The sequence below is a fragment of the Zingiber officinale genome, chromosome 4B (assembly GCF_018446385.1).
Source record: "Zingiber officinale cultivar Zhangliang chromosome 4B, Zo_v1.1, whole genome shotgun sequence".
Taxonomy (NCBI): Eukaryota; Viridiplantae; Streptophyta; class Magnoliopsida; order Zingiberales; family Zingiberaceae; genus Zingiber; species Zingiber officinale.
In genome coordinates this window covers 42,808,532-42,880,620 of record NC_055993.1, presented here as the reverse complement: position 1 = coordinate 42,880,620, position 72,089 = coordinate 42,808,532, and the positions used below count along the sequence as shown (strand labels likewise).

The following is a 72,089-nucleotide window of genomic DNA, read 5'->3' as shown; positions in this document are numbered from 1 at the left end:
GTGATAGTTTATCTTTACCAAGTCCATAAGAAATCCAAACAATCAATTAAGAATGAGAATTAAGCGCAAACCACCATCAATCATTCAAGATCTAATTGATACAAGCAAGATAATGTCATTGAAACAAGAAAATGGCAAATCCATAAGAGATTACATCAATCCATCATACAAATACTCCCTTAATCCTAGAATACAAGATCTACTCCATGAATCGAGGAAGAAAACCCGAAGAAATAGAGATTACAAGCATTCCTTGAATCCCCCAATCCAAGAAACCAAGAAAAGGGAGAAAGAGAAAACTTATCTACAAAGAAGCTTCGTCTTCGGATCCAATCCACGCTCCGGAGTCGAAATCGTCGAGATCTCCCTTAGAATTGCCCAGAAATCCTCCCAAGAACGGGAGGAAACCACCAAATCTTGCTTTCTCCCAAAGGGGGAGAGATCCCCTTTCAATTCATGAAGAAGGCTTTAAATAGAGGAGGGAATCGGCCGTGTGAGATTCACACGGCCATGTCCAGTTCCCTCTCTGCCAAACCTGCACGGCCGTGTGACTCCACACGGCCAGAACCCTTCTGCTCTCTGGAAATGCTACACGACCGTGTGGTGCACACGGCCACAGCCTGCTTGGTCTCTGGAAGTCTCACACTGCCGTGTAGATCCACACAGCCATGTAAGGCTTCTGCTCTGGTTAGCTTCAAATCTTGACACGGCCATGCGAGGTTCACACGGCCATGTCATCTTCCTCTTCTGTTGGTGCCAAACTCCACACGGCCCGAGCTCCATCCCAGTGCATGGCCGTGTGAGGTACACGGCCCGGTGCTTTCTCCCTTCGTTTCCTCCAATGCATGCCCAAAGATGTAGATTCTTCACCAAATCGACTCCTGTGTACAGAAAATGCACAAAAAGCAGATCTCCGAACCAAAAGAGTAAATATGCTAAAAGGAAAGCTGGAAGTATAAAAATGCATAGATCAAGCATGCTCAAAGTATGTAAATGTGCGTAAAAACATGCATAAAAGAGTATATAATCTACGCACATCACACCCCCAGACTTAAACCTTTGCTTGTCCTCAAGCAAAATGCTGCAGTCTAAATTCATATGTTCTACAACACATTCATAAAACCCAGTGCACTTTCCTAACTCTATCAAAAAGTTTCATTAACAAGCATGATCATGGAAACAAGTAAAGTGTGGTTCAAGCATAAGAATCTTGTGCGCAGTGTAAAAGTAACTCAACACCCTTCAAGTTTCAATCCATGTCCTAGTCAAGTCGTCATCAAATTTGAATTCGTAATGTTTCCATTGAAAGACAAGTAACCAGTGATAGGCACTTACTCACCATTCACTTGGTTCATATTTCTCAACTAACCCAAGGTCTCAAAGGTGTGCTCAATCTCAAGGGAAGCTAAGCAGTCATTTCTCCAGTAACCTAACTCGGTCTCAAAGGGGTGACTTGCTAGATTCCACTCATGACAACTGTTTTTTATATCCCTCTTTTTTTTTTTTATAAGTGTTTGCATTGTGCAAAACTTATTCACAAATGTACATTTAGCACACATGTTGGGATATTTTGATTTTTCCAAATGAGCTTTAATGATTTGAGCCTCATCCAGTAACCAAAATGAAAGTTGAGAAATCACCATGGAAACCAAGTACTAAGCAAACAAGATGAATCATGACTATTTCAATGACATCAACTATTCAAGCATCAAGCACAAGTGTAGTGAAGATAAAATCCTTAAGGTTGTACCAAAACTAAAACTCATCACCATAAGATTCTTAGCTTATTAATGCTTCCCAAGATAGAAAAAAGAACTACACAAAGTTTACTAGTAGCATCATGCGAACATCATGAATCGAGACAATAATCGTGCTAACATTTCGCTTGAATCCAAGAAAGCATAGAAGTGAAGATTTGATGTTCTCAAAAATTTTTTGCCATGATTATTTTAAAAACAAGCAAAAAAAGCAACAAGCAATGAAAATAAGAACCAACATGAAAAACTAATCAAAAACTAAAAACTGAAGACCAAACTAAACAATACATGACACCCCCCCAGACTTAAACTTTTCATCGTCCCGATGAAATCAATATGGTGGAGGTGGTGGAGGTGGACGAGGGAAAGGAGGTCTACGACGTGGTTGGCCAATAGGAAAACTAGGAAAACCTGGAATCTCACCCAAAGATCTATGATACTCATATAAAGCATCAACTTGTTGGCTAGTAAGCGTCATATTCTGCATAAAATCTCTCATCCTAGCCTGATCAGTATCATAATCCTGCACAAACTCAGCCACTTGACCCTGAAAATTCCTCGTAAACTGAAAATGATTTTGTACCTCCCTAAACTGATCATCAGATAAAGAGAAGCGCCCCTCCAACATTTTTCGTTGGGAATCTTGCTTCTCATGAAGTGATTCTAGAGACGTACGAAAGTCTGAAAAATCAAACCTAGAAGATCTCGTGCCATATGCAAAAGAATGCCTAGCAGGCTCCATAAAACTAGAAGGCTGCGTATGTCCAGATGACGAGGGTTCATTATGTGGCTCAGTGTCTCTAGGTATAGAAGGGTTATCCTCAAAATCTAACTCAGAAATTACCCAATTAGCCCGGTTACGAATAGTAGTTCGTTCAGGAAAAGGAAGTGGTAAAGGAGAACCACTCCTCCTAGGAAACGCGAAACCATTCTCATCCCGAACGATCATTTTCATAGCAAGACATGTATCAATGTCAATCATGTCATTACCATGAATTATTTCCAACCCATCAACATCAAGATTTAAATTACAAGCTATTCGGGTAATCAAACCACCAAAAACAATTGATCCCGATGATGCCCTAGCTGATCTCAATAAGGTTTGAACAAAATGAAAACCAAAGTCAAATTCAACCTTATAAAGCATAGCCCATAAAGCATAAAGCTCTATCTTCTTAACCACCCCATCACTCTCTCCCCTACCAAAAATAGTTTTACTCATGACTCTATGTAGATACCTAAAGATGGGGTTTTGCATATGGGAGGCCTTAGCTCTTGAAGGCTCATAAGGTTGATCTAACCCAGTTATTGCATTCCAAAAATGATTCCAATTAAACCTTGGGTCAAACCTACGAGGGCTACCGGTGGTTATTCCAAAACAAGAATTAAAGTCACTAAATGCCCATAGAAATTCTTGATTCATTAATCTAAAAGAGATTTTTCCAAAATAATCATCTTCATTAGTAAAATGGACATCCAATGAACTTAAAAATTCCAAAACAAGACGAGGATATGTAGGCAAATGTGTGTACATAATATCACTCCAATCCAAAAACCCAATCATCAAATCTACATCTTCCCTAATTCCGAGCATATCAAGAACAGTTGGGTCCATATATCTAGTACACACTATCTTTCTATTGATAAGAATTGCAAATCTAGTTACTTGATCATCATTTCTGAACACAATATTGAATTCATTGTCATTACCTTCGTCGCGTGAAGTCCTTTTGCCTTTGCCCTTCACTGGTTGTTTTCCTTTGTCTCTTGATGGCTCCTTCTCTTTGTCTCCACTAGATCCACCACCTCCTTTGCGAAATCTCTTCAAAATATTGGACATCTTGATGAGTTTAGATAGGGGAAGAATTATCTAGAGTTGTGGAACTCAAAGAACGAAACTTCAAAGAACAAAAGATCTTAGGTTAAGAGAACAAAAGTCCAAGTCTTAGAGAGGAGGAGAATCGGATCTAAAAGATCTTGAGAGATTAGAGAGGAGTTTTTAAGAAATTGGGAGAGAAAGATATGTTTTGGAGAGTTGGGGGTGTGCGGAACACGGCCAAGATCTGGCCGTGTGAGGTAGGAGGTAGACTTTAGTAGTTCTTCTGCACGGGCCGTGTAGATTCACACGGCCTCCCCCTCTTCCTTCTATGGATTCCTCGCACGGCCGTGTCTGGGACACGGCCTCTCCATCTTTCCTCTCGGGATTCTTTGCACGGCCGTGTCTATGACACGGCCTATACCTTTTTTCCCTCGGGATATCCCACACGGCCGTGTCTGGATGACACGGCCCAAACACTTCCCTTCTCTACAACATTTGCCTGGCCGTGTATAGCACACGGCCTGACTCTGTTTTGCACCTAACCTGAAAACAGAATCAAAAGAATGCATCAAACTAAAAGAAATTACAATACAAATCAAAACTAACTAAAAGAACCCTTGGGTTGCCTCCCAAGAAGCACTTGTTTAAGGTCTTTAGCTCGACCAAACTTAATCATTCACTCCTTTTCCTCGCCCTTGGAGGACAGATATACTTTTCATTTCTGTTGGGAGATCTTCTCCCAACATCTTCCACCACATTGTCTCCTTCATTTGGTGGCCTTCCATGAGGATGGAAATTCCATTCCTCAAGTTTATAAATGCTTGTCCTGCTACAAGCATTTAAAAGAGACGAGACATGGTTAGAGATATTAGATAAATCATATTCCAACTTTTCCTTACCAATTACCAAAGAAAGCTTATGATTTTTGACATCAATTATAGCTCCAGCTGTAGCAAGGAAAGGTCTTCCTAATATGATAGGAATCCTAGGGTCCTCTTCCATGTCCAACACGACAAAATCTGTGGGAATAACATTCCCATCCACCTCTACCGGCACATCCTCTATAATACCCAAAGGGTACCTGCAGGAATGATCGGCAAGTTGAAGTGCCATAGTAGTAAGTTTAATGTTTTTGAGACCTAATTTATTACAAATTGAATAGGGAATGAGGCTAACACTCGCCCCCAAATCATAAAAAGCTTTTTCAAAAAATTCTTTTCCTATGTTGCAAGGAATATAAAAGCTCCCTGGGTCCTTCAGTTTTGGAGAAGTGGTCTTCTCAAAAAATAGCACTACATTCCTCACTAAGCGCAATGGTCTCGACCTCTCCTCTTCTTCTCTTATTTGACATGAGATCCTTCAGAAATTTGGCAAATCTAGACATTTGTAGAATAGCATCAATAAGAGGTACCTCTACACAAATTTCCTTAACCTTTTCTAGAAACTTGCCAAATTCTTCATCCTTCTTGAGCATTGTAAGTCTCTGAGGAAAAGGGACAGCTTTGCTCTGATGGTTCAGTGGAAGAGTCTCTTCAACCTCAATGGTACTCTCCTCATTAGCTTGAATCTGATTCGGTATAGGAGCAGGGAGCTCTTCTTCTTTTTGTATCTCTTTTGAAGCAGTTACTTGGGAGTCTCCCAAGGTCCGTCCGCTCCTAAGCTCAATCCTATTGCAATGCTCCATAGGATTCACATCAGGTTTTCCTGGAAGTTGTCCTGGTGCTCTGGATGATGAGGAAGCTAGTTGGGCAATTTGACTATCCTGAATCTTTTGATGCTTTTCAGAATTATCCATTCTCTGAATGAGCTTTGCTATATCTTGCTTCATTTCATTCTGAGTTGAGATAATTTCTTCAAGCATCTTTTCAACATTTGACTTTGGTAAGCCTTAAGAAGATAGATGTTGAAAATTTTGTTGCCCAGCTTGAAAATTTGGTCTTGCCCCCATAGATGGTCCTTGATCTTGATTATTTCTGTAAGAAAACTTTGGATGACTCTTCCATCTAGGGTTATAAGTATTTGAGTATGGGTTGTTCTGCCTTTGATTGTAACTCATGATTGCATCACATTGTTCAAGTTGATTGATTTGTGCAGTGATAGCTCCCAATGGACATGAGTCATTTGAATGCTCTGAACTCCCACATACTTCACAAGATGTACTAATAGCATTGACCATATTAGCACTAGTCCCCATATTCTCAAATTTCTTTGTAAGAGCGTCCAATTTTGCAGACAAAAGAGTGACTGCATCTACATCAAACTTCCCTGATGCTTTAATTGTTTGGTTTACAGAGGAATAGCCACCACTTCTTTCATTTGCCCATTGATGATGATTTTGTGCTACACTTTCAATGATTTCTTCAGCTTCATCTAAGCTTTTGTTCATAAGTGCCCCTCCAGCAGCTGAATCAAGGGACACTTTGGTATGATAATTGATACCATTGTAAAAAGTGTGCAACACTAGCCATCTTTCCAACCCATGATGTGGGCATTGTCTGAGCATACTATTATATCTATCCCATGCTTCAAAAAGAGATTCTGAGTCAGTTTGCTTGAAGCTTGCAATTAAATTCCTCATATGAGCTGTTTTGCTTGGTGGATAGAACTTATCAAGAAATTGTTGCTCACACTGCTCCCAAGTGGTGATGCTATTAGGGGCCAAAGAATTCAGCCATTGCTTTGCCCTATCTCTTAGAGAAAACCCAAATAATAATAATCTAACTGCATCTGAAGGAACTTCATTCATTTTCATGGTACCACATATTTCATAAAAGACCTCTAAGTGTTGATTAGGGTCCTCATGAGGTCCTCCACCAAATTGGTTCTGCTGCACCATAGATATGATTGCGGGTTTGATCTCAAAGTTATTAGCTTCCACTGAAGGTCTTGAAATACTAGATCGAAAACCTCTCGCATAGGGTGCTGCATAATCCTTAAGTGGTCTATTTGTCATATTCAAATGTTCCTGTTCTTCAATTTGCCTTTGCAGAATTCTTCTTTTATGGAAAGTTCTATCAATCTCAGGGTCAAAAGGAAAGAATTCCCCTGCAAAGTTAGATCTTCGCATACACAAGAACAAGATAGCAGATAGCAATTCGACACAAAAAGGAAAATAGAAGAAAAAATGCAGAATTGAGTTTGTACAAAAAGAATTAACAAGAAGAGAAAGTTATACAAGAAAGTAAAAAAAACAGAAATCTAATGATTAGTTAGAACTATGCAATATGAAAGGAAAACAAATGTTATGTTTAGTCTAACTCAATTGATAATTCCTAATGTTATAGCGCAGTCCCCGAAAACTTGTTACGCTCCGCAAGTGTACGGAAATGTCGCAAGTAATATAAAAGATTATCGTATCCATAGGGACTGGAATAAGCACTAGAAATGTCTCAATGCGAATTAGCTAAACAACTATCCAATCGTTTCAAAAGCAAAGTAAAGGTAAACAAATCTAATATTAGAGATCAACAAACAAGAGTTTAGTGTTTTGGGTTATGATAAAGGGAGATTCTAGGAGTTTCGGTTTCTTTGTAAGATTTCTTGAATGTAAATGGTTCACCAATTCTTATTCCTCAATTTCCAAACATGTAGAAAGTTGCCGGTTCCCTCTTGCAATAGACAACCGGCTAAGGACTGAGAAATGTATCTAAATAGGATTAATTAGACATGAACCTACGTTGTCCTTACACAGAAGCGCACCTATTACTATGCCTTCCTCGGATATCAACATAAAAGCCCACAACTTATTAATCTATAAAGATACAAGAAGCTAATCATAGAATCCATCCTACTCTCTTGAATATTCCTATTTCCTCTTCAAGATTATCTCTCAAACGTCCTTACACGGGCTTGCACCTGTCACGTGGATCCCTCGGATGATCGAGTGAGAGTTTATCTTTACCAAGTCCATAAGAAATCCAAACAATCAATCAAGAATGAGAATTAAGCGCAAACCACCATCAATCATTCAAGATCTAATTGATACAAGCAAGATAATGTCATTGAAACAAGAAAATGGCAAATCCATAAGAGATTACATCAATCCATCATACAAATACTCCCTTAATCCTAGAATACAAGATCTACTCCATGAATCGAGGAAGAAAACCCGAAGAAATAGAGATTACAAGCATTCCTTGAATCCCCCATCCAAGAAACCAAGAAAAGGGAGAAAGAGAAAACTTATCTACAAAGAAGCTTCGTCTTCGGATCCAATCCACGCTCCGGAGTCGAAATCGTCGAGATCTCCCTTAGAATTGCCCAGAAATCCTCCCAAGAATGGGAGGAAACCACCAAATCTTGCTTTCTCCCAAAGGGGGAGAGATCCCCTTTCAATTCATGAAGAAGGGTTTAAATAGAGGAGGGAATCGGGCGCCACACGGCCCCGTGACACGGCCGTGTGAGATTCACACGGCCATGTCCAGTTCCTCTTGCACACGGCCACAGCCTGCTTAGTCTCTGGAAATGCTACACGGCCGTGTGGTGCACACGGCCACAGCCTGCTTGGTCTCTGGAAGTCTCACACGGCCGTGTAGATCCACACAGCCATGTAAGGCTTCTGCTCTGGTTGGCTTCAAATCTTGACACGGCCATGCGAGGTTCACACGGCCATGTCATCTTCCTCTTCTGTTGGTGCCAAACTCCACACGGCCCGAGCTCCATCCCAGTGCATGGTCGTGTGAGGTACACGGCCCGGTGCTTTCTCCCTTCGTTTCCTCCAATGCATGCCCAAAGATGTAGATTCTTCACCAAATCGACTCCTGTGTACAGAAAATGTACAAAAAGCAGATCTCCGAACCAAAAGAGTAAATATGCTAAAAGGAAAGCTGGAAGTATAAAAATGCATAGATCAAGCATGCTCAAAGTATGTAAATGTGCGTAAAAACATGCATAAAAGAGTATATAATCTACGCACATCAGGGACACGCGGCAATTCCGAGGGACGAGAAGCCGGAGGGAAGCACGCTCGAGAAGACCGGAAGATGGGTTCGGGTGAGCCCTCTTCCGGATGTCAGAGATCACCCAATCACGCGGAGCCGGAGCAGAAGACCCGGACCGAAACGGGGACTTAACGGAGAAGTGGTCCCGGACAAAAAGTCAACCGCAGTTGACTTTTTGCTCCGGGCGCCCGGACCCTTATTTTGACCAAGATCGCGATTTACGCGATCTGAACGTTGGGGGATAAAACTTTATCCCCCCCAGGGCGCCCGGAACCCTTCCAGGCGCCCCGACCAAGGCTATAAATATAGCCTTGGTCCAGAAGCTCTTCATTAGTTCAGAAATTGTAAACAACACTTGTGTGCTTCCACTGTTTAGATTAGCTTCTGTCTTTCTGTGCTTACACTGCTGTAAACGAGGCTTCTCCGCCTGAAGGAGCTCTTAGTGCGATCTTCATCCTTGGATTAACAACCTCCCCGGTTGTAACCAAGTCAAATTCGGTGCCTCGTTTTTATGCTTTATTTTCTGTTTAATCTATTTTTTATGTGTTAGCTTAATCGTACGAGAAAGGGTTGTGTTTGATTTTTCAGGGCTATTCAACCCCCCCTTCTACCCGGCCGCATCGGTCCTACAAGTGGTATCAGAGCCGAGGCGCTTCAGGAGGACTAACCGCCGAACGAAGCAACAAGATGGCCGGATCCAACATCCACGCACCAAAATTCGAAGGGGACTTCGCTAGCTGGAAAAAGCGAATGGAGGTATTTCTTGAAACAGATTATGATTTATTACTAACAATGGAATTTGGCTATGAAGCACCAGAGGGCAAAGCAAGAAATCAATGGTCAAAGAAGGAGCAGGTTGACCACGTGGCAAACAAGAAAGCAGAATTTCATCTGCTAAGTGTACTTCCAACACAAGAAGTCAATCGAGTCGGTACCTACAACTCGGAAAAGGAGCTTTGGGAGAAATTCCTTGAGTTACACGAAGGAACATCCGAAGCCAAACTTGCAAGACGGGATTTACTTCGTAACCAGCTTACAAACCTCCGATTTGAAGAAGGTGAAACAATTGCACATCTACACTCGAGGATTCAGGAACTCATCACCAGACTTACGAATCTCGGAGAAGAGGTAAGTAACCGAGATTCACTAAGGTATGCCCTAAATTCCTTTCCTAGAAACTCAAAATGGGCATCACTAGTAGATGCCTTTTACATTTCAAAAGATCTAGAAAAAATTTCATTAGACGAATTCTTTTCAACTTTTGAAGTGCATGAGTCAAGATGTGCAGGTCCGAAGGAGCCCAAGAATAATGTCGCCCTTAAAGCTTCGAGAGACGAACCTGAGTCAGAATCTTCTCTCGACGACGAGGAAATGGTAATGATGGTAAGACGATTTAAAAATATTTGTAAATCTAGGAAATCTAACCATCCGCAGGGAAGAAAGAAAAGAACCATCCGCTGCTACCATTGCGATGAAGAAGGGCACGTCAAGGACAATTGCCCTAAACTGAAGAACAACGGGAAGGACAAGGGTAAGAAGCCTATCCAAAAGCGCAAGGCCCTAAAAGCGACGTGGGACGATACGTCGTTGGAATCAGAAGTCGAGGAGTTCTCCGGGCTTGCGTTAATGGCGAGTCATCAAGACGACGACTGCGAATCAAGCTCTTCCGAAATGAGCATCGAAAGCATCAATGAAGGGGGAGCCACGTCCGAAGAGAGCAACAGTTCAGGGGGAGAAACCGACAACGAGATCGACAAGGTAAGTGTGGTACGATCTCTTCCTCCTAATAAAATGTTTAAATTCATTAAAATTTTAACAAAAGATTGCTGCAAATTAGAAAATGAAAATAAAGATTTAAAAGCAATATTAGCTACATCTTGTCCGTTAGAAATGCTAGATAAATCAAATTTAGAAAATGAAAAATTAAAATTAGAAATTCAAATTTTAAAAATTCAAGTAGAAAACTTGAAAAACTCTGCTTGCTCATCTAAAACCAATTTTAGAAGGTTCAATAATTTGAATTGGTATTATAGATATCACCAGGGACAAATTAAAAATATCTCTAGAAAATATGTCCCTAAGAAATTTTTAGTTAATCCAGTGGGTTGGAACCTTTATTGGGTTCCTAAATCTTGCTTAGTGTAAATTTTAAAATCAAAGTTAGCGCTTTAAGTGAGAAAATTAAACAAAAAATTTCTTTATGGGCTTTGACTAGAAAGTGGTTGTTGCTCCAATAACCAAGAAGGCCTAGTGCCTCGCCATTGCCTGGAAGCCAAATATTGAAATAAATGTTTAATTAATAAAGCATTAATACTAGAATTATTTAATGCTTTAAAAAGTTATTCAAACATGGTTTAAAATTAGAGTGTTTAGAAAAATTTTCAAAAACTATTTTTTCCTAAGTTAAAATCTTAAAAAAAATAATAAATAAATAAAATAAATCTCAAAATTCTTTTACTTAAAATTTTACTCTGCTTTTATTGATTCAAAAATATTTTTCAAAATATTTAATTAAGTTTTATTGATTGCAAAATTCTTTTTCTAACCCTTAGAATCTTTTGACTTAGAAATTTTTTTTTAAGGTAGCTTTTCAAAATTTTCTAAGTCTTTAACCCTTAGATTTTTTCTTGGAACCCCATTTTTTTGTGATCAAAGGGGGAGAAGGATAAGTATAGGTCTAAGGGGAGGTAGCCTAACACTATTTTTTTCTATCTTTGTGCACTAAATTGTAAATTTAGTTAGTTTATTTTTTGTCTAGTTAACCCTAGCTTAACTTGGGTTGATCACACCAAAAAGGGGGAGATTGTTGGAACCCCAAGGTTGGTTTTGGTGTGATCAACAAGTTAAGTTAGGTTATGTTATTTTCTAACCTTGTGTCTAAGTGTGCAGGAGCTTAGGAGCACAGGTACTCGAGCGGAAGACGCAGCTAGCGAGAAGGACGGAGGCCCTGCGGAAGAGTACACCGGCGGACGAGAAGGAAGTGTGCGCGATGGTTCCGAGGTACGAAAGCCGGAGCGGAAGATTGCTCGAGGAGCAAGAGACGCAGCTAGTGCGAAGGTCGGCACGGGGTGCGATCAAGGGACGAAGTCTGTGGATGAGTACGCTGGTGGACGAGAAGGGACACGCGGCAATTCCGAGGGACGAGAAGCCGGAGGGAAGCATGCTCGAGAAGACCGGAAGATGGGTTCGGGTGAGCCCTATTCCGGATGTCAGAGATCACCCAATCAAGCGGATCTGGAGCAGAAGACCCGGACCGAAACGGGGACTTAACGGAGAAGTGGTCCCGGACAAAAAGTCAACCACAGTTGACTTTTTGCTCCGGGGCGCCCGGAACCAATCCGGGCGCCCGGAGTTGTCCGGGGCGCCCGGAATGCTTCCGGGCGCCCGGACCCTGATTTTGACCAAGATCGCGATTTACGTGATCTGAACGTTGGGGGATAAAACTTTATCCCCCCCAGGGCGCCCGGAACCCTTCCAGGCGCCCCGACCAAGGCTATAAATATAGCCTTGGTCCAGAAGCTCTTCATTAGTTCAGAAATTGTAAACAACACTTGTGTGCTTCCACTGTTTAGATTAGCTTCTGTCTTTCTGTGCTTACACTGCTGTAAACGAGGCTTCTCCGCCTGAAGGAGCTCTTAGAGCGATCTTCATCCTTGGATTAACAACCTCCCCGGTTGTAACCAAGTCAAATTCGGTGCCTCGTTTTTATGCTTTATTTTCTGTTTAATCTATTTCTTATGTGTTAGCTTAATCGTACGAGAAAGGGTTGTGTTTGATTTTTAAGGGCTATTCAACCCCCCCTTCTACCCGGCCGCATCAGTCCTACACTATTAAGCAAGGATGCTCCGACTCCTGTACCACCTCCACCTCCAGGCCGAGCACCTCGTCCCGCTTCTCACACTCTAGGCGATCGAGTTGCCAGTCGAGCTATCCATGACGAGTCTTCGTCAAGAGGTCTCCGACTTGAGACGAGACGTGAGACAGGATATCTCCGACCTTCGACGTGATCTATCTAGTTCCCGAGAGGATGCCCGGACCCGTCACACAGAGCTGGTCGAGATGTTGCGTTCCTTGGGATCCGGGCCACCCCCTCCTCCTCATCTCGATAGACTTCATCATCACTATGTATATTCTATTATGATCATTGTATGTTGACCTTGATATTGACTTATACTATTTTGGGTTACTCCGACTTAAGTATATCTCAACTTTGACAATGATTTAGTCTGATTTGTTTATTAGACTAGGATACAAAAATTGCAAACCATGTTTTCAAAAATAACATTTTCAAATTCTGGGATAAAATCTTTGTATTTTCTTAAAATCTTTCATGTCTAGAATTTTAAATCAGTTTTAGCCTTAGACTCGAATAATCCCTTAGAAAGCATGTTCCCCTAGGGATAGTACTTGAGCATCTCACCAACACCCTAGGATTTCCTTGTTTGTGATTACAAATATAGAAAGGGGTGAGATGCATAGGCAAATTGCCTTGACTTAAGATGTTTATTTTAGTGCATCGACATAAGTCTGGGCGTTAAATACCAAACAGATATTAATCAAGTTAAGTCATTCAGTTTAGTCAAACACTAACTGATGCTTAGACTTAACTTGACTAACCAAGTAAAAGTTGTTATCCTCTAATAGTCAATGAGTAGCTAACTAGTTAGATAGATTTTGTAATGTCAGGTTCGGGGGGGGGGGGGGTTAATTATTTTTATACTTATTTTAAAATTAATCTTTGAAAAATATTTTTTCTAGATTTTTTAAAATTAATTTTGAAAGTTAATCTTTTTTTGAAAATTAGCTTTATTTTCAAACTTTAAACTTTTCAAATTTAATTTTGAAAATGATACCTTCTAAACTTAGTTTTAAAGTTGGTTTTGAAAATTGGACTCTTCAACTTGAAAATTATAGGTTTAAAAACATATTTTTGAAAATTTATTTTAAAAATTGGAGGTTACAGACTCAGATTTGAAAATAAATTTTACTTAGTTAACTTTAACAAACTAAACTTGATTTTACTTAGATTGAACTTAACCCTAATAATTTTTTTGCTATCTTTGAAAATTATGTTTCCAAATTGCAAAACTCTTTACGAAAGATTAAGTTAAAATTACAATTATCTTTCTTAAGTTAAAAATGCTACTTTTTGAAAAAGATAAAAGTTTAAAGCTTAACCAGGTTGCATATTTTGCTGATTTTTGCTGATTTTTACTTGCATATTTTTTACTAACTTAACCAGGTTGTCATTGCATCAAAAAGGGGGAGATTGTTGGTGCGGTTAGCACTAACGGTCTAACTCAAGTTTTGATGAATGACAAAATAGGTTAAGTTAGTTTCATTGTTATCTAACACTTTGACCGAGTGTGCAGGAGAAACCCAGACAGGTCGACGGCCTGACCTGATGTCTGGCACGAAGCCCAGCTAGGTCAACAGGCCGATCGGATGGCTGACACAAAGTCCAAACGGGTCGATGGGCTAACTGGACGTTTGGCGCGAAGTCCAGCTAGGTCGACGGGCTGATCAGATAGTTGGCATGAAGCCCAGACTGGTCAAAGGGCTGATCGGACGTCTGGCAGGTAAGTGAAGGTAAGTCACTGGAGGGGAGTGACTTTGAGGGCCCATTCCCGGGAAGGGAACAATAGGCGTCGATCCTACTTAGACCCATTTTGGATATCTAAGTCGAGATTGTGACTAGATTCCGGTCTCAAGGAGACGGAATCTAGCTAATACTCCGCATGTTAACTTTAAATTGTGCTAACACTATGTTTTGCAGGATAATATTATTTACATTTTGCCTCGGACTAACTCTTTCTTGCAGGGGAAGGATTTTCTGGAGAAGAGTGGTCTGGGCGCTCGGAAGGGATCCGGGCACCCGGAGGTCTGGTCGCCCGAGAGGGATCCGGGCCCTCGGAGGTCCGGGCGATCGGGAGGGATCCAGGCGCCCAGAAGTGAATTTCTATCTGCAACGTCATTTCGCCATGTGGAGCACCTTGGTTGGTTGCTACTCATAAAACCTATAGGTTCCACTGTACAAAAATTTTGTACAAAGGTCTGAACCTTTTCCTAGCTACCATGTGTTCTTTTAAATTAAATTTTGGATCGCTTGCGGAACTTAACACGTTTGATCCAAAACTTAATCTATTTGTTCTTTTAGGTTTTGACTTGGATCTCCTGCGGAACTTAACACGTTCGACCCAAGTCTCCTTAAGTTATTAATTCCATTAAATATTAATTTCCATAAAAGGTTCCCAGTACTGACGTGGCGAGGCACATGGCCTTCTTGGATATGGGAGCAACCACCACCGACTAGACAAAACCTTTAATAGAAAGCTAATATTTAATTTCCTAAAATAACTTTAGGTTAACCAAAAAGAACAATAAAATCACAAGGAAAAGAAAGAAACAAAAGAACACAACTTCGAAAAACATATTCGAAATTCTAGAACGTAAGCCTCTTGTATTTGGTATTATTTCCATAAATAACTAGCATGATGCGGAAAAGGAAAAACTACTAGTTATACCTTCTAGAAAGACCTCTTGATCTTCTACCGTATTCCTCTTCTAACCTCGAACGTTGTGTGGGCAACGATCTTCCGAGACGAGAAACCACCAATCACCTTCTTCTCCTCCTAGCTAGGTTCGGCCAACAAAGAGGAAGCTTCACCAAGGAAGAAAATCAAAACACTAACCAAGCTCCAAGAGATGCTAGCTTTTTCTCCTTCTTCTTCTTTTCCGAGTAGTATCCGGCCACCACAAGAGCTCCAAGGGGGAGGGAGAGGTTCGGCCACCACAAGAAGAAGAGAGGGAAGGGTGTTGGCCGGCCACACCAAAGAATAAGAGAGGAAGAGAAATAATAAGGGTTATCCCATGAAGGCACCCTCACCCCTTCTTTTATATTCCTTGGCCTAGGCAAATTAGGAAATTTAATTACAATAAAATTTCCTCAATTTCCTTGACATGATTTAATTTAGAAAAATAAAATAAATTTTCCAAATCAAACTTCAATGGCCGGCCACATCATTGGAGAACAAATTGGACAAGTTTTAATCAACAATTAAAACATCCTAATTTGTTTCCGGAAATTTTAAAAAATAAAATTTCTCTTTAAAATCTCTTCATGGTTGATAAAAGGAAATTTCTATAATTTTAATTTTATCAACATGTGAATAATTTTTAAAGAGAAAATAAAACATCTCTCCAATCTACAAATAAGGAAAGAGATCTAATCTCTTTCTTTTATCTTTTGTAGATCTTTTACAAGAGAGATATTTTATTTTTAATTCTCTTTAAATTATATCTTCCACATAATAATAAAAATTAAAATTAAATTTCTTTTTAATTTAATTTGGCCGGCCCTACTAGCTTGGGTTCAAGCTAGGGCCGGCTACCTAGGCCGGCCCTAGCTTGTTCCCAAGCTAGCTTGGCCGGCCCTATTGGGTGGGTATAGAAGGTGGGTATAGGTGGGTATAGAACTCTATAAATAAGAGGCTACGATAGGGACCGAGAGGAGGAATTGGTTTGGTCTCCCGATAAAATTAAGCATCCCGTGTTCGCCCAACACACAACTTAATTTTATCAATGATAATTCATTCCACTAGAGAACTATCATTGAACTACCGCACCAATCCCAAATTACATTTTGGGCTCCTTCTTATTATGAGTGTGTTAGTCTCCGTGTTTAAGATATCGAATGTCCACTAATTAAGTGAGTTCCTGACAACTCATTTCATTAATGTCTAAGTCCAAGAGTAGTACCACTCAACCTTATCGTCATGTCGGACTAAGTCCACTGCAGGGTTTAACATGACAATCCTTATGAGCTCCTCTTGGGGACATTATCAACCTAGTATCTCTAGGACACGTTTCCTTCTATAATCAACAACACACACTATAAGTGATATCATTTCCCAATTTATCGGGCTTATTGATTCATCGAACTAAATCTCACCCATTGATAAATTAAAGAAATAAATATCAAATATATGTGCTTGTTATTATATTAGGATTAAGAGCACACACTTCCATAATAACCGAGGTCTTTGTTCCTTTATAAAGTCAGTATAAAAGAAACGACCTCAAATGGTCCTACTCAATACACTCTGAGTGTACTAGTGTAATTATATAGTCAGGATAAACTAATACCTAATTACACTACGACCTTCTAATGGTTTGTTCCTTTCCATTCTGGTCGTGAACTACTGTTTATAATTTATAAGGTACTGATAACATCATCTTCTGTATGTGACACCACATACTATGCTATCTACAATATAAATTAAATGAACAACTACAAACAAATGTAGATAATTAGACCAAATGTGATTCTTTATTCATAATGAATGTTTACAAAGCTTAGGCTTTCAGTATACACTCCAACAGTTCGGCTACGTCATATTCATGGCGCCCTAGAGGTTCCATGTAACGACCCAATTTTCCCTATTTTTGAGTTCTAAATGCCTTCAAAAATATTTAGAAATACTTTTAAAATATTCTAGAGATTTTTAAGAATTTTTAGAGTATTTTTACGTAATTTTTTGAGGTCGTTTAGTATGTTTACAAAAAGAAAGAAAAAGAAAAGAAAGAGAAAGGTCAAGGCCTTAAGTAAATTCCAAAGTCAAGACTTTAGGGATTTTGGCACACAAGGTGTCTATTAAAATGCCAAGGCATTTAAAGAAGAAGTAATTAAGATTATAAGTATTTTAGTTTTAAGAAGAGGCTAGTACCCGACTTCACAAGGTTGTCGTTAAACAAATCCATGTGTCCAATTCCAAGGTCTTGGCCCTGGTAGACCAAGGTCTGCTCTTTTAGGATTGGTGGCTCGCTACCCCAACCTATTAGGGAACGCGCACAAGATGGTACTACGCCTGGGGCCAAGAGAAGTTGATTATTATTTTGAAGTATTATAAGTATAAGTTTTTGAACAAGTAAAATAAGTTTCACATAAGTATTAAAGAATAAGTCTTTAAGCAAGTGAAATAAGATACAGAAGGTGTTTAGAATTCAGTAAGTTAAGTTCTTTATGCTAGCATGATGGTATAGATTTGCCTTACATGTTTAGCCTTTCAGTATGTTTCTTTACTTTTAGAAGAGCATGAGTTAGCTTACTGTTATTCACCATTTATGAGCATGAGTAGCTATACATGTTTAGTATTTCAGTTAGTATGATTCCTTTATTGGTTTATGAGCATGATTAGCTATACATGTTTAGTTGTATAGCTTAGTATTTCAGTTAGTATGATTCCTTTGCTATGTATGAGCATGAGTAGCTTTACTTGTTAGCATTCAGTTTTAGCATGTTTCTATTTATATACATGCATATCGAGTTTTTGTGAGTCAGATAGCGCTCACTACGCAATATGCTTATAGTTTGCATTTCCTCCTACTGCAGATAAAGGAAAAGCCAAAACGATATGAAGGAGGCGACAAGGGGAGGCTTGATAGGCGTGTGATGTTTGGACTATGGAGTGATCTAAGATGTTGTTAAGAATTTATTAAGAGTGTTTTGGTTTAATTGTTTAGAGTATTTAGAACTTGTACATGTTACTTTTTGGATTGTTTTGTCGTGTTTTGTTAGAGTTGGTTTCCTTTGGTATTTTGCTTCTTTTTGTTATATATAAACTGCGTGGTTGTTTGAAATATGTTCCAGCCGCCTGTGGCTGTGTATATAGTGTTTGTATATCAGTTTAAGGTCACCGGTACAGGGGAGACTCTTTTGAAATTTTTCGGTAGGAATTCCTCTGGGGCCGTGATAAATCTAAGTGTTGCTAATATTAGCATAAGTGACACTAGTAAGTAGAGTATAGTTAGGTAACGGTCGCCTTAGAGAGTAGTAGTAAGAAGGGTGGGTTGTTACAGTTGGTATCAGAGCAGTGTTCCATTTTCAAGCATCACACACACATTAGCATCATCCTTGCCGTCTCCAAGTAAGAAATATTTAAATTCTTTCTTTATTCTGCTTTCCTTATTATTAACTGCAGTACAGAGTAATTGCTTATGAGTACTTAAGTAAGATAGAAGTTATTGTTTCTCCTTTCTTGATCCATATATATGTATGTTTAGGATGTTGGTTGCTACTCGGAAAGCCTAGAGGTACCACTGTACAAAAATTTTGTACAAAGGTCTGAACCTTTTCCTAGCTACCATGTGTTCTTTTAAATTAAATTTTGGATCGCCTGCGGAACTTAACACGTTTGATCCAAAACTTAATCTATTTGTTCTTTTAGGTTTTTACTTGGATCTCCTGCGGAACTTAACACGTTCGACCCAAATCACCTTAAGTTATTAATTCCATTAAATATTAATTTTCATAATTGATTCCCAGTACTGACTGGCGAGGCACATGACCTTCTTGGATATGGGAGCAACCACCACCGACTAGAAAAAACCTTTTATAGAAAGCTAATATTTAATTTCCTAAAATAACTTTAGGTTAACCGAAAAGAACAATCAAATCACAAGGAAAAGAAAAAACAAAAGAACACAACATCAAAAAACATATTCAAAATTCTAGAATCGTAAGCCTCTTGTATTTGGTATTATTTCCAAAAATAACTAGTATGATGCGGAAAGAAAAATTACTAGTTATACCTTTTAGAAAGACCTCTTGATCTTCTACCGTATTCCTCTTCTAACCTCGGACGTTGTGTGGGCAACGATCTTCCGAGATGAGAAACCACCAACCACCTTCTTCTCCTCCTAGCTAGGTTCAGCCACAAAAAGCTTAACCAAGGATGAATAACAAAACACCAACCAAGCTCCAAGAGATGCTAGCTTTCTCTCCTTCTTCTTCTTCTTCTTCTTCTTCTCCAAGTAGTATCCGGCCGCCACAAGAGCTCCAAGCCTTTGAGAGTTTCGGCCACCACAAAGAGGAAGAGAGGAAGAGGATGGCCGGCCACTCCAATGAATAAAAGAGGGAGAGAAATAATAGAGGTTGTATCTCATGAAGGCACCCTCACCCTTTCTTTTATATTCCTTGGCCTAGGCAAATTAGGAAATTTAATTACAATAAAATTTCCTTAATTCCCTTAACATGATTTAATTGAGAAAAATAAAATAAAATTTCCCCAATTAATCTCTAAAGGCCGGCCACATTAAAAGAGATAAATTAGACAAGTTTTAATCAACAATTAAAACTTCCTAATTTGTTTCCGGAAATTTTAAAATTAAAATTTCTCTTTAAAAAACTCTTCATGGTTGATAAAAAGAAATTTCTATAATTTTAATTTTATCAACATGTGGATAATTTTAAAGAGAAAATAAAATATCTCACCAATCTACAAATAAGGAAAGAGATCTAATCTTTTTCTTTAATCTTTTATAGATCTTTTTCAAGAGAGATATTTTAATTTTAATTCTCTTTAATAAATTATTTCTTCCACATAATAAAAATTAAAATTAAAATTCTTTTTTAATTTAATTTGGTCGGCCCCCACTAGCTTGGGTTCAAGCTAGGGCCGGCCACCCCAATTTATACTTAGGCCGGCCCTAGCTTGGTTCCCAAGCTAGCTTGGCCGGCCCCCTATTGGTGGGTATAGAAGGTGGGTATAGGTGGGTATAGTACTCTATAAATAAGAGGCTATGATAGGGACCGAGAGGAAGAATTGGTTTTGGTCTCCCGATAAAATTAAGCATCCCGTGTTCGCCCCGAACACACAACTTAATTTTATCAATAATAATTCATTCCACTAGAGAACTATTATTGAACTACCTCACCAATCCCAAATTACATTTTTGGGCTCCTTATTATGAGTGTGTTAGTCTCCCCGTGTTTAAGATATCGAATGTCCACTAATTAAGTGAGTTACTGACAACTCATTTAATTAATATCTTAGTCCAAGATTAGTACCACTCAACCTTGTCATCAAGTCGGACTAAGTCCACCTGCAGGGTTTAACATGACAATCCTTATGAGCTCCTCTTGAGGACATTATCAACCTAGTATCTCTAGGACATAGTTTCCTTCTATAATCAATAACACACACTATAAGTGATACCATTTCCCAACTTATCGGGTTTATTGATTCATCGAACTAAATCTCACCCATTGTTAAATTAAAGAAATAAATATCAAATATATTTACTTGTTATTATATTAGGATTAAGAGGACACACTTCCATAATAACTGAGGTCTTTGTTCCTTTATAAAGTCAGTGTAAAAGAAACGACCTCAAATGATCCTACTCAATACACTCTGAGTGTACTAGTGTAATTATATAGTTAAGATAAACTAATACCTAATTACACTACGACCTTCTAATGGTTTGTTCCTTTCCATTTTGGTCGTGAGCTACTGTTTATAATTTATAAGGTACTGATAACATTATCTTATGCATGTGACACCACATACTATGTTATCTACAATATAAATTAATTGAACAACTACAACTAAATGTAGATAATTTGACCAAATGTGATTCTTTATTCATAATGAATGTTTACAAAGCTTAGGCTTTCAGTATACACTCCAACAATCTCCCACTTATACTAATGACTAAGCTGTCATATCTTCTACCATACATCTGATTCCCATTCCCTCCATATGCCGATCAAAAGCTTTCGCCGGAAGGGCCTTAGTGAAAGGATCTGTCAGGTTATCCGCTAATGCAATCTTGGCGATGACAACTTCTCCTCGCTTCACGATATCTCGTATCAGGTGGTACTTGCGCTCTATATGTTTACTTGCCTTATGAGCTCGTGGTTCCTTCGAGTTTGCAACTGCACCGCTATTATCACAATAAATTGTGATAATTTTGGGCAAACCAGGAATCACATCTAAGTCCATTAGAAAGTTCCTGAGCCATACTGCTTCTTTAGCTGCCTCAGAGGCTGCTACATACTCAGCTTCCATGGTTGAGTCCGATACACATTTCTGCTTAACACTCCTCCATGAAATGGCTCCACCTCCTAAAGTAAACACATAGTCTGATGTAGACTTACTATTGTCCCTATCTGATTGGAAATCTGAACCACAGGGAGCAAATCGTCTGCTTGGTAAATTAGCATATAATCTCTAGTCCTTCTCAGGTACTTTAATATATGCTTTACCGCAGTCCAATGTCCTTGTCCAGGGTTACTCTGATATCTGCTGACCATGCCCATGGCAAAACAAATATCAGGTCTCGTACATAGCATTGCATACATAAGGCTTCCTACAGCCGAAGCATAAGGAACTGCTTTCATGTCTTCTATCTCCTTTGATGTCTTCGGAGACATCTCTTTAGATAGAGCTATTCCATGCCTAAAAGGTAAGAAACCTTTCTTGGAATCCTGCATACTAAAACGAGCAAGGATTGTATCTATATATGAAACTTGGGACAGACACAACATTCTTTTCTTGCGATCCCTTATCACTTTGATCCCAAGAATGTGTGCACACTCTCCTAAGTCCTTCATATCAAATTGTTTGGACAACCATACCCTTACGTCTGATAATACCTTGACATTGTTGCCAATTAACAAAATATCATCTATGTATAGTACAAGAAATACCACCACGTTTCCGTTACACTTCTTGTATACACAAGACTCATCCGGACACTGAATAAATCCATACGACTGGATTACTTCATTAAACCGGATGTTCCAAGACCTTGAAGCTTGCTTCAGTCCTTAAATGGACTGATTGAGCTTGCACACTAGATGCTCTTTGCATTTTTCAATGAACCCTTCTGGTTGCTTCATATGGATGTTCTCTTCAAGACTTCCATTAAGGAAAGCTGTCTTGACATCCATTTGCCAAATCTCATAATCCATATGAGCAGCAATGGATAAGAGTATCCGGATAGACTTAAGCATGGCTACCGGTGAAAAGGTTTCCTCATAATCGATTCCCTCTTTCTGAGTGTACCCTTTCGCAACAAGCCTAGCTTTGAAAGTTTCTACCTTCCCGTCTGCCCATCTTTTCCTTTTGTAGATCCACTTGCATCCAACGGATTTTACACCATCAGGTGGTTCTACAAGCTCCTAGACCTTATTAGAGTACATAGACTCTATTTCAGAATTCATTGCCTTTTGCCAAGATGCTGCATCTATATCTTGGAGTGCTTCGTCATATGTTCGTGGATCAGGTTCATGTTTACCCGGATCAAGTCCAAAACTCTCCCAAAACATGAATCTTTCAGTCGCTTTACAACCCTCCCACTACGACGAGGCACCGTGGTTGTGTATCATGTGTGACACGTGTTGCGGTGTCTTGTGGTACTTCATCTTGTCTTGGTAGTGAAGTAGACGTGTCCTCTCTAAGTTCTTCTAAAATAACTTTACTCGGGCTTGTGATCCATTATATAGTCTTCTTCTAAAAACTGGGCATTGGTGCTAACAATGACCTTCTGGTCTTTAGGACTATAAAATAAACCACCTTTCGTTCCTTTGGGATATCCTACAAACACGTGAACTTCTGTACGGGATTCTAACTTATCAGCATCTGGTTTCAGCACATGTGCTGGACTACCCCAAATCCGAATATGTCTTAGACTGAGTTTTCGCCCATTCCACAATTCTATGGGAGTAGAAGAAACTGATTTAGAAGGTACTAAGTTCAGAACGTATACTGTTGTTTCCAGAGCATATCCCCAAAATGAATTTGGTAATTCTGAATAACTCATCATCGATCTAACCATCTCCATAAGAGTCCTGTTCCTTCGTTCTGCTACACCATTCTGTTGGGGTGTTCCAGGTGCAGACAATTGGGATTGAATCCCGGCCTCTGATAAGTAATTCCTAAACTCTCCTAAGAGGTATTCGCCACCACGATCAGATCGTAGTGCCTTGATACTTTTACCTAGTCGTTTCTCCACATCAGTCTTGTATTCTTTGAACTTATCAAAGCTCTCGGACTTGCGGCGCATTAGGTAAATGTATCCGTATCTTAAATAATCATCTATAAAAGAGACAAAATATTCAAAACCACCTCTTGCCTGGACAGACAAAGGACCACACAAATCAGAATGAACCAATTCTAACACTTCTTTGGCTCTATACCCCTTGGCCTTGAATGATCTCTTTGTCATTTTACCTTCTAAGCAAGATTCACAAGTTGAAAAATTTTTCAACTCTAATGAACTCAAAAGTCTATCGGCTATAAGCCTCTGAATCCTACTTAAGTTAATATGACCAAGCCTTAGATGCCAAAGATATGCTTGGTTCATTTCCGAAGGTTCTTTTCTCTTATTAGAGTTAGAAGATGAGTTATAAATTTCCATGTTTTGCTTTGTGGAATAAATTGGATTTAAAGTATACAAATTGCCAACTAATGCACCAGAACAGATAATCACTTTATTTCTTTTAATAACTACATCGTTACTGAAAGAAACTGAATATCCATCTAAGAACAGTTTAGAAACTGAAATTAAATTCTTTTTAAAACTGGGTACATAAAGACAATTTCTTAAAACTAAATTTCTATTTCTACTAAAAGATAAGTAGACGTCTCCCACTGCAATAGCCGCCACCTTAGTAGCATTGCCCATGTAGACGGTAATCTCTCCTTCAATTAGTCGTCGGGTTTCCTAGAGCCCCTGCAGGGAATTGCAGACATGATCAGTGGCTCCCGTATCTACACACCAGGTGCTGGTAGATAACACCGCTAAACATGTTTCAACAACTAGAGCATGAGATATACCTTTGTTGTTCTGATTCCTATGAGGACAGTCCGCCTTCCAATGCCCTGACTGCTTGCAGATGAAGCACTTGCCCTTCGGCTTCTTCACTCCAGCTTTAAATCCTGTACTCTGAGATTTATTCTTCTTTCCTCTCGGTTTAGAAGTAGAACCATTTTCAGCATAGTGAATTTGAGAATTGTGACGAAATAATCCTTCTGCCGCTTGAAGTTCTGTCAGTAGTTCCCCTAATGAATAAATCCTCTTATTCATATTATAGTTCAGGCGGAACTGCTCAAAACTTCTAGGTAGCGTTTGGAGGATCATATCGATCTGGGTTTCCCCATCAATTTCTCCTCCAAGGATCTGTATCTCGTTCAGATAAGCCATCATCTTTAGGATATGATCCCTTACAGGAGTACCCTCTTGCATGGTGGCTGTCATTATCTTTCTCATGGCTTCTTGCCTAGAAGCCCTATCCTGATGACCAAAGAGTTCCTTGAGATTGTTCATAATATCATAGGTTGTTGGTAAATCTTAATGCTGATGTTGCAATACATTTGACATTGAAGCCAAAATGTAACACCGCGCCATCTCATCTGCTTTTACCCATTTCCTATGATATTCAATCTCCTCTTGGGTAGATTCACCAGTAGGTGCTTCAGGGCACTGCTCAGTCAGTACAAATTTATAGCTTTCAGTAGTAAGAACAATGTCTAGGTTTCTTTTCCAATTTATGTAATTAGGTCCAGTAAGTCTATTTTGTTGAAGTATGATGGACAGTGGGTTGAAAGTCATCCTAAGAATCACAAATAACTTTTGGTCAAAACTCTAAATTTAGAATAATATTGATTCCTCAAACAATACTATTTTAAAATAACCAACACCTCATAACACCGTGAATTTTGTATGCCACGTTAGTGTGGACGTATACAAATTCAACATTTGTAAAAGGAGGGTTTTAACCCATTAATTTTATTATCTTGTCAACCTAACTTTTTGACAAATAAAATTAATAGTTGGTATCATTTAGTCACACAAATAATAGCAGTGACTCCGATGGGGAGGATACTATTAGATGTGTCTAAGTGTATACCATTACTTGACACTAAGTCCATTAATAATATTATGCCCCTTCCGTTGGGGAAGATCACACGCTCTTAATTAACTTCCTATAGTCATCCAAAAATGGAAGTCTGTTCTAGTGATCCACAAACAAGATAATCCGTTATGGAGGAAGGCACTCAGAGCCAACGCGCAAGCTTGTTTGCATCACTTACAAACCACTAATGGAGACCATGGGATTTACTTAAAAATCCATCTCCCACTTAGTTATTTATAAATGAGGAATTTTAACTATGCTAGCCTACTAAACTTGTAAACTAACATGCACACACAGCACAATATAAAAGCAATAAATAGAAAATCTAATTTTCAACTATTATGGCTTTTATCTCTAGTTGTCCTCCGTGTGTTGTCATCCCAAGCTGCTGCCATATTTGGCCAACGCCACCGGGTCCAGCTGTCGCATCCATCTTGCTCCTAGTTCCGCTGCGCCTCTGGTCCTTAGAAGGTTCCACGCTTTGCAGGATTCGATCCGCGACATAAATAGAATTTTACATTTTTGATCCTATATTCCATAAAAGGAATGTACATGTATCTAGATCAAAAACAAAATCCTAATAAAACTAAATACAGCTCCTGCTGTATTTTAATACAATCATGCACACACAGATAAATGCCCTTGACATGTCCAAGGGTCCAATCACACACATAATAACTAAAAGCTATAATAGTTGGATCCTGCATCCACAAAGTTAGCACATCCTACTATTAACCTGCCTAAATTATGTATGACATGTGTATAATTAAACTAATATCAAATACACAGAGGCAAAACCCTAGCTCTGATACCAATTGTTGGTTGCTACTCCGAAAGCCTAGAGGTTCCACTGTACAAAAATTTTGTACAAAGGTCTGAACCTTTTCCTAGCTACCATGTGTTCTTTTAAATTAAATTTTGGATCGCCTGCGGAACTTAACACGTTTGATCCAAAACTTAATCTATTTGTTCTTTTAGGTTTTGACTTGGATCTCCTGCGGAACTTAACACGTTCGACCCAAATCACCTTAAGTTATTAATTCCATTAAATATTAATTTCTATAATCGGTTCCCAGTACTGACGTGGCGAGGCACATGGCCTTCTTGGATATGGGAGCAACCACCACTGACTAGACAAAACCTTTTATAGAAATCTAATATTTAATTTCCGAAAATAACTTTAGGTTAACCGAAAAGAACAATCAAATCACAAGGAAAAGAAAAAACAAAAGAACACAACATCGAAAAACATATTCGAAATTCTAGAATCGTAAGCCTCTTGTATTTGGTATTATTTCCAAAAATAACTAGTATGATGCGGAAAGAAAAATTACTAGTTATACCTTTTAGAAAGACCTCTTGATCTTCTACCGTATTCCTCTTCTAACCTCAGACGTTGTGTGGGCAACGATCTTCCGAGATGAGAAACCACCAACCACCTTCTTCTCCTCCTAGCTAGGTTCGGCCACAAAAAGCTTAACCAAGGATGAAGAACAAAACACCAACCAAGCTCCAAGAGATGCTAGCTTTCTCTCCTTCTTCTTCTTCTTATTCTCCAAGTAGTATCCGGCAGCCACAAGAGCTCCAAGCCTTTGAGAGTCTCGGCCACCACAAAGAGGGAGAGAGGAAGAGGATGGCCAGCCACTCCAAGGAATAAAAGAGGGAGAGAAATAATAGAGGTTGTATCTCATGAAGGCACCCTCACCCCTTTTTTTATATTCCTTGTCCTAGGCAAATTAGGAAATTTAATTACAATAAAATTTCCTTAATTCCCTTAACATGATTTAATTGAGAAAAATAAAATAAAATTTCCCCAATTAATCTCTAATGACCGGCCACATTAAAAGAGATAAATTAGACAAGTTTTAATCAACAATTAAAACTTCCTAATTTGTTTCCGGAAATTTTAAAATTAAAAATTCTCTTTAAAAAACTCTTCATGGTTGATAAAAAGAAATTTCTATAATTTTAATTTTATCAACATGTGGATAATTTTAAAGAGAAAATAAAATATCTCACCAATCTACAAATAAGGAAAGAGATCTAATCTCTTTCTTTAATCTTTTATAGATCTTTTACAAGAGAGATATTTTAATTTTAATTTTCTTTAATAAATTATTTCTTCCACATAATAAAAATTAAAATTAAAATTCTTTTTAATTTAATTTGGCCGACCCCCACTAGCTTGGGTTCAAGCTAGGGTCGGCCACCCCAATTTATACCTAGGCCGGCCCTAGCTTGGTTCCCAAGCTAGCTTGGTCGGCCCCCTATTGGTGGGTATAGAAGGTGGGTATAGGTGAGTATAGTACTCTATAAATAAGAGGCTACGATAGGGACCGAGAGGAAGAATTGGTTTTGGTCTCCCGATAAAATTCAGCATCCCGTGTTCGCCCCGAACACACAACTTAATTTTATCAATAATAATTCATTCCACTAGAGAACTATTATTGAACTACCGCACCAATCCCAAATTACATTTTTGGGCTCCTTCTTATTATGAGTGTGTTAGTCTCCCCGTGTTTAAGATATCGAATGTCCACTAATTAAGTGAGTTACTGACAACTCATTTAATTAATATCTTAGTCCAAGAGTAGTACCACTCAACCTTATCATCATGTCGGACTAAGTCTACCTGCAGGGTTTAACATGACAATCCTTATGAGCTCCTCTTGAGGACATTATCAACCTAGTATCTCTTGGACACAGTTTCCTTCTATAATCAACAACACACACTATAAGTGATACCATTTCCAACTTATCGGGTTTATTGATTCATCGAACTAAATCTCACCCATTGATAAATTAAAGAAATAAATATCAAATATATGTGCTTGTTATTATATTAGGATTAAGAGCACACACTTCCATAATAACTGAGGTCTTTGTTCCTTTATAAAGTCAGTATAAAAGAAACGACCTCAAATGGTCCTACTCAATACACTCTGAGTGTACTAGTGTAATTATATAGTCAAGATAAACTAATACCTAATTACACTACGACCTTCTAATGGTTTTGTTTCTTTCCATTTTGGTTGTGAGCTACTGTTTATAATTTATAAGGTACTGATAACATTATCTTCTGCATGTGACACCACATACTATGTTATCTACAATATAAATTAATTGAACAACTACAACTAAATGTAGACAATTTGACCAAATGTGATTCTTTATTCATAATGAATGTTTACAAAGCTTAGGCTTTCAGTATACACTCCAACATAGGAAGGATAGAGAAGATAGCAAGTCTCTTTCTTTGCATAATTAGACGTCAAGAAGAGGACGTCCCCGTACCGTTCGTACTGAGAACCAAGATCAGGAGAACGAACATCTTAGATCAACTGAGCCCAATCTCTCTGAAGTTCACTACAACAAAAATCACTTTTCGCAGCGCGCAAATTCGCTTTCCGCAGCGCGCATTGCATGCTGCACAATTAAAAGCTGTTAAAAATCCTAAATTATTAACAGCGTACTTTGCGCGCTGCGGATAATACTTTCCGCGGCATGCTTTGCGCGCCGCGGATAATACTTTCCGCGGCATGCTTTGCGCGCCGTGGATAATACTTTCCGCGGCATGCGTTGTGCGCTGCGGATAATACTTTCCGCGGCGTGCTTTGCGCGCTACAGATAATATTATCCGCAGCGCACAAAGCACGCTACAAATAGTAGTTTCCGCGGCGTGCTTTGCGCCTACGGATAATATTATCCGTAGCGCGCAAAGCATGCCGCGGAAAGCATTTTTATGCACTAAGGATAATAATCTACAGCTTATAAATGTACGCTGTTGATAGTCTTAACTATATTAAAAAAAAATATTAATTTGATGAAAATAATAAACCAAAATTTTACAATAAATTTAGTGCAAATAAATCCACAAAATTAACAAAAGTCATAGTTTTTCGTTATACCAAAAAAATTTAAAGATCTTAAACAAGATACAAAATCTCTATCAAACTAGTCATGTATTACATAACAACAATTAAACTTACAATCCACACAAATTAGTATATTATGTATCAATCACACAATACTATAAATTTCGATAACCATGCAACCGTGCTTCCTATTGCATCATCAAGAAACTGCATTTCATCATTTGGTCGAATTAGGTCCACCTTTTCCACCAAAACTTTATCAACCCAAACTTTCCAACATGATCCACCAAGAATAACGTGATGCACTTTTGTATTTGGATCTGTGGATGCAATTCGACCTTCTGCAACAACTAATTCATCAGCAAACCAATGAAGCAGCTTACATTTAGTATTAACACATATATCTCCACGACTCGCATTTCTCGAATTTGACTGTAAATAAACAATACAAAGTTATTAATTAAATCATATATATTTTTGTAACAATTTTGTAATTCAGAAATACATAATTTTATGACAATCACCTGAAAAACATGACCAAAATCATCACTTTTTTTGGCACCAATATTAATATCGCTATTGCTACCAAATTCATTCCCAATACCGCTACAAATACCACCACTAGCAATCTAATTTTATAACCAAATCGTGTCAAACAATGTCATCATGATAATTCAAAATCATTTAAGTGTACATATCAAACTTATTTTATATATATTGTTTACTTACTAACCTGTTCTGGATGATTTTGTTGTCTCATACTTTGTAAAAACATAGACCTCATTTCTTGCATTTCTAGTTGATTTTGTTGCCTCATTTCCTGCATTTGTTGTTGAACATTTTGTACTATAGTTTGAAGTTGTTGAACCATTCCATTTTGTTGCACTGAAGCTCCAACTTTCGATGGTGTTACTCCAAAGCCCATTCCACGCACTCTACCCCGAGCTTCATTGCCAAACACAATGCTAATTGCATCATCAGCAATATTAGTTGTGTTTTGAGATTCGGGTGGACATTCTAATATTTTTTTCTGCAACAAAAAATAACTTTCAATATATTATCATTAATATAATAGATGACTGGAAGAAGATTGACTAATAATTACAATGCTTTAGTACTATAATAATCTTTTGGATTTTCAGTTTTGATCGAGACTGGAAGAAGATAGAAGCCTTCCATATGTCATTGAAGACAGATGCACAATATACCAGATGTCATTGAAGATGTCATTGAAGATGCACAATATACCAGATGCACAATATAATAGATGACTGGATAAAACAGATGCACAACTTTAACATATTCCTCTATCCTATAAACTTCTTTCTATCGATACAATATACCAGATGTCATTGAAGAATTAATTTTCATTATATTGAAAAGCTAGATTTGGGGGTCTAGTTTGTTGGTTCTGTGATTGATTTTGTCTCTTATTTTATCCTTGTCTCAAGGTTTCCATTGTTACTCCTCTTTGCTTTTTATCGAGTTTAGTTTATTCAGTATGATCCAGTGAGTAGGCACTTAATTTGAGGTTTTACTATCTCATTTTACGATGCAAAGAAGTGGGAATCCATTATTCCTGTCAAACTTAAATGCCAGGAACACTGACCATATGTTTTCAATGAAGCTAATTAAAACAATCTTCATTTTCCTCTTGGAGTATGAAAACCTTTGCCCAAACATACACACAAAAAAGGGGAAAAAAGTGCTAATTGGTTGTATGCATTCTCATTATTGTCACCCATTATTAAGTCCAGATTAAAAGGAGACTCTATAGGTTTCCAGGTAACTATTTACCTAATATGAAATTTCTATTTCATCCAAGTTAGCTTAATGGCTGCTTTCCAGCAAGATAGTTGTACTCTCAACGATAATGGTTGTTTCCTTCTTGTATTAATTGTTGTTTGGCCAACAACTATTGTTATACTTATGGTGTATTTGTCTTGGAAAAGAAACATTTTTTTGAATTTTTTTTGGGTCTTGCTATTTTTTGCTTTCTCATGCATACATTTGTTACAGTATGTTAAGAAGCAGCAATTTTAAGAAATCACGCTACTTGCCTTCTCTATATGTGATATATTACTTAATGATTTGAATTGTTTGATTGGGAGAGAATTACTGAAAGTCCAGTTTTCTTTATTCTAATCTACTTTTGGCTTTGGTATTTATGAGTTCAATGTAAAACAAGGAGAATTTTTTAAGGTTATAAAGTTGGGTACTCAACATGACAAGGCCTCATTTATACTGTTCACTAAGTAAAACAATGATAAAAGTCTTTCTACAGAGACATTGGTAAGAGTATAAATGGAGATCTTAAGTATAAATGCTTATGAAAAACCATATCAATGGAATAAAATTTCAAAGAAATCTAAAATGAATGAACATGCTTACCATTTTCTCTCCAACGGCTTGAGTACTGGGCTCCCCATTTTTTCTCTTGTGACCTTCAATCCAAACTTGCGATCTCGTAATTTTTGTATCCACCGGACTTGTCTTTTCCTTAAATATAAAAATATATACAAAATCATTACAGCATAACTTAAAAGATGCATATATCATTAATTATTACTTAAATTATAATAAATTAAAAATAATTACCATAATGTGAGCCAAACGAGCATAGCCCCTCCGACTCATTGTGTGAATGTGATCTTGTTTTTCCCTCATTGCTCTAAATCTTGCACTCTTTTCCTAAGATTAGTCAAAATCGCATAATCAAACTCTCCAACATATTAAAACTTAGTAGTCTCTTACTCAACCATAGCATTAGAATAAATTCAATGCATTCCCATCTAACTCATGGTCTAAGTGAATAAATACTTACTTGAAAGGTAGATGATAATGTCCTCTGTACAAACAAGTCCCACTGATTTTGGTCCATAAATTCAGGCTTCAACAAACTGAGATCTCGTGAAGCCACTCGACTTGTATTAGCTTCTCGTACAAGTATTTGCAATTTGGATTTTCTATCACCCCACAATTTAGCTAACTTTTGAAAAATTGTTTTCTTTTCCCAATCCTCAACTTTATAAGTCATCTGCACATTTAATAACACAAAAATATGTCTACATTTTGTTATAAAAATGGAAATGAAAAATTAAGTAACTAAATATATTACCTGAAGACAACTCCACATCCTATCTTTCACTTCTTCATCAATATCACTCCATCCATCTAATGTATATGGCACAAATTCCTTTATCATGCAACCTAGGAAAGAAGCGTACTTCACTGAATTATCTCCAATCGGCTGACCAAACTCATTACGCTCCAGCTCTTTGCACTTGTCTTGGCCACTAACCATTTTCAACTTTGACGCACCCCGTCCTTTTTTCTTATCAATTTTCTCATCAACAATTGGTTCTTTACCATGCAAATCTTCTGATGAATTGGCTGAATTGTTAGAGTCCATTCTCGATAACTTATTAGTTATATTTTCCTGTTAAATAGCAAAAAGAGATATTGAAATGTCTTTAGTAAAATAAACCACGATTTAAAATAGAATACAATATCACCTGAATTTCAGCTACAGATCCTTTGCCACGTTTTTTAACCATTTTACTCATCCTTTGAAAGCTATGTAATGACCTGGTCAAACATGTAATATGACATGATGCATTGCTGAAAATAAATAAGCAGACAAATATATTGAAACACTAAATAAAGAGTTATGCAATTATTGATAAGAACATGTATCAATCAAAATAAATAACTATAAAATATATAGTTGAAAATGTCCATCATGTCTCAATCACATCAATTCCCTCACACTCATTCCTTGAGTACGGTTCTTTCTCAGTAATGTTAATCTCAAGTTGGGATACATCAAGAGGTGTTGATGACGTATAAGCATCTTCTTCAAGCACGTTCATGTTATGAATACCTCGAGGCGGCGCTTTTAGCAACACATACCAATTTGATTCATCATTATCCCTAGAATAGAATACTTGCTTTGCTTGTGATGCTAAAATGAAAGGATCACTTTCAAAAGTTTTTACTCCTTGATGTAAGTTGACCAGTGTAAAACCATCTTCAATTTTGATACCAGTTCCAGGATTGGCCCAATCACATCTAAAAACAGGCACTTTAAAAGAATAGTAATCTAGCAAAATAATATCTCGAATAACTCCATAGTATGATAATCTTCCTACTGTATGTGAATTGTCATTAGCATTAGATTGATAAATAGTATCGGCTTCAATTGAAACACCACTATCTTGTGTCGACCTTCCAACATCAATTGTGTGGAACCGATATCCATTTACAATATATCCTGTATAAGATGTAACGTGCTTTCTAGGACCATGTGCTAGCCATTGAATTCGACCTGAAGAGTTAACAGAAACCTGTTTTGATAACCATTCGGCAAATGTTTCCATATGTTTCTTTTGTAACAATGTTTCATTACTTGAGAAACGATGATTTGTTTGTTTAAGCTCGTCAATGTGCATCCTATTTAAAATCATTGAAGGGAGATGTTAGAATACATAAGAAATGTAATAGATCAAGACTAACAATATGAAATTAACTACACTCACTGTAAGTAAGGTTCAACTTCTGCACTATTGAATAATATATATCGATGTGCAGCTTGCAACACGTGGTCCTCTAAAATCTTTTCTTTCCCTTTAGAAATTGGGCGACCTTCTAATAATCCATCTTCTAAATCATCATTCCTATTAGAACGAACACCAATACTATAAGCCTTTTTTATATAAGCACTACAAAATATCATTCGTTCTTCTGCGAGGTAACACTCAGCTATGCATCCTTCTGGTCTTGCCCGGTTCTTCACATACCCTTTTAGTGTTTTCATAAATCTAAATCACAAAGCAAAATTCAAATGAAAGAAGTGTTTAATAAAATATAAATTATTTTATAATATTAAAATTATCAAAAATAATAATAATTATTTATTACCTTTCAAATGGATACATCCAACGGAATTGGACTGGTCCACACAAACGAGCCTCTCTTGCTAAATGAATTGTTAAGTGAACCGAGATGGTAAAGAAAGAAGGTGGAAAATACCTTTCCAACATGCATAGAATTTCAGCAATATTCTCCTCGAGTTGTTCTAAACGGTTCCGGTCTAATACTCTTTGACATAATTCATTGTAAAATGCACCCAACATAAATATAGCATTACGTGGACCTTTCGGTAGAAGATTTCTCAATGCTACTGATAGCAATTGTTGCATTAGAATATGACAATCATGAGATTTCAGCCCAATAAGATTACGCTCTTCTACAGAAACACAGTTACCAATATTTGAACTATATCCATCGGGTAACTTTATTTTCTTCAACCTAGAGCAAAACACATCCATTTCTTTTCTAGATAATGTGTACGGTGCAGCGGGCAAATGATATTTATTTTCTCCTTTTTCTTGAGGATGTAATTCTTGTCTAATTTTTAAGTGTACCAAATCTTTGCGAGCATTCACACCATCTTTGGATTTTGTCTTCAAGTTTAACAATGTGCCTATGATATTCTCGCAAACATTCTTTTCAACATGCATCACATCTAAGTTATGACGTAGTAAGAGGCCCTAAAGGTAAACATCAACATGATTTATAGTTAGTTCAGAATATTAGAACATAATTTAGGAACAAAAAATAACAAATTGTAAAAGCTAATGAATACAGTGAAAAATAACTTACACTCCAATATGGCAGATTGAAAAAAATTGACTTTTTCTTCCACCTTTGAACTGGTTTTTGTACCTCTTTTGAACTCCCCTGTTTCTTCCTCTTTTTCCTCAAAGTGTTGACAGTCTCACCCTTTTTCTTTTTACCCCAGTCATTTTCAATATCTTTCAATGCATTGATAATTTCTAACCCATTCAAAAGTCTAGGTTTCCCTTTACTCTCCTTTTCCCCATTAAACCACTTTTTTTTCTGACGAAATGGATGATTAGGAGAAAGAAATCTCCTGTGGCCTAAGTATGCAAACTTTCTACTATATTTAAGCCACATAATATTTTAAACTTTCTACTATATTTAAGCCACATAATATTTCAAAAGTCTAGGATTCCTACATCATAATATTTTAAACAAATAAATATCATGTGTCATAGTAGTATTTACTAGCCATGTCAAAGTATTATTCACACACTTTAAAGACTGATAATTTGTTTTTTTCTTTTTTAGTTTAATATATTTAATCATTATTTTTGTGTCCATTCATTCTTGTTACACATATCAATCATTGTCTCTAATGATATACTCGTGTCAAAAGATCAAACAAAATATATCAATGGTGAGAACTAAATAATGTGGATTTCATGTAGAGCAAGGGTAGCATAATTAATAGAATTGTATTAATATATGCATGTAACACACAAGATCAGTTAATTCTAATCTAATTAGCGTGTTCCAAATCAAGATAAGAAAATGGAAGGTGTTAAATTATACCATCAAGATAAGAAAATGGGAGGTGTTGAATTATAGCATCGATAACGTGCTTGTAAATTGAAACTAGTAAAATACTTGATCATTTTATAAAGAAGAAAGACATGACTCTTGGAGCGCAAATATTGTAAGACAAATTGAAGCATTAAGCAATCGAAACTAAAAATTCTTTTATATAAATCGCTCACAAAAAGAGGATGCGAAATTGTAATTATTAATCCAACTCCTCCACTACACTCTATAGAATTGATCATCCCTAACCAATTCTATTAAATCAGAATTAATCTATGCTGTGGGAAGAATTTAAAAGAAAAATAATAATAACAATTTGAGACACTATACTCCAAAATAATTTCTAAGAAAAATAAGAGGAAAGAAAGGAGGAAGTAGCTAACCTTCTCGGCTACCAAAGAAATACATCTCTCTCGATATAAGTCCAAAAAAAAACTTATACCACTGGTCCGACAAATCACATAATGCAATTTGTCGACTAATAAAACCCAGAAGATCACATATAAATCTAAATAGGACAGGCAATGATATTCCAGAAGATCACAAGTCAAAAATTTGTCGACTAATAGAAGTGCAATAAATTGCATAGAGATCAGCTCTAGGAAGTATGAAAAGGAATAGTCTAAAATATGAAACCCAAAAGTTTAGCAGGTACATTAGACAGCAGACAAACAGAATCACATAATGCAATTTGCTTGGAGGTGAAACTAAATCCTGGAAACACATCTGATACAGACTAAAACTAGATGTGCATTAAATGTAACTACTAAGTTCTAGCATACATGACCAGAGTGGCATGAAAACTCATGAACTGGGACTGGTCCACAATATAAATACGTCAAACAGGAATGGGGATCAAAGAAAAAAATTGATAGAACAATCTTGTGCTGGCAATATGAACATGCAAGATTAAAATCTTCAATGCAAGTAGAATGAACACAAAATCGTAAAATATATAAATACACTCGAGCTCCAATTTATGAATAAAACTATTTGCTGTAGAGTGCCGCCCAAATAAGTTTAGGGACATAGAGATTAGGGTTACCTTTGCTTTGAGCTTTTGCCTTGATGTAGAGTGTGGAGTGGCTATCAAAGGGCTTGCTCTTGCTGTGGTCCTATGATACAGAGAGATGGAAGGAAGTCTTGCAGCGACGGCGAGTGCGGAGAGGCGGAGTGGAGTCGTGCGGCCGACGATGATCAGTGCAGAGAGGTGGAGAGGATTCCTACGGCTGGTGGCGGTGAGTGCCGAGAGGTAGAGAGGAGTCCGGTGACGGCGACGGCGACGGTAGTGAAGAGAGGCAGAACTATTGCAGAGAGGTTGCGGCGAAGGCTTCGGCGGCGAAGGGTTCGGGCGTTTTTTTTAATTTGGCAGAATCTTCACACTTTATTTAACCAAGTTACAAACGCATATAATTTTATTCGAAGGAAATGTTGACTTTTTTAACCAAGTTACAACAATTTCTTTAACCAAATAAGTTACGTTTTGTTTCATGTATTTTTTTTAATTTAATTTTGTTTAATATAACTTTATTTTTTTATTACTTTTTTTTATTATTTCCAAACTAATCATTAAATTTTAATCATGTTTTTTTATTTATTACATTTGGCTGTTATTATTATTAACTATTCGCAGCATACATTAACATGCATGCCGTTAATAATATATTATAGACGGCGTGCTTTTAATGTGCGCTGTTAATACCTTTTTTTATTTCAAAGTTCATACTATTAACAGCGCACATCAACATGCACGCCGTTAATAATACTATTAACGGCATGCTTTTAATGTACGCTGTTAATAGCGCGCTGCGAAAAGTGATTTTTGTTGTAGTGGTTGTTGCTCAACTTCAGAGACAAGTATCAAAGCAGCAACAAGTGATTGCCAATCTGATGGCAAATCAGCAACCAGTTCCTCCCACTCTTCCAACAGTAACTGTGGAGACTCCAGGGGTAACCGAGGTTCCACCAGCTGCCCTGGGAGTCATCACAGCACCTCAGAGACAAGAAGTCTACCTGATACAGTGGCTGAAACTGAAACCAGAGAGCTTCTTAGGCACGATTGAGCCCTGAGATGCGCAGGTTTGGTTCAAGACACTTGAGAGCACAATGGAGCTTCTTGACTGACCAGAAGTCGAGAAGGTTAGCAGTTAAAAGATTTAATAGGCTAGCTCACCTTTGCCTAGAGTTAGTAAATACAGTGAAAGAACGAGTCAGACTGATGCTCCTAATGCTGAGACCAGAAATGACACCTAATGTGAGTAGTGAAACTCACCGACCATAAATTGGTGAAGAGCTAGTCAGCAGGGCATTAGTGAGTATTATCTAAACAACATCAAGACACAACAAACGCAATACAAGTCAGTCAAGATCGAGGACAAGACAGTGGGGAAACAGGACCCCAGTCAAGTAATCAGAACTAGAAGGACAAAGATAACAAGAAAGACCCAAGCAGGAAGACGTTCGGGTAGTCTGTGAATATCCAGAGGTATTTCTAGAAGAGCTGCCTAGACTACCTCCCAACAGAGAAGTGGAGCCAATTTCAAAAGCTCTATACCGCATGTCTCTAATGGAGCTGAAAGAGTTGCAAGAGCAACTTTAGGAGCTACTTGACAAAGGCTTCATCCGCCTAGTCATTCACCATGGGGAGCTCCTGTGTTGTTTGTCAAGAAGAAGGACGGATCTATGCGGATGTGCATAGATTTTAGAGCTCTGAATCAAGTGACAATCAAGAACAAGTACCCCCTCCCCAGGATCGACGACTTATTTGATCAGTTGAGAGGGGCGATTGTATTCTCAAAGATAGACCTGCGCTCTGGATACCATCAGCTGAAAGTGAAAGAAAGAGATATACCCAGAACTGCTTTCAGGACCAGATATGGACACTATGAGTTCATAGTCATGCCTTTTGGTGTGACTAATGCACCTGCAGTTTTCATGGACCTGATGAACAGAGTGTTCAGAAAATACCTTGAAAAATTTGTCATTGTGTTTATCGACGACATTCTAATCTATTCCAGAACCCTAGAGGAGCATGAAACGCACTTGAGGATAGTACTGCAGACTCTTCAGCAAAAGCAGCTTTACACTAAATTCTCAAAGTGTGAGTTCTGGTTAGATCAGGTGGCATTTCTAGGTCACATAATTTCTGAAGAAGGCATTCAGGTGGATCCAGCCAAAATAGAAGCGGTCAACAACTGGAGTAGACCCAAGAATACCAGGGAAATCAGAAGCTTCCTTGGTTTAGCTGGGTACTACAGGAAGTTCGTGGATGATTTTTCCAGGATAGCCTCTCCACTAACAACCCTCACCAGAAAGAACAAGAAGTTTGAATGGTCAGATAAATGTGAGCAGAGTTTCCAAGAGCTAAAGAAGAGATTGACTAGTGCTCCCATTCTGACTGTTCCAGAGAGTGACAAGAGTTTTGACATCTACAGTGATGCTTCCAAGATGGGCTTAGGAGTTGTACTCATGCAAGAAGGAAAAGTGATAGCTTATGCTTCCAGATAACTCGAAGATTATGAAAAGAACTACCCCACTCATGATCTTGAGCTGGCAGTTGTGGTCTTTGCATTAAAACTCTGGCGACATTATTTGTATAGCGTTCAGTGCAAAATTTTCACATACCATCAGAGTCTTAAGTACTTCTTCACTCAGAAGGACTTAAACATGAGACAGCGTAGGTGGCTAGAGTTGGTCAAGGACTGTGAGTGTGAAATCCTCTACCACCCAGGCAAAGCTAATAAAGTGGTAGATGCACTAAGCAGAAAATCCAGTGCATCCTTGATGTCTTTGTCATCATTAGCCCTACCACTGCAGAAGGAGTTGTCAGACTTTGGAATTGAGATTGTTGAAGGGCAACTCTCTGCATTGACCTTAGAGTCTACCTTGCTTGAGGATATACAGAGAAAGCAAAGTGAAGATCCAGATATCCAGAAGATCAAGCAAGGGATACAGAAAGAAGAAAATTCGGAGTTTCGAGTATCAGACAGTGGAATTCTTTATCAGGGAAGCCGCCTTTGTGTCCCCAATGATGAAGAGCTGAGAAAGAAAATTTTAGAAGAAGCTCATAGTACAGCCTACTCTCCATGCATCCTGGTTCTACCAAGATGTACCAAGACGTGAAACAGAGGTTCTGGTGATCTGGACTCAAAAGAGACGTGGCTAAATATGTCAGTACCTGCTTGACATGCCAGAGAGTCAAAGAAGAACACCAGAGGTCAGGAGGAGTTCTACAGCCTCTTCCTATACCAGAGTGGAAGTGGGAAGACATATCCATGGACTTCATAACAGGTCTTCCAAGAACTACAAATGGATATGACGTAATATGGGTAGTAGTGGACAGATTGACTAAGTCAGCTCATTTTCTAGCTATCAAGGTATCCCACTCCATAGAGCAGTTGGCACAGCTATATGTTAAGGAGGTAATCAGACTTCACGGAGTTCCTAAATCTATCGTTTCTGATAGAGATGGGCGCTTCACCTCACACTTTTGGGAGTGTGTTCAGATTGCACTAGGCACCAAACTCAAGTTCAGCACAGCCTTCCATCCTCAGATTGATGGACAGACAGAGCGAGTAAATCAGATTCTAGAAGATATGCTCAGAGCTTGTGCACTAGATCTCAAGGGAAGTTGGTGCAAGTATTTGTGCTTAGCTGAATTTGCCTACAACAATAGTTATCAGGCGACCATCAAGATGGCACCTTATGAGGCACTGTATGGCAGAAAGTGTAGATCACCCATATGCTGGCAAGAAGCAGGTGAAAGAAATGAAATGGAAGTAGAACTGGGCATTCAGACAGAGCTGATAGATGAGACTACTCAGGCGATCTAGAAAATCAGACAGAGAATTGAGACTGCCCAGAGCAGACAGAAGAGTTATGTTGACACGCGTCGTAGGCTACTGGAATTCCAAGTAGGAGATTCAATCTTTCTCAAGGTTGCTCCTATGAAGGAAGTGATGAGATTTGGCAAGAAGGGCAAATTAAGTCCTTGCTATGTAGGACCTTACCTGATCATAGAGAGGATTGGGAAAATAACTTACAAGCTGGACTTACCAAAAGACATGTCAGTAATACATAATGTATTTCATGTCTCCATGCTAAAGAAGTGTCTCCACGACTCAAGCCAAGTGATTTAGCCTCAGTCAGTGCAGATCCAAGAGGATCTTAGTTATGAGAGCAGACCTACACAGATAGTGGACAGAGCAGTCAAGAGACTAAGAAATAAAGAAGTACCACTAGTGAAGGTCATCTGGCAGAACCAGAAGTACGAGGAAGTCACTTGGGAGCGTGAGGATAGTATGAGACAGAAATATCCAGAGCTATTCTAAGTTCGAGGACGAACTTTTTATAAGGTATGGGGGATTGTAATGACCCAATTTTTCCTATTTTTGAGTTCTAAATGCCTTCAAAAACATTTATAAATACTTTTAAAATATTCTAGATATTTTTAGGAATTTTTAGAGTATTTTTATGTAATTTTTGGAGGTCGTTTAGTATGTTTACAAAAAGAAAGAAAAAGAAAAGAAAGAGAAAGGTCAAGGCCTTAAGTAAATTTCAAAGTCAAGACTTTAGGGATTTTGGCACACAATGTGTCTATTATAATGCCAAGGCATTTAAAGAAGAAGTAATTAAGATTATAAGAATTTTACTTTTAAGAAGAGGCTAGTACCCGACTTCACAAGGTTGTCGTTAAACAAATCCAGGTGTCCAATTCCAAGGTCTGCTCTTTTAGGATTGGTGGCTCGCTACCCCAACCTATTAGGGAACGCGCACAAGATGGTACTACGCCTGGGCCCAAGAGAAGTTGATTATTATTTTGAAGTATTATAAGTATAAGTTTTTTAACAAGTAAAATAAGTTTCACATAAGTATTAAAGAATAAGTCTTTAAGCAAGTGAAATAAGATACAGAAGGTGTTTAGAATTCAGTAAGTTAAGTTCTTTATGCTAGCATGATGGTATAGATTTGCCTTACATGTTTAGCCTTTCAGTATGTTTCTTTACTATTAGAAGAGCATGAGTTAGCTTACTGTTATTCACCATTTATGAGCATGAGTAGCTATACATGTTTAGTATTTCAGTTAGTATGATTCCTTTATTGGTTTATGAGCATGATTAGCTATACATGTTTAGTATTTCAGTTAGTATGATTCCTTTATTGGTTTATGAGCATGATTAGCTATACATGTTTAGTATTTCAGTTAGTATGATTCCTTTGCTTTGTATGAGCATGAGTAGCTTTACTTGTTAGCATTCAGTTTTAGCATGTTTCTATTTATATACATGCATATCGAGTTTTTGTGAGTTAGATAGCGCTCACTAAGCTTTATGCTTATAGTTTGCATTTCCTCCTATTGCAGATAAAGGAAAAGCCAAAACGATATGAAGGAGGTGACAAGGGGAGGCTTGATGGGCGTGTGATGTTTGGACTATGGAGTGATCTAAGAAGTTGTCAAGAATTTATTAAGAGTGTTTTGGTTTAATTTTTTAGAGTATTTAGAACTTGTACATGTTACTTTTTGGATTGTTTTGTCGTGTTTTGTTAGAGTTGGTTTCCTTTGATATTTTGCTTCTTTTTGTTATATATAAACTGCGTGGTTATTTGAAATATGTTCCAGCCGCCTGTGGCTGTGTATATAGTGTTTGTATATCAGTTTAAGGTCACCGGTACAGGGGAGACTCTGTCGAAATTTTTCGGTAGGAATTCCTCTGGGGCCGTGATAAATCTAAGTGTTGCTAATATTAGCATAAGTGACACTAATAAGTAGAGTATAGTTAGGTAACAGTCGCCCTTAGAGAGTAGTAGTAAGAAGGGTGGGTTGTTACATTCCGGGTGCCCCAAACCTCCTATATAAGGAGGGTAAAGGCTGGAGTCACTACAACAACGAAAGATCTACTCCTCTGTGCTCCTGCGACGCTGCGAAAGCTCTCCGAAAAAAGTGATATTTCCATTTCTATTTTTTTATTTATTGTCGGCTTATTTTTCCACTAATTAATTCATGTACTTAACTTGTAATCAATTATTTTAAATTATTAGTGATTGCCCATCGAAAGCACCCTTGTGTGCGAGCCTTAGAGTAGGAGTTGTCAAAGGCTCCGAACCAAGTAAATCTCTGTGTCTGCTTTAGCTTAATTATTTTCCTCTGCTTACTCTCGAATTTTTTAATCAATATTCACCCCCCTCTATCAAACACTTCGATCCAACAATATGTAATGATAGAAGCATTATTAAACAATTGACAATCCCTAGAACTTCACAACAAAATGGGGTAGCTAAAAGAAAAAAATAGTACTTTTCTTAAAATGGTTAGGTCCATGATAGCGCAGACTAATTTGCCGATCTCCTATTGGAGTGATGCATTAATAACTATGACCTATATACTTAAGAATGTGCCTTTAAAGTCAAACCCATCTACCCTATATGAATATTAGATAGGTAGAAAACTAGATTTGAGTAATCTGAGTGTAACGACCAAAAATTCTCAAAACTATTTTAGGAATATTCTATGATTTTTCTGGAATTATTAGATATTTTTTTGGAATTTTCCGAGTAGTGGAAGTAGCAAAAATTATTAGAAAAGTAAAATGGCTTAAGCGGGAAACGAACCCGGGACCTCTCGGGTCCGCTAAACCTTTAGTTAGCCTTAGTAACCGGTGAACCCAGCAGGGCCGTGCTGATAGGAAAGGGAATCAATTATATTTATAATTTAATTACTTAGTATAAATATGAAATTTAAGTTGGGGTTTGGTTTATTTTTAGAACTTGTTTCGGCAACCCCTCTCCAAAACCCTCACGCCGACGCCAACCCCTCTCCCCTCTCCTTATCTCGGCGCCACAACAAGGGAAGAACTAGGGTTCCATCCCTAGGGTCCCAAGGTCACTTTCCGGCGACGATTTCAGCACAAGGACGTTCCCCTCCGCGAGTAGAGCACGTGGACGCGAGTGAATCATCGAGAAGTCATCTCCACCGGAATTTCTAGAGATTAGATTTGTAAGAAATCTAGCACACAAGGTAAGAAACCCCTCACCTGCAGTATAAGTAGCTCTCGCGTGTTTTCTGTTATGCATTAGATTAGTTTTATTGAATTTTGTCAGCATATAGTGTGTAGTTTAACTCTTCTAACAGATTTAGGGATTAGTGAGCATCTCTAGATGGGCCGAGCACGTGTATCCTCTGTAGATAGGGGTTTAGACGCTGCTGGGTGCCTAGAGGTGGTTTCCCTGATCGAGAGGAGAGTTAGAGAGCGCCAAATGCTCGACAAAATGCCTAGCACAACCTTATGATACAGTGGGCATTTAGTTAAATGCCATAGAACCTGTTAATTAGCATGATCAGTTTTTATTTCAACTGTTACGAGACTAGATGTCCAAATGGGTGGGCTCCCACAGTCGCCTCTAGGTTCAGACAACCTAGTTCTAGGTTCAGATAACCTAGATTTAGCAAAATAGTAGTAGCTATTTCAGTATTTTACTTTTCAGTGGCACTGTACTGGATTAGATATCCATTGGGTTGGGCTCCCATAGTCGTCCCTAGGTTTAGCTAACCTAGTAAACCCTACTAGATTCGGAACTTGCAATCCCGGGTCTAGTTAGGGATGCACGCACAGCAAGTACAGTTGTCAGGGCCCATCAGCAGCATGTTTAGTATTTTCACTTACTATATGTATATGGTTTTCAACCTTTCACAAATTAGTTCGTGAATTCAGTACAGTCCTAGCAGTAGCTCAGTATTAGCTTGGCTCAGTTTTTAGTATCAGCTTAGTTCTTCATTGATACCATGTGATTGATATCATGTTCAACTTTAGATATGCCATGATTGTATGCTTATATGCCATGCCATGTTTAGTTTATTCAATATACTTAGCATATCCTTTCAAACAACATGATTTAAAATCATATTTGCATCGTATGCATGTTTTAGTGAGGTAGATGGTTTCTTACTAAGCTTTTTAGCTTACAGATACTATTTTCCTTATACTGCAGATACAGGTAAAAGGAAAATGGACTAGCAGTGGAGGCTAGAGGTCAATGCAGATCAAGATGTATGTGGAAGGAACTGGAATAAAGATCCTAGGGATCTAGTTTTATTTTATTATGCATTAGAACGTGTTCAGTATGCATTAGTACTTATAGCAAGCGTTACCTTATGTTTCTGTTAGTTAGCAAGAGAACAGTTTAAAACCTTGTTAGTTTTGGTTTCCATATGTTTACATGCCATGAATTAGTATTCTATGCCTTAATCATGTTTAGTATGTTAGCCATTACCTAGTAGAATGTTTCTCTTAGCTTTCATAGTGTTGTGTAATGGCTTTGGCACGCATTGTTGGGTTTTTCGGACCGCGAAAACCGCTTTTCGCGTCGCGGAAACCCCGAATCACCCAAAGCCGTAGGATCCGTACAAAGAAAAATTTCGAAAAACACGAGTACGAGTTATAAACTACGATCTACAGTAGATCTACAAATAAAATATTTTACCTTCGATGCGTGCCCTCGCAAAATCCCGCTTGTCCAAGGTACGTGTCGGATCTCCAAAGTATCAAGATAGATACTTCTCTAGTGATATCCACACAAACAAGGAGTACTCTCTAGCACTCAAGGATGGAGAAGAAAGACCCCAAGTGTGCTAGCACTCTCTCTAGGGCTCTCGGATGGGAATGGAAGAAGAAAGGAAAGCAAAGAAGAGAATACAATACACTCCTCTAAAATTATTACCTTTCTTCTTGGACTTCTTGGATTAACTCACCCAACCACCTTCTCCTCTACATGGAAGTCACGGCAACATCTAGCCAAGAGAGGGGAGAAGCAAGGAAGAAGATCATAGAATGAATGCACACATAACTCCACAAAATCAAAATCCTCCTACCATTAGTGTGGCCGGCCACACAATGTAACCCCCTTCATTAATGTGGCCGGCCACATTAAAACCAAGGGAAGAGTGTAACCCCCCATGAGGTGGCATACCTCATGAGGTGGAGGTGATGTGGCAAGGATGAGTCATCCTTATGATGTGGCAATACATCAAGTCAAACTTGTTGTTTCAAATTCCATTTGGTCAATTCAAAATTGACCAATTTCTTCCTTGTTGAGTTAAATCCAACCTTTGATTCAAGTCAATTTCAATTTAATGAATCTCAATTCATTAATATAAATTGACTCAATGAATCAAATTTAAATTAGACTCATTCAACAATTGAATCTAATTGAGTCTAACTCAATAAGTCTAATTCGAATCCAATCTTTGGTGCATCATATGAACCTAATCCAATTGGTTCATCATATGAACCTAATCTCCATCCACTTGTTCTTTGTGTGTGACCCAATAGGCTCTTGTAACGTTGGCAATGTTTCTAAACTCTTTTAGAAACATAAGCAATGAGCGGCATCTAGCAATACATCATTGCTACCCAAGTTACAAGAATGTTGAGATCCAACATCACCTTGTGACTATTAATTGTGACTTCTCACAATATATGACAAGTGTCCTTCTATCCTAGACATCTAGATTGATCAATGTGAGGCATAGACCGTGTCATCCTCTAACCAATCTAAATCTTGAACTCCAAGTAGACTCACTCAATCAAATGAGCTCAATATCTCATATTGACTCATTTGGGTATGGCCATACACTTCGTGGTCTTACTCTATCAATAATATCGATGTCACTCCCGTCATATAGGAGGGATAGATCCCATCTACATCACTCACATCCCTCTGCATAATTCTTTACATACCCAGTAATCGCCTTTATAGTCCACCCAGTTACGGGTGACGTTTGACGAAACCAAAGTACATAACTCCTTATGTAGGGATCCATGGTGACTTCAGGTCTAAGGACTAATAGTCATACTAATAGCCACATGAGAAAGTATATGATACTCATATAACGATCCATGATACTTTCTCATGGCGGGTCATTCAGTATACATTCTCTAATGCATACCCATGTGTCAGCTTGATATCTCTATTGTTAGTTAGAGCCCTAGAGCCAATCATTTGATGATTGTATGGACTCATGTATATCATATTCTTATATTAATAAAGGCAATAGTTTGGTTATTATGCTTATTTATTTTAGTGCCAAATAAACTAAGTATAGTAACGTCCTTGAGTAGAGCGTTCTTACCTATATCAATCGATTGGTTGAATCGATAGTGAGATGATACAGAGAACACTACTCTTAATCATTCCTAGTCGAGTATTAACATTCAGGGATGATGTTATTGCAATAAGACTAGCATGTAGGTCAACTCGATGACTTGATCTCACAAGTCATGGATATGGAGATATCAAGTTGACACATGGGTATATATTGGAGAATGTATACTGAATGACCCGCCATTAGAAAGTATCATGGATCGTTATATGAGTGTCATATACTTTCTCATGTGGCTATTAGTATGACTATTAGTCCTTAGACCTGAAGTCACCATGAATCCCTACATAAGGAGTTATGTACTTTGGTTTCGTCAAACGTCACCCGTAACTGGGTGGACTATAAAGGCGATTACTGGGTATATAACGAATTATGCAGAGGGATGTGAGTGATGTAGATGGGATCTATCCCTCCCATATGACGGGAGCGACATCGCTATTCTTGATAGAGTGAGACCACTAAGTGCATGGCCATGCCCAAATGAGTCAACATTAGATGTTGAGCTTATTTGATCGAGTGCGTCTACTTGGAGTTCAAGATTTAGATTGATTAGAGGATGACATGGTCTATGCCTCACATTGATCAATCTAGATGTCTAGGATAGAAGGACAATGTCACATATTGTGAGGAGTCACAATTAGTAGTCACAAGGTGATGTTGGATCTCAACATTTCTTGTAACTTGGGTAGCAATGATGTATTGCTAGATGCCGCTCATTGCTTATGTTTCTAAAAGAGTTTAGAAACATTGCCAACGTTATAAGAACCTATTGGGTCACACACAAAGAACATGTGGATGGAGATTAGGTTCATATGATGAACCAATAGCATTAGGTTCATATGATGAACCAAAGATTGGATTCGAATTAGACTTATTGAGTTAGACTCAATTAGATTCAATTGTTGAATGAGTCTAATTTACATTTGATTCATTGAGTCAATTTATATTAATGAATTGAGATTCATTAAATTAAAATTGACTTGAATCAAAGCTTGGATTTAACTCAACAAGGAAGAGATTGGGTCAAGTTTGATTTGACCAAATTGGAAGTTGAAACATCAAGTTTGACTTGATGCATTGCCACATCATGTAGGTTGACTCATCCTACATGGCATGACACATAGTTGCCACATCACCTCCACCTCATGAGGTGTGCCACCTCATTGGAGGTTACACTCTCCTTTCTTTAATGTGGCCGGCCACATTAATGAGAGGAGTTATGTGGCCGGCCACACTTAATGGTGTGGAGTTTTTTCATTTGTGTGTATTGATGTGGTTTTATTGTATCATCTTCCTTCTTGCTTTTGGCTCTCCATGGCTGATGGTTGCCGTGCACTTCATTGGGAGGAGAGGTGTGAGTTAAGTCCAAGACAATAAGAGAGTGTGAAGGTCACAAAGGAGAAGACTACTAGAGGAGTGGTGAGATTCTTCTTGTTTTCTCTTCTTTTCTCTTCTTTCCAATCCCATCCGAGAGCATCTAGAGAGTGCTAGCACACTTGTGGTGCTCTCTCTTCCATCCTTGAGAGTTAGAGAACCCTCCTTGTTCGTGTGGATACCGAGAGAGGATTGTCTACGTTGACAATCTTGAGATCCGACGATTTTGGACCTTGCGGGATTGCGAAAGGCACGCTACAAGGGTAAATACTTTTTCTCGTAGATCTAAGTAGTAGATCGGTTTTTGAACTCGTACAAGAAATAGTTTTTCGAATTTTGTATACGAATCTTTGCACGGATCTACGGCTTTGGGTCCTTCGGGGTTTCCGCGACGCGAAAAAGCCAACAGTGGTATCAGAGCCACGTGCAAAGACTTGTACGAGTTAGTTTTTGGTTTTTGGAAAGCAAAAACCTTCTGTGATTTTCTGTAAAAATTTAATTTTTATGTTTTTATGGGTAATTTTTCCTTATAGGCGAAGCACAAGTGTCTTGGCACTTGTAGGCTTCGACTATCGGGAAGAATTTTCCCAAACGGCTTCGTTTCGACCCAAAATCTTTTGGGACAGCGGACTCGGGTGCCTTTAGATCGCAACGGAGCAACTCATGATGGTTAGATTGTGGGTAGGGGTGCTGCCCCTAACCCCGCAAGGGGATTTGCTCCGCGATCGCACCCGAAATCGCTAAAAACGAACCCGTCGGGAAGATTTTTCCGAAACGGTAATGTCTCGGCCCAAATCGTTTTGGGACAGCGGGTTTGGGCGCTGTTGGATCGCAATGGGACCCTCGCGATGGTTAGATCGCGGGTAGGGGCGCTGCCCCTGGCCCCGCAAAGGGATCCGTTCCGCGATTGCGCCCGAAACCGCTAACCGGGACCGCCGGGAAATTTTACTTTTAAAATTGTAAAAAAAATTATTTTTAAAATTACAGAAAATAAGAAAATATATAATTTTGAATTATATATTAATTTTGTGATAGTCATGGCCCAAAACCCAATATGATTGGTTGTGTTGTAATTCATAATACGGCCTGCGTGCCGTGATGTGTTTTCGCGTGTTGTATTTATTTTATTATTCGCGACCTGCGCGTTGTGCCTCGTCTTTTATTCTTGTTGTAAATTAGATTTAGACTCGAATGTAACTCGAGTTTCAAATTGTAATGTACAAATTGGAGCGGTGGAGGGTCCACACGAGACGGAGTTCCGAGGCGGGCACGAGCAACACAAGGTGGTCAAAGGGAGGAGGTTGGAGAAGCTGTTGACCCTAGGTTGACCATTCGATCTTCTCATTGGCTTGAGAAGATCGTAGTAGGGCCATGACTAAATCACAAATAGATTAATTAATTAATTATTATGTATCTGATGCATGTTTAATAGTTAATTAATTAATTAGTGCCTTAACGATTAGATTAGATCTAAGTCATGCACATGATGCACCCTTGCGATTAGATTAGATCTAAGTCGTGCACAAGATGCATCCTTCTCGATTAGATTAGATCTAGATCGAACCAACTCTAAATGCCTAACCGTGCCGTGATACCTATCACTACCTCGATCACATGTATTGTTGAATTTGCCAAAGTAGAGCAATACATATTATCTTGGTAGGGTACAGAGGGACAATCTTGGTCCCGCCTATCAACGCATGGGTGAATACAAACTCAATTAGATTGAGTATTCCTAGTTACTCGGTTGGATCGAGTCAACTATAGGCATTATTCCAACGGTTGGAAAAGATAGGTCAAAATCACATCTATATTATCTCTCGGGCGTATTAGCCAAAGCTAACTCGAGTTTAATATAAATGCGGATATTGATTCTATAAACAAGAGTTGCATAGAGATGTAATTGGTAATCGTTACCTACCGATCATACTAAGCCTTGGGCGTATTAGCCAAAGCTAACTCAAGGGTTAGTATGATGTGGATCTTGTCCCACAAGAATTATAGAATTCAGTGGGAGCATCATTTAATTAAAGGCCTAATTAAATGATTTTTAAAGAATATGATTTTCTGAAAATTTTTCTCTTGTAGATAACCATGACGTCAAATACGAACACTTTCTCCCTGCGATCTGTCCTTGAGAAGGACAAGCTCAACAGAGCAAATTTCCTGGACTGGTACAGGAACTTGAGAATAGTTCTCACCCAGGAGCGTAAGCTGTACGTTCTAGAGCAGCCCATTCCTGAGGCTCCTCCTGCCAATGCCCCGCGAGCCGACAAAGATGCTTATAAGAAGCATCAAGACGACGCATTAGATGTGTCCTGTCTAATGCTCGCGACCATGAACTCAGAGCTTCAGAAGCAACATGAGTTGATGGGCGCTTACGATATGGTTGAGCATCTTCGCCAACTATATCAGGGACAAGCGAGGCATGAGAGATTTGAGATCTCGAAGGCACTGTTTCAGTGCAAGATGTCAGACGGGGCTCCTGTAGGTCCTTATGTATTCAAGATGATTGGGTACATAGAGAACCTACAAAGACTGGGGTTCCCACTTGGCCAAGAGCTGGCCACTGACTTGATCTTGCAGTCCTTGCCAGATAGCTATAGTCAATTCGTTCTGAACTATAACATGAACGAGATTGACAAGCCACTGCCCGAGCTACTTAGTATGTTACGAACTGCTGAGATTAACCTTAAGAAGGTTAATCCCATTTTGATGGTTCAGAAGCACAAGGGCAAGGGCAAGCCCAAAGGTAAGGGAAAGTCCCAAACCAAGGGCAAAGGCAAGGCACTAAAGCCTGAAGGAGGGGTCGCCAAGGATGCTACCTGCTTCACACTGGAAGAGGAACTGCAAGGTATACTTGGAGGATCTTAAGAAGAAGCGAAGTGACACTTCCACTTCAGGTATATATGTTATAGAAGTCAATCTATCTATTTCTACATCTTGGATATTAGATACTGGATGTGCTTCTCACATTTGTATTGATGTGCGGGCGCTGAGAAATAGCAGAGCATTGACAAAGGGCGAGGTGGACCTACGAGAAGGCAATGGAGCACGGGTTGCTGCTGTTGCTGTAGGGATTTACTTTCTATCTCTGCCCTCTGGGCTTGTACTAGAGTTAGTCGATTGTTGTTATGTGCCTGCTCTTACTAAGAACATAGTTTCAGTTTCTTGTTTAGACAAGAAAGGATACTCTTTTATAATAAAAGACAAATGTTGTTCTGTTTATTTGAAAGATATGTTCTAGTGCACCACTAATAAACGGACTCTATATTCTAGACCTTGAGAGCCCTATCTATAACATTAGTACCAATTGGTTCAAGTCAAATGACATGAACCAAACATACCTCTGGCACTGTCGCTTAGGTCATATAAATGACAAGCGCTTATCCCAGCTCCATAAGGATGGTATGCTGGACTCATTTGATTTAGAATCATATGAGATATGCGAGTCATGCCTACGAGGCAAGATGACCAAGACCCCCTTTAGTGGGCATAACGAGAGAGCAACTGATTTGTTAGGACTCATACATAGTGATGTATGTGGCCCTTTCAATGTCGCTGCTAGAGGCGGTTATAGATACTTCATCACATTTACTGATGACTTCAGTAGATACGGTTATGTGTACCTGATGACACATAAATCTGAATCCTTTGAAAAGTTCAAGGAATTCAAGAATGAAGTACAGAACAAGAGTATTAAAATACTTCGATCAGATCGAGGTGGTGAATACTTAAGCCATGAGTTTCGTGACTATCTAGCTGAGTGTGGGATCCTATCCCAACTCACTCCTCCTGGAACACCACAGTGGAATAGTGTATCCGAAAGGAGGAATTGCACCCTATTAGATATGGTACGATCTATGATGAGTCACACAGATCTTCCAACATATCTCTGGGGTTATGCTCTAGACACGGCAGCTTTCATTCTCAACCGAGTTCCATCCAAGGCCATGATAAAGACACCATATAGGATATGGACTGGGAGAGATGCCCAGGTGTCTTTCATGAGGATTTGGGGCTGTGAGGCTTACGTACGACGTCAAGTCTCAGACAAATTAGGACCCAAATCTGACAAGTGCTATTTCATCAGATATCCCAAGGAAACTAAGGGATATTACTTCTACATTCCCAGTCAGCACAAGGTAGTTGTGGCAAAGACTGGGGTCTTTCTAGAAAGGGACTTTGTTTCTAGAAAGACTAGTGGGAGCGCGTTCGATCTTGAAGAAGTTCAAGATGCGAACAATAGCACTGATGCCTCGATAGAAGTTGAACTGGAACCACAAAGTGTTGTGGATGATGTTGTTCCACAAGGAGTTGAGGAACAACAACCAGTTCAAGTAGACATACCTCTTCGCAGGTCTGATAGGGTACATCGTCAGCCTGAGAGATATTCATTTCTCGTGTCTGACCATGATGACGTTGTGCTCATAGAGGATGAGCCTAACACCTATCAGGAAGCTGTGATGAGACCAGATTCCGAGATATGGCGGATGGATGTCAAAAATCGTGTTTCTGAATGGAAACATACTCGAGGATGTGTACATGACACAACCTGAGGGTTTTTGTAGTTCCACAGCCATAGGATCTGTCATGTATGCCATGTTATGTACTCGACCTGATGTCTCGTATGCTATGAGCATGACGAGCAGATACCAGTCAGATCCAGGTGAAAGTCACTGGATAGCGGTCAAAAATATTCTTAAGTACTTGAGAAGGACTAAAGAATATTTCTTGATATATGGAGGCGATGATGAGCTAGCTGTAAAGAGTTACAGTGATACTAGCTTCCAGACCGACCAGGATGATTAAATCGTAGTCGAGGTTCATGTTTTGCTTGAATGGTAGTGCTATGAGCTGGCAGAGTTCACAGCAGTTCTACAACGTTTCCATCTCATTCGAGAGATTATCGATAGAGGAGATGTGAAGATTTGCAGAGTACTTACAGAGTCTAACATTGCAGATCCCTTGACCAAGGCTTTGGCACAGAGGAAACATGACGGTCACACTAGGTCTTTAGGCCTTAGAGGCCATACTGATTGGCACTAGTGCTAGTGGGAGATTGTTAGTTAGAGCCCTAGAGCCAATCATTTGATGATTGTATGGACTCATGTATATCATATTCTTATATTAATAAAGGCAATAGTTTGGTTATTATGCTTATTTGTTTTAGTGCCAAATAAACTAAGTATAGTAACGTCCTTGAGTAGAGCGTTCTTACCTATATCAATCGATTAGTTGAATCGATAGTGAGATGATACAGGGAACACTACTCTTAATCATTCCTAGTCGAGTATTAACATTCAGGGACGATGTTAATGCAATAAGACTAGCATGTAGGTCAACTCGATGACTTGATCTCACAAGTCATGGATATGGAGATATCAAGTTGACACATGAGTATATATTGGAGAATGTATACTGAATGACCCGCCATGAAAAAGTATCATGGATCGTTATATGAGTGTCATATACTTTCTCATGTGGCTATTAGTATGACTATTAGTCCTTAGACCTGAAGTCACCATGAATCCCTACATAAGGAGTTATGTACTTTGGTTTCGTCAAACGTCACCCGTAACTGGGTGGACTATAAAGGCGATTACTGGGTATATAACGAATTATGCAGAGGGATGTGAGTGATATAGATGGGATCTATCCCTCCCATATGACGGGAGCGACATCGCTATTCTTGATAGAGTGAGACCACTAAGTGCATGGACATGCCCAAATGAGTCAACATTAGATGTTGAGCTCATTTAATCGAGTGCGTCTACTTGGAGTTCAAGATTTAGATTGATTAAAGGATGACACGGTCTATGCTTCACATTGATCAATCTAGATGTCTAGGATAGAAGGACAATGTCACATATTGTGAGGAGTCACAATTAGTAGCCACAAGGTGATGTTGGATCTCAACATTTCTTGTAACTTTGGTAGCAATGATGTATTGTTAGATGCCGCTCATTGCTTATGTTTCTAAAAGAGTTTAGAAACATTGCCAACGTTACAAGAACCTATTGGGTCACACACAAAGAACATGTGGATGGAGATTAGGTTCATATGATGAACCAATAGGATTAGGTTCATATGATGAACCAAAGATTGGATTCGAATTAGACTTATTGAGTTAGACTCAATTAGATTCAATTGTTGAATGAGTCTAATTTACATTTGATTCATTGAGTCAATTTATATTAATGAATTGAGATTCATTAAATTAAAATTGACTTGAATCAAAGCTTGGATTTAACTCAACAAGGAAGAGATTGGGTCAAGTTTGACTTGACCAAATTGGAAGTTGAAACATCAAGTTTGACTTGATGCATTGCCACATCATGTAGGTTGACTCATCCTACATGGCATGACACATAGTTGCCACATCACCTCCACCTCATGAGGTGTGCCACCTCATTGGAGGTTACACTCTCCTTTCTTTAATGTGGTCGGCCACATTAATGAGAGAAGTTATGTGGCCGGCCACACTTAATGGTGTGGAGTTTTTTCATTTGTGTGTATTGATGTGGTTTTATTGTATCATCTTCCTTCTTGCTTTTGGCTCTCCATGGCTGATGGTTGCCGTGCACTTCATTGGGAGGAGAGGTGTGAGTTAAGTCCAAGACAATAAGAGAGTGTGAAGGTCACAAAGGAGAAGACTACTAGAGGAGTGGTGAGATTCTTCTTGTTTTCTCTTCTTTTCTCTTCTTTCCAATCCCATCCGAGAGCATCTAGAGAGTGCTAGCACACTTGTGGTGCTCTCTCTTCCATCCTTGAGAGTTAGAGAACCCTCCTTGTTCGTGTGGATACCGAGAGAGGATTGTCTACGTTGACAATCTTGAGATCCGACGATTTTGGACCTTGCGGGATTGCGAAAGGCACGCTACAAGGGTAAACACTTTTTCTCGTAGATCTAAGTAGTAGATCAGTTTTTGAACTCGTACAAGAAATAGTTTTCGAATTTTGTATACGAATCTTTGCACGGATCTACGGCTTTGGGTCCTTCGGGGTTTCCGCGACGTGAAAAAGCGGTTTTCGCGGCCCGAAGAACCCAACATCTATATCCATGACTTGTGAGATCAAGTCATCGAGCTGACCTACATGCTAGTCTTATTGTATTAACATTGTCCTTGAATGTTAATACTCGACTATGAATGATTTAGAGAGTGTTCCCTATATCATCTCACTATCGATTCAACTAATCGATTGATATAGGTATGAACCTTCTACTCAAGGACGCTATTATACTTAGTCTATTTGGCACTAATATAAATAAGTATAATAACCAAACAAATGCCTTTATTAATATACAAGAATATGATATACATGAGTCCATACAATCATCAACTGATTGGCTCTAGGGCTCTAACTAACAATCTCCCACTAGCACTAGTGCCAATCAGTATAGGCTCTAAGGCCTAAAGACCTAGTGTGACCATCATGCTTCCTCTGTGCCAAAGCCTTGCTCAAGGGATCTGCGATGTTAGCCTCTGTAGGTACTCTGCAAATCTTCACATCTCCTCTATCGATAATCTCTCGAATGAGATGGAAGCTCCGTAGTATATGCTTGGTCCGCTGGTGTGAGCGAGGTTCCTTCGCCTGTGCTATAGCTCTATTGTTGTCACAATAGAGCTCAACTGGGTCAGCGATGCTAGGAACCACCCCAAGTTCAGTAATGAACTTGCGGATCCAAACTGCCTCCTTTGCTGCCTCTGATGCAGCAATATACTCGGCTTCTGTTGTAGAATCAGCTACTATATCCTGCTTCGAACTCTTCCAGCTGACAGCACCACCATTAATGCAAAATATGAACCCTGACTGCGATCGGTAATCATCCTGATCGGTCTGAAAGCTGGCATCACTGTAACCCTTTACAGTTAGCTCATCATTGCCTCCATATATCAAGAAATATTTTTTAGTCCTTCGTAAGTACTTAAGAATATTCTTGACCGCTATCCTGTGACTTTCACCTGGATCTGACTGGTATCTGCTCGTCATGCTCAAAGCATACGAGACATCAGGTCGAGTACACAGCATGGCGTACATGATCGATCCTATGGCTGAGGCATAAGGGATCTGATCCATGCAGTCTCTCTCCTCTCTAGAAGAGGTACCTTGAGTCTTCGAAAGACTCACGTCATGTGACATCGGCAGAAATCCCTTCTTGGAGTTCTGCATGGCAAACCGAAGGAGTACCTTGTCAATATATGTACTCTGACTTAGGCCAAGCAATCTCTTAGATCTATCTCTATAGATATGTATCCCTAGAATGCGGGATGCCTCACCTAAGTCCTTCATTGAGAAGCAACTCCCTAGCCAGGTTTTGACAGACTGAAGCATAGGGATGTCCTTCCCAATGAGTAGTATGTCATCCACATATAATATGAGGAAGACAACTATGTCCCCTACAACCTTCTTGTAGACACAAGGCTCATCTTCGTTTTTGATGAAACCAAACTGTTTGATCGCATCATCAAATCGAAGATTCCAGCTCTGAGAAGCTTGCTTTAGTCCATAAATGGACCTATGCAGCTTGCATACTCTGCTAGTATGCTGTGGATCTACAAAACCCTCAGGTTGTGTCATGTACACATCCTCGAGTAGGTTTCCATTCAGAAACGCGGTTTTGACATCCATCTGCCATATCTCATAGTCATGGTAGGCTGCAATAGCAAGCATGATCCGAATGGACTTAAACATCACCACTGGAGAAAAGGTTTCATCATAGTCAATACCATGAATCTGCTTGAAACCTTTAGCTACCAAGCGACCCTTATAGATAAGTCCATCCATGTCAGTCTTTCTCTTAAAGACCCACTTGCACCCAATGGGTTTTACCCCTTCAGGTGGATCAACCAAAGTCCATACTTGGTTGGTGTACATGGATTCTATCTCGGATCTCATGAGTTCTAGCCATTTCTCAGAATCTGGTCTCATCACAGCTTCTTGATAGGTTGTAGGCTCATCCTCTATAAGCACAATGTCATCATGGTCAGACAAGAGAAATGAATATCTCTCAGGCTGACGACGTACCCTATCAGACCTGCGAAGAGGTATGTCTACTTGAACTAGTTGTTGTTCCTCAACTCTTTGTGAAACATCATCCACAACACTTTGTGGTTCCAGTTCAATTTCCATCGAGGCATCAGTGCTATTGTTCGCATCTTGAGCCTCTTCAAGATCGAACGCGCTCCCACTAGTCTTTCTAGAAACAAAGTCCCTTTCTAGAAAGACCCCAGTCTTTGCCACAACTACCTTGTGCTGACTGGGAATGTAGAAGTAATATCCCTTAGTTTCCTTGGGATATCTGATGAAATAGCACTTGTCGGATTTGGGTCCTAATTTGTCTGAGACTTGACGTCTTACGTAAGCCTCACAGCCCCAAATCCTCATGAAAGACACCTGGGCATCTCTCCCAGTCCATATCCTATATGGTGTCTTTATCACGGCCTTTGATGGAACTCGGTTGAGTATGAAAGCTGCCGTGTCTAGAGTATATCCCCATAGATATGTCGGAAGATCTGTGTGACTCATCATAGATCGTACCATATCTAATAAGGTACGATTCCTACTTTCGGATACACCATTCCACTGTGGTGTTCCAGGAGAAGTGAGTTGAGATAAAATCCCACACTCAGCTAAGTAGTCACGAAACTCATGGCTTAAGTATTCACCACCTCGATCTGATCGAAGTACCTTAATACTCTTGCCAAGCTGGTTCTGTACTTCATTCTTGAATTCTTTGAACTTTTCAAAGGATTCAGACTTATGTGTCATCAAGTACACATAACCGTATCTACTGAAGTCATCAGTAAATGTGATGAAGTATCTGTAACCGCCTCTAGCAGCGACATTGAAAGGGCCACATACATCACTATGTATGAGTCCTAACAAATCAGTCGCTCTCTCGCTGTGCCAACTAAAAGGGGTCTTAGTCATTTTGCCTCGTAGGCATGACTCGCATATCTCATATGATTCTAAATCAAATGAGTCCAGCAAACCATCCTTATGGAGCTGGGATAAGCGCTTGTCATTTATATGACCTAAGCGACAGTGCCAGAGGTATGTTTGGTTCATGTCATTTGACTTGAACCTCTTGGTACTAATGTTATAGATAGGGCTCTCAAGGTCTAGAATATAGAGTCCGTTTATTAGTGGTGCACTACAATAGAACATATCTTTCAAATAAACAGAACAACATTTGTCTTTTATTATAAAAGAGTATCCTTTCTTGTCTAAACAAGAAACTGAAACTATGTTCTTAGTAAGAGCAGGCACATAACAACAATCGACTAACTCTAGTACAAGCCCAGAGGGCAGAGATAGAAAGTAAATCCCTACAGCAACAGCAGCAACCCGTGCTCCATTGCCTTCTCGTAGGTCCACCTCGCCCTTTGTCAATGCTCTGCTATTTCTCAGCGCCCGCACATCAATACAAATGTGAGAAGCACATCCAGTATCTAATATCCAAGATGTAGAAATAGATAGATTGACTTCTATAACATATATACCTGAAGTGGAAGTGTCACTTCGCTTCTTCTTAAGATCCTCCAAGTATACCTTGCAGTTCCTCTTCCAGTGTCCGGTCTGACCGCAGTGGAAGCAGGTAGCATCCTTGGCGACCCCTCCTTTAGGCTTCAGTGCCTTGCCTTTGCCCTTGGTTTGGAACTTTCCCTTACCTTTGGGCTTGCCCTTGCCCTTGTGCTTCTGGACCATCAGAATGGGCTTAACCTTCTTAAGGTTAATCTCAGCAGTTCGTAACATACTAAGTAGCTCGGGCAGTGGCTTGTCAATCTCGTTCATGTTATAGTTGAGAACGAATTGACTATAGCTATCCGGCAAGGACTGCAAGATCAAGTCAGTGGCCAGCTCTTGGCCAAGTGGGAACCCCAGTCTTTGTAGGTTCTCTATGTACCCAATCATCTTGAATACATAAGGACCTACGGGAGCCCCGTCAGACATCTTGCACTGAAACAGTGCCTTCGAGATCTCAAATCTCTCATGCCTCGCTTGTCCCTGATATAGTTGGCGAAGATGCTCAACCATATCAAAAGCGCCCATCAACTCATGTTGCTTCTGAAGCTCTGAGTTCATGGTCGCGAGCATTAGACAGGACACATCTAATGCGTCGTCTTGATGCTTCTTGTAAGCATCTTTGTCGGCTCGCGGGGCATTGGCAGGAGGAGCCTCCGGAATGGGCTGCTCCAGAACGTACAGCTTACGCTCCTGGGTGAGAACTATTCTCAAGTTCCTGTACCAGGAAATTCGCTCCGTTGAGCTTGTCCTTCTCAAGGACAGATCGCAGGGAGAAGGAATTCATGTTCGACGTCATGGTTATCTACAACAGAAAATTTGCAGAAATAAATATCATATTCTTTAAAAATCATTTAATTAGGCCTTTAATTAAATGATGCTCCCACTGAATTCTATAATTCTTGTGGGACAAGATCCACATCATACTAACCCTTGAGTTAGCTTTGGCTAATACGCCCAAGGCTTAGTATGATCGGTAGGTAACGATTACCAATTACATCTCTATGCAACTCTTGTTTATAGAATCAATATCCGCATTTATATTAAAACTCGAGTTAGCTTTGGCTAATACGCCCGAGAGTTAATATAGATGTGATTTTGACCTATCTTTTCCAACCGTTGGAATAATTCCTATAGTTGACTCGATCTAACCGAGTAACTAGGAATACTCAATCTAATTGAGTTTGTATTCACCCATGCGTTGATAGGCGGGACCAAGATTGTCCCTCCGTACCCTACCAAGATAATATGTATTGCTCTGCTTTGGCAGATTCAACAATACATGTGATCGAGGTAGTGATAGGTATCACGGCACGGTTAGGCATTTAGAGTTGGTTCGATCGAGATCTAATCTAATCGAAAAGGATGCATCTTGTGCATGACTTAGATCTAATCTAATCGCAAGGGTACATCATGTGCACGACTTAGATCTAATCTAATCGTAGCACTAATTAATTAATTACTTATTAAACTTGCATCATATACATAAGCAATTAACTAATTAATATATATTTGTGATTTAGTCATGGCCCTACTACGATCTTCTCAAGCCAATGAGAAGATCGAATGGTCAACCTAGGGTCAACAACTTCTCCAAGCTCCTCCCTTTGACCACCTTGTGTTGCTCGTGCCCGCCTCGGAACTCCGTCTCGTGTGGACCCTCCACCGCTCCAATTTGTACATTACAATTTGAAACTCGAGTTACATTCGAGTCTAAATCTAATTTACAACAAGAATATAAGAGAAAGGCATGACGCTCAGGTCGCGGAAAAATAAAGCATACAACACGCACAAACACATAACGGCACGCAGGCCGTATTATGAATTACAACACAACCAATCATATTGGGTTTTGGGCCATGACTATCACAAAATTAATATATAATTCAAAATTATATATTTTCATAATTTTCTATAATTTTTAAAATAATTTTTACAATTTTTACGAGTAAAATTTCCCGGCGGTCCCGATTAGCGGTTTCGGGAGCAATCGCGGAACGGATCCCCTTGCGGGGCCAGGGGCAGCGCCCCTACCCGCGATCTAACCATCGCGAGGGTTCGTTTGCGATCCAACAGCGCCTAAACCCGCTGTCCCAAAACAATTTGGGCCGAGACATTGCCGTTTCGGAAAAATCTTCCCAGCGGGTTCGTTTTTAGCGATTTTGGGTGCAATCGCGGAGCAAATCCCCTTGCGGGGTTAGGGGCAGTACCCCTACCCACGATCTAACCATCGTGAGTTGCTCCTTTGCGATCTAATGGCACCCAAGCCCGCTGTCCCAAACGGATTTGGAGCAAAACGAAGCCGTTTTGGGAAAATCTTTCCGGTAGCCGAAGCCTACAAGTGTCGAGACACTTGTGCTTCGCTTCTACGGAAAAATTACCCATAAAAACTATAAAATCATAATTTTACAGAAAATTACAGAAACTTTAGTTTTTATAAAACCAAAAATCAAACTCGTACAAGCCTTGCACGTGGCTCTGATACCACTGTTGGGTTTTTCGGACCGCGAAAACCGCTTTTCGCGTCGCGGAAACCCCGAATCACCCAAAGCCGTAGGATCCGTGCAAAGAAAAATTTCGAAAAACATGAGTACGAGTTATAAACTACGATCTACAGTAGATCTACAAAGAAAACATTTTACCTTCGATGCGTGCCCTCGCAAAATCCCGCTTGTCCAAGGTACGTGTCGGATCTCCAAAGTATCAAGATAGATACTTCTCTAGTGATATCCACACGAACAAGGAGTACTCTCTAGCACTCAAGGATGGAGAAGAAAGACCCCAAGTGTGCTAGCACTCTCTCTAGGGCTCTCGGATGGGAATGGAAGAAGAAAGGAAAGCAAAGAAGAGAATACAATACACTCCTCTAAATTTATTACCTTTCTTCTTGGACTTCTTGGATTAACTCACCCAACCACCTTCTCCTCTACATGGAAGTCACGGCAACATCTAGCCAAGAGAGGGGAGAAGCAAGGAAGAAGATCATAGAATGAATGCACACATAACTCCACAAAATCAAAATCCTCCTACCATTAGTGTGGCCGGCCACACAATGTAACCCCCTTCATTAATGTGGCCGACCACATTAAAACCAAGGGAAGAGTGTAACCCCCCATGAGGTGGCATACCTCATGAGGTGGAGGTGATGTGGCAAGGATGAGTCATCCTTATGATGTGGCAATACATCAAGTCAAACTTGATGTTTCAAATTCCATTTGGTCAAGTCAAAATTGACCAATTTCTTCCTTGTTGAGTTAAATCCAACCTTTGATTCAAGTCAATTTCAATTTAATGAATCTCAATTCATTAATATAAATTGACTCAATGAATCAAATTTAAATTAGACTCATTCAACAATTGAATCTAATTGAGTCTAACTCAATAAGTCTAATTTGAATCCAATCTTTGGTGCATCATATGAACCTAATCCAATTGGTTCATCATATTAACCTAATCTCCATCCACTTGTTCTTTGTGTGTGACCCAATAGGCTCTTGTAACATTGGCAATGTTTCTAAACTCCTTTAGAAACATAAGCAATGAGCGGCATCTAGCAATACATCATTGCTACCCAAGTTACAAGAATGTTGAGATCCAACATCACCTTGTGACTATTAATTGTGACTTCTCACAATATATGACAAGTGTCCTTCTATCCTAGACATCTAGATTGATCAATGTGAGGCATAGACCGTGTCATTCTCTAACCAATCTAAATCTTGAACTCCAAGTAGACTCACTCAATCAAATGAGCTCAATATCTCATATTGACTCATTTGGGTATGACCATACACTTCGTGGTCTTACTCTATCAAGAATATCGATGTCACTCCCGTCATATTGGAGGGATAGATCCCATCTACATCACTCACATCCCTCTTCATAATTCGTTACATACCCAGTAATCGCCTTTATAGTCCACCCAGTTACGGGTGACGTTTGACGAAACCAAAGTACATAACTCCTTATGTAGGGATCCATGGTGACTTCAGGTCTAAGGACAAATAGTCATACTAATAGCCACATGAGAAAGTATATGACACTCATATAATGATCCATGATACTTTCTCATGGCGGGTCATTCAGTATACATTCTCTAATGCATACCCATGTGTCAGCTTGATATCTCTATATCCATGACTTGTGAGATCAAGTCATCGAGCTGACCTACATGCTAATCTTATTATATTAACATTGTCCCTGAATGTTAATACTCGACTAGGAATGATTTAGAGTAGTGTTCCCTATATCATCTCACTATCGATTCAACTAATCGATTGATATTGGTATGAACCTTCTACTCAAGGACGCTATTATACTTAGTCTATTTGGCACTAATATAAATAAGTATAATAACCAAACAAATGCCTTTATTAATATACAAGAATATGATATACATGAGTCCATACAATCATCAAATGATTGGTTCTAGGGCTCTAACTAACACGCATCAGTGCTGATATCAGGGGCCTGATACGAAATCAGAAACCCCTGATCGGTCAGCAGACCGATCAGGGAGTCTCTGATTGGTCGGTAGACCGATCAGGGACCTGGTTTCTGCGAACAGAAGCTTTCTGTTCGTTCCCTGATCGATCCGTGGATCGATCAGGAGCTGGGTCGCAAAAAAAAATGGCTCACTGATTGGTCAGCAGACCGATCAGTAAGCCACTGATCGGTCTCATTGACCGATCAGGGACCAGCTGGATCGGTGGGCAAACCGATCCAGCAGTGTACAGGATTGTAGTGTAGTTTATGGATCGGTCGGTTGAACGATCCGGAGTTTCCTACCGTGCCAGTATCAGCAGATCAGTCTGTGGATCGATCCGAAGTTTATTATCAGTTGTAAACACCTTCCCTAACATGTGTACAACTCCTAGGTACACCCAGAACACTAAGTTAAACTTTACAACATTTAGTTCAGTAAAATTTTAAATTAGCTAGTTTTCATTCCGCATTAATAGTCCAGCACAGCATAATGTAGCGATCGGCTTCGCAGCCTAGCTAGTAGGAGGCGGGACGTTACAGAGTGGTATCAGAGCCGTGTTCCATACTTCCTACACACACATCAGCATTGAACCTACAGCTTCCAAGTAAGAATACCTCTACTTTATTTATGCTTTCTGTTTCCTTGTTATAGATCATGTTTATAGATAAACTGTTGCATGATAGTATGTGATAGTATATAACATGATAACGATAGTTATACAATTATGATTGTAATAGTTATTCATGTTCTGTCCTCTATGTCTTTAGCAATGGCACGAGGACGCCCAGCTAGAAAGGCACTAACTCGAGCCCCAAGAGAGCAGGCGGTTCGGTGCCTCCCCGGACCTTACGATTAGTGGCTCGATTCTGAAGCAGCAATGACGAAATAGCCACCTTAAAGGCTAATCAACAGAGGTTCCACCAGCCCAGCCTACAGCGCCAGCGCCAGCACCAGTACCAGCACCAGCAGTCCCAACAGCTGAGCCAAGAAAGGAAGCCTATCTGATCCAGTGGCAGCGAGTCAAGCCAGAGAACTTCTCAGGCACTAGTGAACCATGGGATGCACAAGCCTGGTTCAAAACACTGGAGAGCACGATGGAGCTTCTGGACTGGCCAGAACATGAGAAGGTGAAGTGTGCCTCCTTCTGCTTGACAGGAGACGCACGCATGTGGTGGGAAAGAATCAGAACGAAGCGCCCAGTGAACCAGATGTCAAGGGCTGACTTCGAGAAGGAATTCTTCGAGGAGTTCTTTCACATGCGGGTTATAAACCGCTACTACGACGAGTTCACTGAGTTTCGTCAGGGCAACCTTTCAGTTGAGGAAGCCGTGAAGAAATTCAACAGGTTGGCTCGTCTATGCCCAGAGCTAGTCAGCACAGAGAAGGAACGAATCCGGTTGATGCTCAAGATGCTGAGGCCAGATATAGCAGTGAACGTGGCTGGTGGCATACATAGGCCACAAACCATAGAGGAGTTAATGAGCAGTGCCTTGACCACAGAGCATTACCAGAACAGCATAAAGCAGCAGAAGCAAGTCTCCTCAGAGTCCAAAGGCCAAGGAAACTCTCACACTCAAAAACAGCAAGGCCACAGCTCTAACTGGAAAGGGAACTCCAACAGCAAGCGCAAATCAGGGAGTGACCCAAAAGGGGGACCATCTAGCAAGCGACCCAGTTATCCAAAGTGTGCTACTTGTGGGAAATTCCACCCAGGGGTTTGTCGCAAGGGCACACGAGGATGCTTTGAATGTGGACAAGAAGGGCATATGGCCGCAGTGCCGAACAAGACCGGTCTTCCTCGGCCACAGCAGATTCAGTATTATATCGGATGCAGCCACTCTAGAAGGTCCACTTATCAGCCAGGGAAGATTAGAAGCCCCTCCAGCGATGGTGAATGCGAGGATCTACTCACTCACGGAGAGGGCGTAGCCAATGCCTCGGCGGTTGTCACAGTCGATTAGCATTTTGATATAGTGCTACTATTCTGATCTTGGGGCAACCCATTCATATATAGCCGGGATGTTCTCCGAAAAATTAGAAATACCCTCGGAGGTACTCAGTGGTCATTGACGGCACTACCTTCTGGAGAGATCATGGCATCCACGCCTTGGCTCGAGGCGTCTGGGTCATTATAGCGCATGAGAGCTCTTTTGTGATCGATATTGCTAGAGATGACCGACTATGACGTTATCTTTGGAATGGACTTTCCGATCCGATACGGTGCTACCATAGAGTGCCGTAAATAGAAAGTCATCTTTCAACCTGAAGCGGCAGTGCAATTTGAATACAGCGGAGAAAGGCCAAGAAGTTTCTCTCAGCTATGAAAGCACAGAAGCTACTGGATTCAGGATGTACAGGATTCTTAGCACACGTAGTCAGTACCAGCCAGGACAAGGACCAACAGCTAGCAGGGGTCCGAGTCGTATGTGACTACCCAGCAGTCTTCCCTGAAGAATTACCAGGCTTAGCACCAGACAGGGAGATTGACTTTGAGATAGAGCTCATTCCCGGTACAAATCCTATCTCCAAAGCGCCTTATCGCATGGCTCCAGCAGAACTGAAGGAACTTCAGGAGCAACTACAGGAGCTGCTTGACAAGGGTTTCATACGCCCGAGTCACTCACCATGGGGAGCACCTGTATTGTTCGTGAAGAAGAAGGATGGAAGACTACAGATCACTGAACCAAGTCACGATCAAGAATAGGTATCCCCTTCCCAGAATCGATGACCTGTTCGACCAGCTGAAGGGAGCAGCAGTGTTCTCTAAGATAGATCTCAGATCAGGTTATCATCAGGTGAAGGTTAAAGAAGGGGATATACCCAAGACAACATTCAGAACCAGATACGGACACTACGAGTTCGTAGTCATGCCCTTTGGCGTGACCAATGCTCCAGCTACATTCATGGATCTCATGAACAGAGTATTCAGGGAGTATTTAGATAAGTTTGTTATTGTGTTTATCGATGACATTCTTATCTACTCAGGAACTCAGGAAGAACACTCAGAGCACCTGAAACTAGTATTGCAGACCCTTCAGCAGAACCAGCTATACGCCAAGTTCACAAAATGTGAATTTTGGCTAGATCAGGTGTCCTTCCTGGGTCACATCATCTCAAAGGATGGTATTATGGTAGATCCCAGCAAGATAGAAGCAGTAAGTAACTGGAAGAGACCTAAGAACGCCAGCGAAATCAGGAGCTTTCTGGGATTAGCAGGATATTACAGAAAGTTTGTAGAGGACTTCTCCAGGATAGCCTCCCCACTGACAGCTCTTACCAGAAAGAACAGGAAATTTCAGTGGACAGAGGACTGTGAGAACATCTTCAGCGAGCTAAAAAGGAGATTGACCAGTGCTCCCATTTTGGCTCTACCAGACAACACCAGCAGCTTTGACATCTATAGTGATGCCTCTAAGTTGGGACTAGGAGTAGTACTGATGCAAAACGGCAAGGTGATCGCCTATGTCTCCAGAAAACTCAAGGATTATGAGAAGAATTACCCTACTCATGACCTTGAGCTTGCAGCAGTAGTGTTCGCTCTCAAAATTTGGAGACATTACTTATATTTAGCTCAGTGCAGAGTGTATACAGATCATCAGAGTCTGAAGTACTTCTTCACTCAGAAGGATCTGAACATGCGACAGCGCAGATGGCTTGAGCTGGTCAAAGACTACGATATAGACATCCTCTACCATCCAGGGAAAGCCAATAAGGTAGCCGACGCACTTAGCAGAAAATCCAGTGCTACCTTGTTATCTCTTACAGCCATGTCACCGCCCCTACAGAAGGAGATCGTAGATTTCGGTCTCGAACTCATCGTTGGACAGCTCTCTACTATGACCTTAGATTCTACCTTGCTTGGTGATATTCAGTCAGCTCAGGAGCAGGACCCTGAAGTTCAGAAAATCAAGCAAGGGCTAGCAGAATCAGAAAGTAGAGAATTCAGAGTGTCCGATAGCGGGGTGTTGTATTTTGATGACAGACTCTGTGTTCCAGATCAGGAGGAGCTACGGAGACAGATTTTAGATGAGGCTCACAAGACTCCCTATGCGATGCATCCAGGTTCCACCAAAATGTATCAAGACCTGAAGAACCATTTTTGGTGGCCTGGGATGAAGCGAGACATCGCCAGATATGTTAGCATCTGCCTCACCTATCAAAGGGTCAAGGCAGAACATCAGCGACCAGGAGGAGTTCTACAGCCTATACAGATTCCAGAATGGAAGTGGGAGGATATCTCTATGGATTTCATAGTGGGACTGCCCAGAACCACGAATGGTTTTGACGCCATCTGGGTAATAGTCGACAGGTTGACTAAATCAGCCCACTTCGTAGCTATCAAGATATCCTACTCCATGGAGAAGCTAGCTCAGTTGTATCTCCAAGAGATCGTCAGACTACATGGAGTCCCACGAACCATCATTTCAGATAGAGACAGCAGATTCACATCACACTTCTGGGAGTGTGTACAGTCAGCGCTGGGCACTAAGTTAAAGTTCAGCACAGCATTCCATCCTCAGACAGATGGTCAGACGGAGCGAGTGAATCAGTACTCGAAGATATGCTCGGCGTGTGCCCTAGACTTCAAGGAAGTTGGTGCAAATATCCGAGCTTAGCGAATTTGCATACAACAACAGCTATCGTGCCACTATCGGCATGGCACCTTACGAGGCTCTCTATGGGCGGAGGTGTAGATCTCAATCTGCTGGTATGAGAGTGGTGAGCAAAATAACTAGAACTTGAGACGGATCTAGTAGCGGATACCACAGCGCTATACAGCAGATCCGCAGAGGATAGAGACAGCTCAGAAGCTATGCTGATACACGGCGCAGACCCTTAGAGTTTTCAGTCGGGGATACAGTGTTCCTCAGAGTAGCTCCCATGAAGGGAGTGATGCGTTTTGGGAAGAAGGGCAAACTTAGTCCCAGATATGTGGGACCATACCTTATCAGCAGAAGAGTGGGCAAGGTAGCATATGAGCTAGAGCTACCCCAGGAAATGTCAACTGTCCACAACGTATTTCTTGTCTCTATGCTAAAGAAGCATACCCCAGATGCCACCCAGGTGATTGAGCCCCAGTCGGTACAGATCCGCGAAGACCTCAGCTATGATAGTCGGCCTATTCAGATAATAGACCGAGCAGTTAAGAAATTGCGAAACAAGGAAGTACCATTAGTCAAAGTCATTTGGCACAGTCACACAGCAGAAGAGGCAACTTGGGAGACAGAAGTACCCAGAATTATTCTAAGTTCGAGGATGAACTTTTTATAAGGTATGGGGGATTGTAACGATCGAAAATTCTCAAAACTATTTTAGGAATATTCTATGATTTTTCTGGAATTATTAGATATTTTTCCAGAATTTTCCGAGTAGCGGAAGTAGCAAAAATTATTAGAAAAGTAAAATGGCTTAAGCAGGAATCGAACCCGGGACCTCTCGGGTCCGCTAAACCTTTAGTTAGTCTTAGTAACCGGTGAACCCAGCAGGGCCGTACTGAAAGGAAAGGGAATCAATTATATTTATAATTGGTTTGGCCGAATTAATTACTTAGTATAAATAGGAAATTTAAGTTGGGGTTTGGTTTATTTTTAGAACTTGGTTCGGCAACCCCTCTCCAAAACCCTCACGCCGACGCCAACCCCTCTCCCCTCTCCTTCTCTCGGCGCCACAACAAGGGAAGAACTAGGGTTCCATCCCTAGGGTCCCAAGGTCACTTTCCGGCGACGATTTCAGCACAAGGACGTTCCCCTCCGCGAGTAGAGCACGTGGACGCGAGCGAATCGTCGAGAAGTCGTCTCCACCGAAATTTCTAGCGATTAGATTTGTAAGAAATCTATCACACAAGGTAAGAAACCCCTCACCTGCAGTATAAGTAGCTCTCGTGTGTTTTCTGTTATGCATTAGATTAGTTTTATTGAATTTTGTCAACATATAGTGTGTATTTTAACTCTTCTCACAGATTTAGGGATTAGTGAGCATCTCTAGATGGGCCGAGCACGTGTATCCTCTGTAGATAGGGGTTTAGACGCTGCTGGGTGCCTAGAGGTGGTCTCCCTGATCGAGAGGAGAGTTAGAGAGCGCCAAATGCTCGACAAAATGCCTAGCACAGCCTTATGATACCGTGGACATTTAGTTAAATGCCATAGAACCTGTTAATTAGCATGATCAGTTTTTATTTCAGTTGTTACGAGACTAGATGTCCAAATGGGTGGGCTCCCACAGTCGCCTCTAGGTTCAGACAACCTAGTTCTAGGTTCAGATAACTTAGATTCAGCAAAATAGTAGTAGCTATTTCAGTATTTTACTTTTCAGTGGCACTGTACTGGATTAGATATCCATTGGATTGGGCTCCCATAGTCGTCCCTAGGTTTAGCTAACCTAGTAAACCCTACTAGATTCGAAACTTGTAATCCCGGGTCTAGTTAGGGATGCGCGCACAGCAAGTACAGTTGGCAGGGCCCATCAGCAGCATGTTTAGTATTTTCACTTACTATATGTATATGGTTTTCAACCTTTCACAAATTAGTTCGTGAATTCAGTACAGTCCTAGCAGTAGCTCAGTGTTAGCTTGGCTCAGTTTTTAGTATCAGCTTAATTCTTCATTGATACCATGTGATTGATATCATGTTTAGCTTTAGATATGCCATGATTGTATGCTTATATGCCATGTCATGTTTAGTTTATTCAGTATACTTAGCATATCCTTTCAAACAGCATGATTTAGAATCATATTTGCATCGTATGCATGTTTTAGTGAGGTAGATGGTTTCTTACTAAGCTTTTTAGCTTACAGATACTATTTTCCTTATACTGCAGATACAGGTAAAAGGAAAATGGACTAGCAGTGGAGGCTGGAGGTCAATGCAGATCAAGATGTGTGTGGAAGGAACTGGAATAAAGATCCTAGGGATCTAGTTTTATTTTATTATGCATTAGAACATGTTCAGTATGCATTAGTACTTATAGCAAGCGTTACCTTATGTTTCTGTTAGTTAGCAAGAGAACTGTTTAAAACCTTGTTAGTTTTGGTTTCCATATGTTTACATGCCATGAATTAGTATTTTATGCCTTAATCATGTTTAGTATGTTAGCCATTACCTAGTAGAATGTTTCTCTTAGCTTTTATAGTGTTGTGTAATGGCTTTGGCATGCATCAGTGCTGATATCAGGGGCCTGATACGAAATCAGAAACCCCTGATCGGTCGTGAACCGATCAGGAGTCTCGATCGGTCGAGATCGATCGGGACCAGTTTCTATGACGAAGCTTTCATTGGTTCCGATCGATCCGTGGATCGATCGAAGCTGAAGTCGCAAAAATGCTGATCGGTCAGCAGACCGATCAAAAGCCACCGATCGGTCTCATTGACCGATCGAGGACCAGCTGGATCGGTCGGCGGACCGATCCAGTGATACTGGATTGCGATGTAGTTTATGGATCGGTCGGTTGAACGATCCGGAGTTTCCTAGTGCGATGTCTGATGATCGCTGTGGATCGATCCGAGAGGCATAGATTATCTTTCCTAACATGTGTACAACTCCTAGGTACACCTAGAATATTAAGTTCAGATTTAGTTCAGTAAAATTTTAAATTAGCCAGTTTTCATTCCGCATTAATAGTCCAGCACAGCATAATGTAGCGATCGGCTTCGCAGCCTAGCTAGTAGGAGGCGGGTCGTTACACTGAGACCCTGGGGTCATATGCTTTTGTTTATGATAGTTCTCAGAAGTTTGGAAAACTAGGGCCTAGGTGTTAGGATGTATAATAAAAGACTAGCTTTTTGTATGAACATTTATTTTGAAATAAGAATCACATTGGTCAAATGTTTGCATTTAGTGAAATGCAGTTGTCTATTTAATTTATATTGTAGATAACATGGTATGTAGTGTCACATAGAAGATCATGTTATCAGTTTCTTATAAATTATAAATAGTAGCTCACAACCAAGATGGATTGGGACAAACCATTGGAATGGTTGTAGTGTAATTTGATACTAGTTTATCTTGACTATAAAATTACACTAGTACACTATGTGTGTATTGAGCAGGATCATTTGAGGTCGTTCCTTTTATACTGATTGCATAAAAGAACATAACCTCTGTTATTATGGATGTGCATACTCTTAATTCCGATATAATAACAAGTACATATACTTAGTATTTATTTCTTTAATTTATCATTGGGTGAGATTTATTCTTTAAATCAATAGATCCGATAAGTTGGGAAATAATATTATTTATATGGTGTGTTGTTGATTATAGAAGGAAACTGTGCCCTAGGTATCTAGGTTGATGATGTCCCCTTGAGAAGCTCATAAGGATTGTCATGTAAATCCTGCAGGTGGACTTAGTCCGATATGACAATGAAGTTGAGTGGTACTACTCTTGCAACTAGATATTAATTAAGTGAATTGTTAGTAACTCATTTAATTAATGGACATTCGATATCTTAAACACAAGGAGATTAATGCAATTATGATAAGAAGGAGCCCATAATGTAATATGGGATTGGTGCGGTAGTTCAATAATAACTCTTTAGTGGTATGAGTTATTATTGATGAACTTGAGTTGGGTGTTCGGGTCGAACACAAGAAGCTCAAGCTCATCGGGAGGCCAAAACTAATTCCTCCTCTCGGTCTTTGCTCTAGCCTCTATAAAGCCTCACATTCACTCATTTTGATTTTCCTTCTTACCCAAATGAGGGGCCGGTCACATCCTTGCTTGGTGCCCAAGCAAGGGGTCGACCAAGTCCTCTTGGTGCCCAAGATGTGGGCCAGCCAAGCCATGCTTGGTGCCCAAGATGTGGGTCGGCCAAGCCATGCTTGGTGCCCAAGCATGGGGCCGGCCATACAAGAAGAGAAAAGGAAGTTTTGTTGAAAACAAAATTTTGTTAAAATATTTCTTTTTATAGCTTTCTATAATGGATTAAAAGATAGATTTTAATTTTATTAAAATCTTTGCTTTTTTGTAGTTATCTATAATGGTTAAAAGAGAGATTTTAATTTTGTTAAAATGTTTATTTTTTTTG

At 39.6% G+C, this 72,089-nt stretch overlaps 1 protein-coding gene and 1 non-coding gene across 2 annotated transcripts; one reads left to right on the top strand and one right to left on the bottom strand.

Annotated features, from left to right (window-relative positions):
• Nucleotides 1-6,050: 6,050 nt before the first annotated feature.
• Nucleotides 6,051-6,156, top strand: LOC121978918. Its single transcript, XR_006111242.1, has one exon. It is a non-coding gene; the product is annotated as a small nucleolar RNA R71 (small nucleolar RNA).
• Nucleotides 6,157-28,596: 22,440 nt separating this feature from the next.
• LOC121978227 lies at nt 28,597-31,730 on the bottom strand. The gene is made up of 6 exons (XM_042530601.1): nt 31,692-31,730; nt 31,485-31,592; nt 29,827-30,123; nt 29,618-29,722; nt 29,400-29,525; nt 28,597-28,644 (listed from the first exon to the last, which is right to left on the bottom strand). Exons 1-6 carry the CDS (start codon nt 31,728-31,730, stop codon nt 28,597-28,599), a joined length of 723 nt encoding a protein of 240 aa, XP_042386535.1.
• Between the last annotated feature and the right edge of the window lie 40,359 nt (nt 31,731-72,089).

Excerpts from the sequence above, each read along its gene's own strand:
- LOC121978227 (XM_042530601.1), bottom strand. The coding sequence starts at position 31,730 with ATGAGTCGGAGGGGCTATGCTCGTTTGGCTCACATTATG. Across the intron at positions 30,124-31,484 it reads AAGCCGTTGGAGAGAAAATG|AAAAAAATATTAGAATGTCC; the intron begins GTAAGCATGTTC and ends TTTTTGTTGCAG. Across the intron at positions 29,526-29,617 it reads ATTTTGGTCATGTTTTTCAG|TCAAATTCGAGAAATGCGAG; the intron begins GTGATTGTCATA and ends GTTTATTTACAG.